This window comes from Equus przewalskii, chromosome 29 (assembly GCF_037783145.1).
Source record: "Equus przewalskii isolate Varuska chromosome 29, EquPr2, whole genome shotgun sequence".
NCBI lineage: Eukaryota > Metazoa > Chordata > Mammalia > Perissodactyla > Equidae > Equus > Equus przewalskii.
This window is the reverse complement of record NC_091859.1, coordinates 42511762-42581946: the sequence shown is the minus strand read 5'-3', so window position 1 is coordinate 42581946 and position 70185 is coordinate 42511762. Positions and strand designations below refer to the sequence as shown.

The 70185-nt window shown below is 54.8% G+C and overlaps 4 long non-coding RNA genes across 5 annotated transcripts; 1 reads left to right on the top strand and 3 right to left on the bottom strand.

Moving 5' to 3' along the window:
* Positions 1–17446: 17446 nt before the first annotated feature.
* On the bottom strand, positions 17447–19257 carry LOC139080359 (uncharacterized). Its single transcript, XR_011534814.1, has 2 exons — positions 19007–19257; positions 17447–18653 (listed from the first exon to the last, which is right to left on the bottom strand). It is a non-coding gene; the product is annotated as an uncharacterized lncRNA (long non-coding RNA).
* An 8171-nt stretch (positions 19258–27428) lies between these two features.
* Positions 27429–35933, bottom strand: LOC139080360 (uncharacterized). Of its 2 annotated transcripts, XR_011534816.1 has the most exons (4): positions 35775–35933; positions 34215–35617; positions 33387–33642; positions 27429–27955 (listed from the first exon to the last, which is right to left on the bottom strand). It is a non-coding gene; the product is annotated as an uncharacterized lncRNA (long non-coding RNA). The 2 variants fall into 2 exon arrangements; XR_011534815.1 differs by lacking the exon at positions 35775–35933 and having other exon boundaries at positions 27429–28694; positions 34215–34332.
* Positions 35934–36022: 89 nt separating this feature from the next.
* On the bottom strand, positions 36023–41571 carry LOC139080358 (uncharacterized). Its single transcript, XR_011534813.1, has 3 exons — positions 40308–41571; positions 37297–37582; positions 36023–36440 (listed from the first exon to the last, which is right to left on the bottom strand). It is a non-coding gene; the product is annotated as an uncharacterized lncRNA (long non-coding RNA).
* On the top strand, positions 41113–42186 carry LOC139080361 (uncharacterized). The gene is made up of 2 exons (XR_011534817.1): positions 41113–41412; positions 42067–42186. It is a non-coding gene; the product is annotated as an uncharacterized lncRNA (long non-coding RNA).
* The last annotated feature ends 27999 nt before the right edge of the window (positions 42187–70185 follow it).

Genomic DNA, 70185 nt, shown 5'->3' with positions numbered 1-70185 from the left:
GCGTGGACGCTTCTGGTGTTTTTCCCCTTTGCCACTCCTGGCACTGCCAAAAATTAAAATAACAACAACAACAACAATAATAATAATGAGACCCCCCCCCCAACAACAAGCCGATACAACTGAGCACGAAAGAGTAGGCCGTGCCTATTAATACCTCCTGAAACATTCGTTCAAATTATAATTGAACACGCAGCTACTGTGAAATAACAAACATTCATTTTTATTGTGATTTCTAAAGGCTGCAGCTTTGGATCTTAAAAATAAATGGGCTTGGCTTCTGCATTTTCCCTGCAGTTTTTGGAAGGGCTCACTTCACTGAGGATATGGGGGGGAGGGGGTCTGAAATAGAATTTTGAATTTCGGATAACCAATTAGAGAGAAGGAAACGTAACAGGCATCAGCACAAGATGGCAGAGCCCTCGGCTTGTCTCCAGCTAGAGAGAAGGGAAGAGGGGGACTCACCCAAGGCGCAGGAGGACGAGGGGCGTTCTCAAAAGCAAGGAGGTGAAGATGGTGTCCCCTTGCCCGCCGGTCACAGAGGCAGGCAGAGGAGGACAGGTCCTGCCGGCCAGCAGGCTGTCTCCAGGTGCCAGCCCCCGACCGACAGGCCCTCAGGCCTCCTGGTCTCTGGCCACCGTCGTCCATCGGTCCCTTGGTCCTAGCCGGTGCGGCCTGGGCCTCGGCCACCACGGCACCCGGGGGCAGGGCTGCCAGGAGCCAAGTGGCGCTGGGGGAGGCCCTGCTGCCAGCCCAGGAGGACGAGGAAAATGCTACTTTTGTCTCCTGCTCTCATCTGGCACTGGCTGCCCGGGGAGGGGGGGCCAGAGGCGGCCGCTGCGGCTCGGCCCCGCCCACCGGGAATTTTTGAAAGATGCTCATGGGTGCCGGGAGGATGGCAGACGTGGCAGAGGCGGGTGGGCCGGACCCCCAAACCCACCAGCAGGAAGGGGGGGCTGGCCAGGCGGGAGAGGGAGGAGGAAGCAGGAGCGTCTGGCCACTCAGCGGCCAGCCCGAGGGGGACGCCGGGAGCCGGCTGGCCCAGGCCCGGCCCAGGCGCCAGCCCTCCCCGTGGACGGGTGGCGCGGCCCCGGGCGCCATGTTGCGGGCAGGCGGCCTGGCCGGCTGCTCCGGGAGTCCAGGCGGCCTGGGCTCACTCCCGGGATAGAGGCCGCATTGTTCCCATGCCGGGCCCTGCAGAGGAGCAGGCGGCGGCCGGCACCCCGGCTGTGCTCCCCGGGCCAGGCCGAGAGCCCCCACCCCAACAGCTCCCTGGCCGGCCCTTGGAGGGAGCCCATTCTAGCCAAGGCCCTGGGAGGCTGTTCGGTTGCAGCTGAGGCCGTGGTCACAGGTTTGAATCTGGCCTTGTGCCCAACTGGCCACCTAACCCAGGGCAAGCCACGCTGCCTCTCCCAGCCTCAGTTTCCCCATCTGTAAAAAGAATAGGGATAATGGCTCCTGCCACTCAGGGCTGCTTTGATGACAAAACTGCAAGCGGAGTGCTGAGCATGGCACGTGGTACGTCATCGGCACTCAGGACACGGCCACCATGCAGACAGGGGCCAAAAGGTGGCCAGGCAGTCACGAGGGGTCCAGAGTCCAGGCACGTCACCATATCCCTCTCAGACCACCACAAATCCTTCAGTTTCACCAAAGCCAATCCTTACCACCAAGGGGAGAGGTGACCCATGCCCACGCTCGGCCATCTGACCCGGGTCAGTGGGCTTGGTTTAAATGTGGGCACTTTCATTCGGAGATTTGGCAGACTCAGCTGCCCTCTCCTGCGGGCAGCAGGCCAGGTCTGCGTGGCCAACCTGTTTGCCCAAGTCTCTCCTCCAGCCTTTTTATGCGGCCAGGAGCTGAGGCAACGACCGCCAGGCTATCCCTGTGCAGGGTGAGCCGCGAGGCTGCAAGTGTGGGAAGGGGCTCCCGGGCAGGCAGGGCCAGCTCCGTGCTGAACTGGAGGGGACAGCACGAGTGACCGAGTGACCGTGGCTGGGCCGCTGTGTAAGTTTACACCCCAGCTCCGGGCCTTTCTGTTGGTAACGACTGGAGGTAAGCGGCGGCCTGGACACCTCGGCATCTGGGGATGGGAGTTCCCCAGCGGCCTCGAGTACATTTTATTTTAATATTGCTTTATGCCTGCTCAGAGACTGTCATGCCCAAAGCGAAAGGAGGGGGGGACCGAGTGAATGAGGAGGAAGCAGCCAGGAGGAGCCCTCTGGTCCTCGGGCTCTGGTCTTATGCACAAGGCCACGTGACCAGTCGCCAGCTGATGCCAGAGACAAAGCAGGTAGGATTCCGATGCCATGCGCCCGACCAGGAACGCTGGGAATTCCATTCCAGAAAGGGCTTGGCACGGCTGCCAGCAGCCTGGCCCCGGGAGGACAGGGTCCCCCCATACTCCACGAGGGAAGCCCCTGAAAACTGGGTGGCCATTTTGGGGCCGGCCCTGACAGGAGAGAGAAGGCACAACCTGGGTTACGGCTGCAGGAGGAGGTGGGCACTCCCCACCCCAACACACACACAGTATCGCCACGACCAGGAGTGGCCGCTGCTGTGCCCAGCTGGCCACCTAGGAGATAATGGCCTCCACCCCGAGGCCTGCGGGCCAGCGTGAAGCTCAGGACACAACATATCAGCCAGGGCGGCAGGGCAGCCAGGCCCGAATCAGGCTGGAACTGCATGCCATGAGGTTTGGCAGCGTCCCCACTGTGCTGGGGCCAGAATCCCCATCCACAAACTCTTCTCCAGGCAGATCGGGGAGGGCTCCACAGGCGACATCCACGGACCCTGACATGCTCAGGACACACGTGTGACCCTGCAGGCCAGAATCTGTACTTCAGGCACCTGCTCTGAGCCTGGGCAGGTCTGGCGATGGGATGTGCAAGCCACACGCCATTCGCCCAGCGACTTTCCCTGTTAAACACATGGAAGACTGAAGCCCCCCCCCCACCATCGTTTTATTATAATTTAAAATGTAATTATAAAAGGCTGATTTGAATGTAAATATCGCTCTTCAACACATGAAAGGCAAATCTAGATTTAAGAGCCCCAAATCAGCAGGTAAATATTTCAGCTAGAGGCTCTTTCTGCCATCGGAAAGCCAAGACGTAAAGGAAGGCATTTCACAGAAAAACCCAGCCCCGGCACTGGAAACCAAAGGCATCAGGGATGACGTTCTTGTTTTAATCTTGAGAGAAAATTCTATTACTCCCTTAAAAAAAAAAAATTGGCCTTTTACTTTGGACATCCCATGCACAGCACACATTTTCCTAACCACAACCACCAGTCTCATTTGACGACAATCAGCGTGGCCTCCGCTGGTCACATCTCCACTCCGAAAATCCCTCAGCCACTAACTGAGCAGCGGCCCCCACCGGCTGTCGAGACGCTCCGTTCATCCATCCACGCGGGTTTCTGAGCCCTCCCGAAAGGCAGGGCTCCCGGACCCCGACTCAAACAAGCTTCCCACCCAAAATTTCGCAAGAAGACCGGGCAGCATTTTACTTTGAACCCTTCCTCCCCAAAAGTGAATAAAAGCCTGTGTGTTAGGGTTTTTCTGACCCAGGTCACGAAATTTCAGTCTTTTCCACTCCCATTTTTACAATTCTACTCATGGCCTCAGAGGCTCTGTTGTGGTCACCCCCGAGAGAGAGCTCTCGTCATAGCATTTTTGGGGGCAGGTTAACGCAGAAGGTGAAAGAGATCACAGTCAACAGCTTCCAGGATTAAAAAATAAATATAGGTGACAGCAGCTTTAAAAAACAAAACCTCCTTTTTGAAGCCAAATATATTATTTGCCAACAAAGTCTTTGGGTTAGGGGACGCATGGAAGGGAGGGCCCCCCACACCCTGATCCGGGCGACTCCTTCTGTCCTCCATCCGCTTTGTAGGGGCATCCAGACTGAGGACCCCCTAAGTTGGCCAGGGTCCTGGGCCAACTGTCCCAGGCCTTCCCATTGTGCCCCAAATGCTGGGAAGACCCGCTCCCTGACACTCTCCTCACAAGCCCCAGCCCCATCAATTCCTCCTCGGGTCCCTAACATGAGCCTCGCTTCCCAGGGCGCCTTCCCGGCTACACTGAGACTGTGAATTTAGCAGGAACCGAGTCCAGCTGCTCCAGCACCATCCCGGCAGCCGCGAAGGCAAGAGGGAGGTGGCTCATGGGTAGGCCTCAGTGAAATTCTGTTCATTCTATTAATTCAGAAAACATCCATCCAAGAGTTACAAACATACCCTCTCCAGCTGGGGACAGTGTTTGAGGGTCTGTGTGTGGCTCTGCCAAGTCAGGCCAGACTCCAATAACCTGCAGGCCGCTCCTGAGTTCATCACAGAACGGGATTTGGGGAGGAGTAAAGGACACCGGAGAACCACAAATACTGTCCCAAATCGCACTCGGCGGGCTCCCCCCAACCCTCAGGGACAGACCCTTCCTCTTCCAGTCCTGTTTTTCTCACTTGCACTCTGCCACCCCCCAGCAGACAAAGGCCAACAGGGCCTGGCCCGAGGGAGCCATCCAGCCCAAGAGCCAAAACCCAGCTATCTTTCCGGGGCTGCGAATGTGCCCCTGCGGGTCTTTCAAAAGAAATCACAGAAGAAAAAAGAAACTCGTGGAAGTTTAAATTCCACTTGATAAAGAAAGCCAGCCGTTCCCACTGAAGTTTCCCAAGAACCACGGGTGGGGACTTTCTTTCTTCCTTTTCTGTAAATCTCGTCCCTGAGTTCTCAGGGCCCGCAACACCCAGACACTCGAGCTCCACTGTCCCAGCCAACGGGACACTGGTTGGCCCTGAAAATAAATATTTCATATAAAAGGTCCATTGTCTTCACTCGGAGACAATTGTTACTTTTTCTCCCTCCTCGGCCGCATAACATCAGAAAAGCATGGCTGATGCCATTTATGGTTCTTTCTTGTTCCAACAAGATGTTTTGAGAAAGGGCCATCTTGCTGGGTCTTCCTGAACGATCAGCTAAGAGATAAAATTCTCCCAAAGCCAGCATTTTGGTAAATGTAGGCTTGTATCAGGCTAAGGAACAATTAGCCCATCAGAATGGTGAAACCCTCCCACGGAACTGCCACCCATGTTGCCAGCAAGGATGCTGGTGGCTGGCATGGCCCCTCCGGACCTCGCAGTCAGGATGTCTTGCCCTCATCTTTCGGGGTCTGAGCCCCGGGGCCAGCACCCAGGTGAGCTCTTCAAGTGCCATTCTTGCGAGGGGCATCAGGGGACCTCTTGGGAGGACTCCAGGGGCCTGGTCCCATCCAGTGTACCCAGTGCTTCCAGGCCAAGTCCCCCTGACAAGGAAAGCCCCCTCTGCAGGCTCCTGACAGTCTACCTTGAAGAAAATATCCTCAAGGTGCACTTGCACTACCACCTGGCGGGGGGAGGGGGAGGAAACTTCCAGGTGTCTTTTCTGGTGCAACCAAAACTGGGCTTTCTGTTCCCTAGAAACTCAAAAATATAGTAACTAGCAATAAAAATGGCGATTACCATTTACAACGATAACAAGCAGCAGCAGCCATTTACCGCGTCCCTGCCACGTGCCAGGAACTGTGCTTTGTGGAAATAATGTCATCTGAACCCTCCCAACGACCCTCCTGCTCCTGAGCTCAGGGTACAGGCCCAGGAAGGTGATGTGACTTGTCCAGGGTCACACAGTGAGCCAGGGGCAGGGGCTGGACCGCAGCTGCCCGGATGTGAGCTGGGACACTCCAGCTTAATGGGACTTCTGCACGAGTATTCTCCCTTCTCCCCAAATATGCAAATACACCCTTCCAAGCCCAACAACCACCACCAAGGCTGGTGGTTTTAAGATGGTTTCCTGCCTGGCATGGAAGGGCCTCAGTGGGAGCGCACATCGGTGCCTCGCAAGGGATTTCCCTGAGTACAAGAGAGCACCCATCCAGGCAAGGTGCCCATCAGGGCGGACAAAGTCCCTGGTCCCTCCCTCGGCCCCACGGGCTGTCTTCCAGTCAGGCCCAGTCCACGCCAGGGCAGGACAGGCCCCAGCACCCTGCTGAGGATGGGAGCAAGTGAGACTGGTTCATAGAGAGTTGGCCCCAGTCAGGTGCAAAGCACACGGACCAAAAGTCACCCCAGTGGAAAGCTTCCTGCTGTTTCCACTGAGCAGAGTGCTGTCCGCACCAGTTCAGGCAGCATGCTCCGGGACCCGCCAGAGTGGAGGCCTCATCACCACACACTGCCCATGCTGAGCAGCCAGCCCCTGCCAGCAGCTGGAGCCCCGTCACTCAGGAAGTTCTCGGGCCTCGTAGTGGCCAGAGGCCAGGCATGGCGAAGTGCAGGCGAGGGGCCATCCTGGGGCTGGCCCTAGTTTAAAACAAAAACAGGAATATTAGGGCCATCCTCTCACCAGCCCGCCACAATCCACGAGACCCTGTCCCCCTGCTTAGCACATTCCTTCTATTAAATCCAGAAGTGATAAAAACAGGCAGGCATTAGTTTCGTTTTCAGAACCTTGTCTCTTGTGCCAGAGTCCTCAAAAATGAACTCTGCCTGGATGAGACAGCCCCACACAGTAAGAAGCCCCTGGTGGGACCCGAGGCTCCACGGGAACTGGGCTGGATCTAAGGAACAAGGACAAAGGCAGGACAGAGCCGCGGTGGTGCTGAGGCAAGGTTTCTGTCCGTGGGGCAGCCCCACTGTTTGCTGTAGGATCTCAACCCTGTCACACTCCATGTGCCAGGGGCACACTTTGTGGCAGAAGAGGGGTCTTGGGAGCTGACGAATACGAACCCCCTGCTAAGTGGCCCTGGGGGTCTTCCTTAGGCCCATGGAAAAGAAGCGATGGACGCTCCTTGTGCTGGGGTCTGTTTTCATCTTGGGCATGCCCAACAGCCTCAGCAGAATGCCACGCCATTCCCATCCATCTAGCCGTATGTTACAGGTCGTCTGTGGACTCGGGGAAAACGTCTCCACGTTTTGCAGGCGAGGTCCCGATGGAAATTGACCTCCTAACGATTACTAACCCTGTCACTACCAACACCACACCAAGCAGTGGCTCCCGGCCGGAGCGGCATGCCTTCGGCAGCTGCACCCTCATTTCCAAGATCACCCCCAAATGGCCCACCTCAGGTTTCACGTCTGCTAACGGCCTCTGATAAATTCACAAAGGCGGGGGGCCAGAACGGAAGATGGGGGTAAAAGCCAGGGCACTTGCGCAAACTTTCAGCCTCTGGGCCAGGGTGGGCCAGACCTTACTGAAACGGTGCCCTCGGTCCTCTGGGCTCTTCCCTCGGATCTGGGAACCAGGCAGCCGGAGGAGAGGGAGGCGCCAGGCAGGCCTGGGCCACTCAGGCCCCTGTCCACGTTCCCGGAAACATGGCCTCCAAGAGCCAGCTCACAACTCTGGGGTGTTATGGGAGAAAGCCCTCCCTCTATTTTTTTGTGGTCAAAGCCCCCAGCAAGGTTGCCCAAACCACATCAATAAGGTGGGGGAGTGCGGAGGGGAAATCGCACCTGCGATACGATCATATTAAAAAGCGGGCTTAATCCCCCACAGTTATGGGTTTCATTTTAACAGGAGAGGGACCTGCAAGTTCAAACATGCATTTAAAAATCCCCAATAACTGGAACCAACAAAGTAAAATAAAATGAGGACAGTGCTGGCCTGCAGAGACTGCCGTGGCCTCAGAAACCCAACTTTGAAGAAATTAATTTCGGCGTTACCTTAAAACCCTGTAATTACGGCAAACGCGCATTCCTTCACCCCTGCCTCGCTCCCCACAAACTCCCCAGGGCCGCTGGCCAGGCCTGTGTGTGAGCCACCTATAAAGGGGGATTTATTACGAAAAGTTATGAGTTGTTTTTCGTTTTATGCCACCATAAACAACAGCTTCCACACAAGGGCCTTTCACTCCAGCGGCCCCATCGCTGCCAAGGCTTGACCGAGGGCCCCCCGGAATCAGCTCTCCATAAACGCCGGACCAGCAGAAAAAAATAAGAAGTAGCAAAGATTTCGGAAGTGAGTGAAAGACTTCAATTTTTCGACAAAGAATTGTAGCTTCCAAACAAGCCTGCAAACACATCTAACCTGAAAACAGACGTTTTCTCTTCTCGTTCTATTCTGTTTTGGATGCCTGCTAACGCTATTTTACGTGTTCAACAAAATTCTCTCTGGCAAACGGCCCGCACACCTGAGATGAGCGGCTGTATTTCACAAATTCCAAGTTCCAGAATCTTAACGACGGCCGTGGAGTTCTTGAAAGCTGGTGCGGCTTCGGGTTCCAGAGCGACCTCGTCCGTGTGTCCCCTCGTCGGTGGAAGGCCTGCCCTACAGAGGAGCTCTTCTTAGAAATCCCTTCATTAATATTTAAATAGCCACTAAGTAGCGAAAGTGAGAAATGCACTTACCGTTCTCAGGAGTCGCCTTGAACCCGATCGCGACCCGGGGCGCGCAGGTCGACAGCCGTGCCCTTGCTGGAGGAACGCGCTCGGAAGCAGCCGGCGCTAGGCTGCCGTGCCCGCGGCTGCAAAGGCCCTGGGTCATCGGTCTGAGTCCTGGGTTCCAAATGCTTCCCTCCTTCAGGCGCCGAAACGGCAGAGAGCAGAGCGATGCCATCTCCCGCAACTCTCCGCAGCGGGGACGGCTCCGGGGCAGCGCCGGCGAAGCGCACGGCCAGGCCCCACTTCCCCGGTCCCGCATCGCGCCGCTCCTCTTTCTCCCGGCTCCGGCTTTCCTGGATTGAACGACCGGACCTCAACGAAGAGTGGCCCGCAGTACCTGGTCTCCGTGTCTGCGACCAGCGCCGCGAGGACCTTTGTCCCGGACGAAAACGAAAGCGCGCCTGGCGGGGGACGCCCACGCCCTGCCGCGGAGGTCCGGGCCGGCGCGCCCCGCGACTTTCTCCAAGTTCACGTGCATCCCGGGGCGGGCGGGCCGGCGCCGCGGGCCCCAACTTGCAGCGCCGGGCCGTCGGGCGCGCTGCGGGTTGCGGCCGGGCTCGGGGCGGCCGGGCGGCGCGGGCCGAGGGCACAATGGGCGCCGCCGGGCGACCGCGGGGACAGCGCGGGCCCGGCCTCCGCGCGGCCGCTCGTCTGGCGCGGCCCGGGCGCCGAATGCGGCGGCGGCGGCTTGGCACAGACGCGCCGCGCGCCCGGTGCATGCTAATGGCCGGCGGCCGCGCCATGAATTATTCAGCAGCGGCGCGGAGAGGGTGAGCGCGGCGCGGAGGGCGGCCCGGCCCGAGCGTCCCCCGCCGCTGCGAAGCCGCTGCGGCGAGTTCCCAAACTTTCCCCGGTCGGCACCGAGGATGCGGCCCCCGCGGCGCCTCCGTCCCCGCCCGAGCGCGCCGGCCGCGCTTCCCCCGTTGCCGCCTATTTTATGTCTTTTGTCTCGGAGTTGGCACCTGTCCCAGAGAGCGCGTTTCCCTGCCCACCCCTTCGCCGCCGGATCGAGGCAGGGGAGGGGGTACGGGAGACCCGGAGAGGAGGGGACGGTGGGGGGAGCAAGGCGCCTCTGGGCCCCGCAGCTCCGGGAGACCGCCCGGGGGTGGTGGCCGTGCCCGCGCACCCTGGCGCCCCTGTTCCGAGGGGAGGTCAACACTTTGGCTGTGCCCAGAATACCAACGAGGCCTCCCGGGGCCCCCGGCCATGCCCGCTACGGGCGAGGACGGGGCGCGGCCCCTTCCCGCTTCCCCCCTCCGCCGCGCACCCTCCTCTTCGGGCCGGCGCGCGCGGGCGGGGCGGGCGGGGCGAGCAGCGGATTCGCCGCCCGGGCCCCGCGCCTCGTCCCGCAGCCCCGCGTGCGCGCCCCCGCGGGCATGCCGCCCCGGGCGCTCCCCGTCCGCGCGCCCCCGGCCCGCGGCCCCTCCCGCCTGCCCGTGCGGGGCAGGGGGCACCGCTCCGCAGAGACCCATCAGCTTTCTGCTTCGCCCTCTGGGGCCTGCGCGCCCGAGGGGCGCGGACAGGCGCAAGCCCCGGCCCTAGCCCGCCCTCGCCGCCCTGGCACCGAGGCAGCTGCCGAAGCGTGCTCGGCGGCTGCGCTCCGAGGCGCCGGCTGCCATGATTGCGGGCAGCAGGGCGCGCGCGCGCACGCTCGGGCCCGGCTAGGGGATCCCGGGCGGACCGACGGTCCCTGGCCTGACCGCAGCCCCGTGCGCGCCGCGGACAGCAGCTACAGTCGCCGGGCTCGTCCCTGCGAGGCCGCTGTGCGCCATGGATCTCCAGACGAGGTCCCAGGACAGAGGTCGGGGTCGACGGTGGCAGCAGGCTTCCCCGGGGCAGGGCGCGCACCAGGGGCGACCTCCCGGCGGCTTCCCGGACACCGCCGGCCCTGTGGAGGGTGGGGCACGGTGCCCGGGATCTGGTGAAGTGGAGGAGGGCAGTGCACAGTGCCCAGAGATGGAGGGGGTGCGCAAGGTGCCTGGCGAATGGGGGGGGGTGCCCTCACGGTGGCCCGGGAGGCGTGGGATGGGCGGGGGCACCGTGCCCAGAGCTGCTGCCCAGCTCCGAGCTCGCTGTCTTCCTTCCCCGCAGAGACAACTTCCTGCTCCCCTGGCCCAGGGCGCAAGACCTGCGGGAAGAAGTTCTAGGCCGCAGCTTTGCTCTTTCGGAGCCGGACGACTACGCTGTTGCCCCCTGGCAGCGCGGTTCCTCCCCGCGCCCTTCCCCGGGGCCGCGACCGGCTGGACTCCAGGGTCCCGACACTGGTTAGAATGCCAAGGAGGCTGAAGCAGCTTTTCCTGCAGCCTCCGCAGGGGCGCCTGAGTGGTTTCCCCGCAGAGGGGCCGGCCTGGGCCTCTGGTGCTGGGGGACGCCAACACGAGGTCACTGCGCTCGGACCCCCTCCCCCAGCTTGGGCATGCCCTCGCCCAGAGTCAGATGGACCTGGCTGTCCCCAGACGCCTGCGACAGGGGCCCAATTGAAACGAGGCCTCCTGGGCCCCATCCCAACGTTTCTGTGCCTGTCTCCCCCCCAGCCCCCCACCCCCCAAGCCGGCCTTGGCATTCTAACCAATGTCCCTTGACGTCACATCTCGCCATTTCCGTCAACCAATTGAAACTTCCCCGTTGTCATAAAAATATATATACTTTTTATGCCATTGGTAAATTCAAAAGTTCCTCGTGTGCCCTGCTTCCCAGGAAACTCTACTTCACGTTGGATTCACTGCTCAGGAAGAGAGAATGGCCACATGGACAAGGCTGGGCTGGGGCAGCTGGAGCAGCTCTCCCAGGGCCTCAGCTGCCCACTGGCCCACCTTCGAGACACCCTGGACCTCATCCTCGAATTGTGCTGGACACCCCCACACCACTGCCACTACTCTATGACATACATGATTTTGAGGCGGGAAAGGGAGGGAGGGAAAAAAACCCAGGATATATTAAGAAATCTCCCCAAATTGCTTTCCTTGGTGTTAGACTCTTACTGTGGCCTCTCCTTTCTAGGGATAGCTTTTTTTCCTATGAGAAAATTCAGCTTTTGAAAATGTAGTAGACATGTTTTCCGGTTAATCTTTTCACTGAAATCCTGACCAACTTTCACTTTCCATAGCTGCTGACAAGGAGCAGAGACAGCCCAAACAGGGGTGATTTCACAGTGGGGTGGGTTTCACTCTTTCCCTGAGGAAGGTCCAGGCTGGCTCTCCCAGTTTCGAGGGCTAGGGGGGTCCAGAGCTGGAAGCCCAGGAATTCTGTGTTCCTCCTTTCTCAGAAAAAGATGGTTCTCTCAGCAGTCTGAGCCTCGGGAATGCCATACCCACATTCTAGCAATACGCACGCAGGGAAAAACAATCTCTCGTCTAGCACAGTCCTTTGTAATTTTCTTCACTATTATAATTCCCAGCCCGACTGGGATGTGCAGGGTGAGCAAACACGTCCCCACGAGATGAGTATGTGCAGGGCAGTCCCAAAAACCACACAGAACCCGCTATCACCCTCCTCCTGCTCCGGCCACACCAAGGAAGAACCCAGCCACTAACGGCCATTATAAATTCCGCCTGTCCCTCATCTTAACGGTATGGCTCAACTACTTTAGAAAACATATTAAAGATATTTTGTGGTTTAGCAAACTTGAGGACTCCAGAACAACAAAACTGCTTTGAAACTAGGCTGAATGCAAAGATCTAAACATCAGAAGTATCGGGCCCTTTTAATACCGAATCTTGTTTTTCCAAAATAATGAGCAAGCTCGGTAACAACTGAACGGGGATTTTGAAAATAAATATATGGTTACTGTTCTCACGTAAAACCGTTCCCAAGTGCAAAACTCTGGAAACACTGCATACCTTTGAGATATGTTCACACACACATAAAAATATTGCATCCACCAACCACACTATAATCTATTTATAATCACTTTCCTAAACACTATAAATATTATAACTAATGTGATATATGTTTTGTGATTAAATGGGTGGATTAAAACATTGAATTAAAAAAGCCACAAAGAAAAAGAGATTATCTTCCATTATGCCACTTACAACTTGTGTTCCATTGGCACAAATACAAATTTGACGACTGTATCATTACAATGACTAAATGCCAGGATATTAGCTTTGCAATTTCCACCTGAAATCATTGTATAATCATACCAGCTTACTAACCTTTTTATTAGCTGATTTATCTTTCCTTGCTCTCACACACAGTAATAAGTTAATTTAATGCCTTTTTCCTCCTCCCAACTTTTATTCGGTAAAACAAGAAATTGGGTGAGTCAGAACAATATTCAAGAACACACACTGTTTTTTTTTTAATCCCCTCTATACTCGGCAAGAATTTACATATAATTTGGTTGCAAATTCAGAAATCAAATTCTGCTTGAGTCAAGGAAAATAATAGGATTCAGGTAATTCCAATGGAATTCAGGAATTCCATTCAGGTTGGTTTTTTAAAGTCTTTTTCTAACTCGCTATCATATTATATTATTCAAAATAAATAATATTAAAAAGTGTGCTCAAATTATCAAAAAGGAAACCTGGAAAATTTACTTTGTTGGTGAGCCTTATGATGGACAAGTTTCCCGAAGGCAGAACTTGGTCTGAGCTCTGGGCCACACCAGAAAAATAAGTCATAGGAAGGCTCTTGCTGTCCCAGGATGTTTATAGTATCAGCCTTATACGGTTATTTTTTCCTGATTTCTCCCAAGATCTGCCTAATGGGAATGCAACCGGCAACTTCCTGCTATGCCCCCCAGCCCATGCGTCCCCGCTCAGGCTTCGGCCGCACTTCAGCCTCAGAAGGCTGGGGGCACTCGGGGTTTTCTTATCTCAATGTAGTGACATTTAATCATTTAAAATTTTTCGTCTCCAAGGCATTCCGAGGACTTCGTAAACAGATGCATCTAGTCTAATTAAAGCAAGTAGGATGAGCGTAACAGAAAGCTTACATTTTCACATTGATTTTGAACATCCAACCTGCACACCCAAGAACAATGATGTTTTTAAAGCCGGCCCAAGACATTTGAGATGGCGAGCTGGTGGCAGCTCCTGAGTAAGATGCCACTTCTTCAGTCCTCCCAAGGCGTCCTTTGGAGGAGTCGCTAAGAAGCTATATTTTTTTTTTCTTTTGCCTTTGTCTCAAAGTAGTCTGCAGCTTTGGGATTCCATTTTGACATGCCTATGTCGTAATCACTTGTACTCCCACTTTACGAAGGGTCCAGTTTTGCTCTCACTTATTTACGCACAAACCTATCATCATCAGTTCACCTTGGGTAAGCATTTTTGTTTTCTTATGCAGATAGTTCAGGAAGAGGAGAGGGAAAAGAAGCCGACTGGCTTAGACAGAAGTCAGACAGAGTTTACAGGGTCTCAGGCTGGGCAAGGAAAAGTGAGGCAGCATCCACAGAAAGGGTTCTTCCTTCCAAACGTAATGAAGGGTTTTTCCGAATCTTTCGCTTCAGTTCACTCAGTTTCATGTCAAACTTGGCATTAGTTAACTAACAACAGAAATGAAACTCTGGCCACAGGACAAGCGTGTTTGCGGAACAAAGCACCGGGCAGGAGGAGGCATTAGCAACCCCTCGCCCTCTAAAAACCAGCACCTGCCATACCAGTTCTATACCTTCTTTCCTTTTTAGAAAAATAGAAAGGACACAGTTAGAGTGCCTGCAGCCGGCAGTGATCAACAGCATGCCCTCTGTTCCCTCCTGACCGATGGGCAGTAACCCCACAACTGGGCAATCACACGTCTGCTTAGAAACGGTCTGTGAGCTGCTGTTTCACCATATTTTACACAATTTGGAAGTCCACACATTCACTTTTCATCATGTGTTACCTGTGTATGTATATATAAAAAAAAGTCTAACAACCCTGAAAGCATTCTTGAGGGGTTATTATTTTTCAAATAAAGGAGAACATAAAACAACTAGACGTCTACGATAAACATGTGTTCAATTATATATATAAATATGGAAATATACTGTATGTAATACATACATGCTGGCATGAAAATTTTCCCCTTACGGATGAGGAATTACGATTAATATTTTCCATTCCAATGTACTAACAACACAAATCAGAAAATGTGAATTGAGGCTGACGGGCCAAGATCTCCAGTTCTATATGCGTACATCAAATGCCAAAACTTGATTCTTGGCTTCATATCAGGAATGAGAAAAAGCACAATACAAGCTAAATTTTGAAAAAATCAAAATTACCTTTCAAAGAGAAGTGGGTGCTGAATTTATTTTAATCTCTCAATCCTGCAATTTCTAAAATGGAATCATCATAAATTTAGAGAAATTAACATTTTTCTAAAGAATTTATCATGCCACTTATAGGAAATGTTTATTAGCAATTAAAGATATATAGAATTTGGAGTTTAACAGTTTCTGGGAGAAGGAGGTACCGATTTCCACGAAAATGAAAGGACATCAGAAAATTTGAAAAGCATTTCATTCCTCAAATGTCCAAAGAATGCCTTCCTTTCACAGTTGCAAAGCACTGATTTATTTGAAGTATTTTTGCATCATATCAGTCCTTTAAGGGGCCTGAAATAGTCGTTATTTTAATGACCCCATATGCTTTTTGAATTACATCTAAGCAGAATTTAGATATGAAAAATTTAAAGCAATTTTAAACTTTAAAAACTATCAAATGTTTAGTTAAAAATGTTTTAAATAATGCTGAAATACTAATGAAAGTCAGTTTAATTTTTTTCTTCCCCACAAATGAAATGAGAACTTCAGTATCATTTCTTAGTCATACAGTTATTTAGTGAGCTAAGTAAATTATAAGCCCTCTAGAATAAAGAAAAAAAAGGAAAGGAAATAAACCCTGATTTAGAACTCAAACAGTTCATTGTCAAATTGCAAGGGACAGCAAGAACTTTTTTTAAATCAAAACTTCACAGATCACTTCTTTAAAATGGTCGCAACGAAACCTAAACTGCCTGCAAAATAATCACATGCAGAATGAGGGTTTTTTTTGGGGGGGGTCAATTACAAGCTGTTTGAAATTTGACCACGCCGGGCTTATTTATTGAAATATTCTCATTTTATTTTTTACAAAATCTAATATGATTTCATACAACACAGGTGAGTAATTTGCTTTAATATGTAATAGTTTCATTCTCCTGACTATGTCTAAATATCATAGATTTTAGATCCAGTTAACAGAAAGACAAGGTTAAGGTGGGATTTTTCACATATGCCCTTTCTACAAAAAGTGAAGAAATAGCTTAACTAAATCTACCACTGCAAAACAGGATAATATTTAATAGCCGCAAAGAAAAATACTAAAAAAGAAAGCCACTGCTTTTGTCCTGTTTTGTTTCCTGCTATTTATAGAGCAACTTTCGGTGTAATTCCCAATTTTAAAAGAACATGAAGTTTGTTTTTTTTTTAACCAAAAGAAAGTGGTAATGTAAGCAATCAGACAACGGATGGCATTAACCTTGAAAATAAGAGTCTATATAATTTCCCCATGATGAACATATATTTTTAAAATGGATTTCAACAGAATGGGAGAGGCGGACAGGCATTTTCACTCCCGTGCTCGGTTTTTGACGATGATCACGGGCAGGGATTGTCAACCACCATCAAAGTTAACGCCCTTGCTCATATCTTATCCGTTAACCAGTTTTCAACTCTGAATTCTAAATATGCTCCAAGATCCTGCTCCCAAAGAGGGCCCTTCCCAGGCTCCTGGTCCAGCTGGAGGTAGTGGACGCAGGCACCCAAGCCTCTTTCCCTCTCTCTCACAATTTCTCCGAAACTGGCAGTCTCTCACACGTAGAATGCCGGAAATTTCTAGGAGGACTCCAAGGCTCACTGGGAAACTTCTTGCGCTGGGAAAAAACTTCTCAACGCACACCTGGATCTACAGATTCGGAAAAATTAACCAGCTGTAGCCAAAAACCAAAACACTCAAACACCCGAACACAGTCTGCAAGAAACACAGAGTTCTTTGACGTGACAAGAAGACTTATAAATAAAATAGCTCCGAGGCAGACAGGCTGAATGAGCCTTTCAAGACAGTCTGCTGGTGCCTCAAACTTTAATATTAGAACATTAAATGTTAGCAACACGAGGATAATATCCTGGGAGGCGTGTGCGCGCGCATGTGTATGCACTTGAGTATGTATGTGTGTAAAGAAACAAAAGTTTTGCTGCCCCTACGGCTTGGGGCGGATTTGAGGGGCTGATGGCGAGCCCCCAGCCCAGCAAAGGCAGGTCCTACCCGCCATCTCCCTTTTTCAGTACACACATACAAACACCAAAGCCGGTGAAAACAGAACCTGCTGTAGATAACAAGGATGGACCTCAGATGCAAGAAAACTTCCCCTGCAGTACGAAATTTTGTGAAGGGCAAACCAAGCTGACCTCACTCATCGTCGTTAGCACAAAGCAGCCATTCGGCGTTGGGGGGGGTGAGGCAAGGGGCCCGGGGCTGAGGTGTGCACTCTCTGCCCAGACGCTCTGGAAGCCACTTGAGCCTGACCCCTTGAGCCTGAGGTCAAATTGGGTGGACTGGGTACAGGTTTGGGCACTCGGACCCTTACCCTAGCCAGGCTGGGCGCGGCTGCAGACAGAGTCTGGCCTTGGACCTTAGGATAAACATTCAGGGTTCCGAGGTGTACAAGCCAGGAAAAGGAGGGCCTCCAAACCATCAGATCCAATCCCCCAAGTTGGGGGCCATCTTGTTGTCATTGTCAAAGGCCTTGAGGGGACTGGCATGCTCTTTATCTTGCTCAATTTCTCATGCTCGGCCCATACCCTTCTGACAGCCACTGCAGAGGATTTCGATACAGTTCAAATCAACACAAACTCCCAAGCATTTGTAAGTGCTAGGTGCCACGTGAGTCGCTAACATTTTAAGCACAAAACAACAGCCTCACAGCGAGGGTTTTTCCTAAAGTGATACCCGAGAGGAAGACAGAACCAGAATTGTCACATCTCCTTACAGGCCAGGGAAACCGAGGCCCAAGAGGGGAAGCAGCGACTTGGCCCAAAATTGCACAGACCTGGGACCCCCAAGCACACATGCCACTTTGTTATTTTTGCCTTTTTTTTAAGAAAAATATCACCACCCACTTCTTCGCACTCATACACACATAGGCTTATTTCATAGGTAAGAACCGTTCCCAGGCAAAACAGAGCCCCATTGAAACGTGGGTCTCGGAACAGCCTTCAGCCGGCCAGCTTCGCACCCCCCTCCCCCGCAGCCGGCCGGTCATCCAAGGTGTCCACCCTTCCCTGCCAGGTGCATCCTGATCACCCCCTCAAAACTGGGCTGGGACGAGTCCATCTCCGGTGTAAAATCGCAGACTCGAGCTCCCTGCTGGGCCTGCCAGAGTCCTCGTAACAAAGCCGCCTCGCCTGAGCTGAAGGGTCACGACGCTCTCTGTCCACTGCCCTTTCTGCTGGGGCGTCAGCGCCCCGCAACCAGGGGCTCCCCGCCAAGCAGCCAGGGGGGCTCTGAGCCCCACCTGAGCCCCACTCTGCTTCTGGGCCTCTGTGAACCTGGCAGGCCCCTGCCCGTGGTCTCAGCGTAAAAGACCGAGCGGGTGACGAGGACGACCTGGGGAAATCTCAAAGTCTCATGTCAGCAAGGAAAGGGCTGATGAATGGCTCCCTGCGGAGAGCCTCACCGTGGCGGTTCTCTCCCGGAGCGTGGCCAGGGTCCCGGGCCCGGACATCAGCATTCTGCAGTGGCACATCTATGCCGACCAGATGGAGTTATTGTTCCTCAGAAAAGAGAAAGGACAGGTGGGCGCTGTGACATTGGGAGGAAGGACAGTGAGGAAGGGATAAAGAAAGAGGAATTGGGGTGTTTGGGGAAGAGGTCTATGGAAGGCCACAAGAGCAGGGCACGTCTCCAGAGGGCTCCCGTTCCGGCAGATTAGCACCACCCCTAACATTTACTGATGCACCTGCTCCTTCCAACTCGTGGCACACGCAGGACCCCCACCCCAGGCTCGTCCTCAGGAGAGCAAGACACTGCCCAGTGACTCCAGAACACCGAGTCTTCCCAGAGCCAAATTCCGCACTAGAATATTCCACCCCACAAATGACCAGCTCAGAAACAAACAACATTTTTAAAAGTCTCCCTGGCAAAGCCAGGTGAACAAAACAATGAAGTAAATGAAGACTGGGCCAGAGGGCCTTGCCTGGCTTGGCCAAGAATTGGAAGCTACTCAGTCCGTCTTCAAGGGCAAAGGCTTCCAAGACCCCTTTCTCTTGCTTCCTTTTCGCACCTAATTACAAGAGAAAGTGCTTTTAAAAAAACAGGCAAAACCCTTGGGAAAAAAAAGTTACAAGGAGCTAAGTCTCAAAAGCTTCTTGGGATAAAAATTATAACCTTGTCCAGCATTTGAGGAAAAAACAAAGAACCCAGAGGACAAGGAATAGTCAAGGCCGGAACTGAGTGTCAACTGCCTTCACCCACGGGCATCCCCGGGCTTGCCCAGAACTACCCCAGCCTCTGGACAGGCTGTGACGTGGAGGGAAAAGAAGGGTTGAGGGAGAGCCCACACAGAAAGGGTGTCTGGGGGGGTCCTGTCCTCCCTCCCTGGGGATTCTGCTTTCCCCGGCCCCTCTTCTTTCCCACCTGCCGGACTCCCAGCGGAAATAAACAGCAAAGAAAGCAAAACAGACACCATCGGCCTCTCTTCTCTGGGCCACCACCGGGCTGGCGGAGGTCCTCAAGGGCCCTGCAGAGGCGCCTCCCGCTGCTCCCGACGTGGGACCCGGGGCAGCAGTGTTGCTGCTGCCCCCTCACCCCGCGCTGGGTGACAGGCAGCCCCCGTGGCCGCCGTGGCTGCTTGAGGTCCGTCTGCGGGACAGGCGCGTCCGCCACCGGGGCGGGAGGCCGGCCAGGGCTAGGCTGGTCAGGGCGGGTCCGGGCGGGGCGGGGAGGGCCCCGCGCGCCTCCTCCAGGCAGGCCCCGGGCTCGTGGCCCAGGGTGGCGGGCAGGGGGCCGGACGAGGGAGGGGCCAGAGCCGGGCCGGGTCGGCCTCAGGTCTGAGGCCTGGGGTCCGCATCCAGGGGGGCGAGGGGCCTGACGTCTGAGCCTGCGGCCGGGTCCACGCGGGCCGGGGGCCGGGTCCGAACCGAGGCCTGGAGTCTGAATCGGGGGCCCGGCCAAGTCTGCATCAGGCGAAGGTCGGGGTCCGGGATCTGGGGTCCGACTCGGCGTCCGCGCCCAGGCCGGGCGGGCGGCGGCGGCACGCGCCCCAATTAGCCGCGGGCGGGCGGCGGGGGGCGGCCCCATTGAGGGCGAACAAAGGGCGCGACCCCGGGGTCAGGGAGTCGCGGGCCGGCGGCCGCCGCTTTGTCCGCCCGCCCTGTTTACTTTGCCCAAGGAAAGCGCACAATATATTGACTAAAGCGGATTAGAGGGTCGCGCCCCCGAGGCCGCGGGACCTCCCAGCCGGCGCCTCCCGGGCCGGCCTCGCGCACGGTCCCTCCCGGCCCGGGTCCCCGCCGGCCCCGCCCGCCGAGGAGCCGGGGAAACTGAGGCTGCGCCGGCCGGGCCTGCGCGGTGAGCGGCGCGCGCGTCCTGGCGGGGGCTCTGCGCTCGACGGCGGGTCCCCGCTGGTCCGGCTCACCTGCGCCTCGTGCAGCCCGAGCAGGGGTCTCTCTGAGAGCCCCCCGCCGGCCTTTGAAGCCAACCAGGGCACTGATATTTCCCGAACCCCCCTGCATGTTAAAGATTCGACCCTTCCCAACGCTGCTGGTCCCGGGAATTCATTTCACCGGGAAGCAAATGGCACTTGCTGGAAGGCTCAACTATTTTAGATGGAAACATGGACAGATTTTTCCATATCACAAAATCCTATAGCATTATGGTTAAAAAGGAAAATTCTTGTGTCTTATCTTGACACAAGCGATGCACCCCTGGCCCTGAATCAGCAGGTGACTTAAGTGTGCAGAAAAATATTTTGAGATACAGAAGTCCTGGGAAGTACAAACTGGGGGAAAAATTTTTTTCGTTCTTTTTTTAAAGAAGGCAAATGATGAGTATAAATAAACCCCTAAGATTTCCACCCAAAGACCACAGTTTATCATGTGGTATTATGAATCCAAGATCCATATACTTCTCCAGATATGACCCTGCAGAATCTTTTAAATTGCCTTTAAACACCAAACAGTAAAAGCAGAAAGCACAACCTCAAAACTGAGCATAAAGTCTAACCATGGGAGGGTGGTCATCCGACCAAGTATCCAAGAATAACGAAAATGCCTTTTTTTCCTTCTTAGTGCTATTGTTTAGGAGACAAAAACACTTCTTAAGTTCACACAAAATCTTAATTGAGATTCTTATGCCTGAGTTGTGCAAGTACATATGTTTGGTTAAGGGAACCCATGCAGTGTTTGATTAATCATCTATCAGTGTACGAATCTTTTATAAGAGAACGAATAATATTTACTTACTGTTCATATTCGTTGCCTAACGAATATTTCTGCTACATGCCATCTATCCATTGCTCTTTGGAGAAAAATATGCCATTTGTGTATATTTCTACTCACGAGCCTTTAAAAATTTTTTTTCCTGCTTATAAAAATACCACGTGTTTAGAGAAGACAGAGCAAAGGCTAAATAATTTCAGAGTAAAATATAAAGATAGATATTTAAAATAATTTAAGTAGTGAGTATAAAATATAAATAATTCAAGTATAAAATACATGGAAAAAGGAAGATTCACCTACACGCCATTATCCAGAAATAATATTCTATTGTGTTTCCTTCCCAACAGTGAACATATGCATACAATTACATAATTTACATACATATTTACCGTTTGTGAAATGTTGTATCCATACGTCCCCATGCCCTTACAAACTCTTTGTCAACAGCATTTTAACAGTGACAAAATATTCCCTTATTTTGTTATGTGATAATTTACCCCAGCATTCCCTATTATTCCAGATTTCATCTCTTGCTAATAATTTCTCTCCTATAACTAACACTACAACCAATGGCTTTGCCTGTGAAGTTTGTCTGCAGTGTGGGTTACTAATAAATCTCTAGTGATCTGTTGTTAAGACATTGACGCTGCTGTATTATTCTAAGGAGGTTAAGGCAGACCCCACAGACTCCATTTATCCTATCAGAAATGAACTTGGAAATTCTAGAATTCCTGTCAGGTCACAGTTACTCCAGAAAGCAATATGGAAATCGGTTTGTTTCCCTCCAGAGGCCTGGTGATGTGGAACTTTTGCCTGACGGATTTGTGGGAACAGCCGAGGCACATGCCTGATTGCGACACAGAGTTCGGGAATTGTGCCCTTGCACGAAAAAGCTGGCCTGTTTCTACCAAGTCCCTTGGCACTAACCCCCAACTGCTTAGTGGGTCTAAGTCAGGACTATAAAGCTGAACACCTTGAAAACATTATCTCAACAGTTCTGATGTCACTCTACTCGTCTAAGAAATAGCACATCCCATTCGGCCCAAGTGGCTTTCTTTGCCGAGAATTCAAACCTCAGGCCTGCCTTTCACCACTGCCCCCATGTTGCAACATTCCCGCCGTCTGCCACCTCCCTACCCTCTCCTGCCCGGCTCTCTCCATCTCCACGGCTTGGGCCCTGCCAGAGGCTGTGTCTTATGCCACTCGCCCCTTCTCCCCGACGTCCTGAGTCAGCCTGGGCTCTGCCATGGGGCTGTGTTCGGAGTCTGTCTGGCCTGCCCCGACACAGCTCCCACAACAGCAGGGGAAGAAGGCTGGGTACCAGGGAGCCCGAGGTCTTCTCCCCGAACACCAGGGCCTGTGCCCGGCTTGCCTAAAGGAGGCAGCCTGCAGGCCAGTGAGGAGGAACTGCCCCTGAAAGACAGAAGCGCCAAGAGGACAGGAGGACCCCGCCGAAAAGTGTCACGGAGTTATCCGAAAATAGATGCTATAAGAATCGACAAGGCAGAGAAGAAAGCCTGGAAGGAAATACGTGGAAATGTGACCAGAGCTTGAATGGGGAGGATGCTGAACCATCTTCCCCTTACAAGCAGTTTTCTGCCTTTTCCAAATTTCCTACAATGACCCTATATTGCTTTCATAATCAGAAAAGGATACAACCGATACAACTATAGTTATTTTAAGTAAAACCGATATAATTCATTATAAGAATAAAATGAATTCCTTTTAATATTTATGAGTTTAACATAAATAATCATCATCATATATTGCCAGGAAAGTTATTCAGATGATAACGGTAGTTCACGTGTCTCTAGCACTGTACCCTTTAGAGAAACACTCTCAAACAGAAAATGAAACCGGCCAGCTTTGCTAGGCAAACATTGGCTGCCGTTGTCATATTCCTGCAGCAAGCCTTCACGGTGGGCTGCGAGGGACCCTTTTCTTCTCATTTCACATCTGGGAAACTGAGGCTTGGAAGAGCAAACTGAAGAGTCCCAGGCCTTGCATGGAGGCTTTGGATCTCCCAGGTCCCCGAGGCAGCTCCCAGACCTCAGATCCCGGCTCCTGCAGGGGAGACATTTTCCCCAGGCATCTAGTGTGTTTCCCGTTATTCCATTTTTTTTTTTTTTCCCATTACTGGAGGAGGTGCCTGCAGCCAGGGCAGAACTGCAATTAGTGAAGATTTTGTTGGGTTTGCTTTAAAATGATAGTATTTGCATAGGCTCTGTTTATCACTCGAGAGGTGTGCTCCAGCGTGCCAGTCGCACCAGGAAGTGTCAAGGCTGAGGTGTGCCGACGCCTTGGCCAGGCAGGGACTGTCTTTTTCACACGATGACATTAGAGCCAAATGCCACACTCCTCCAGGGAAGGAAAGAACACGGAAAGGACAGTGACTCACGCCCACGTCTGTGGAACCTCTGGGGCTTGAGTCCACCCCAGAAGAACTCATTCTACCGGTGTGCGAACACACTTTCTCTTATTTTTTTAAAAACGGGTCATTTCCAGCCCCTTGATAACAATGGCTGGGAACAAATCTACAAATCAAACGTATTTATCTTAAGTATCTTTCTTTAAAAGTGAGTTAAAAGGCAAATCAGCATGCTATTTTCTACTCTAAAAGGCAATTTCTAAATTTGGATTTTGAAAAAAAATTGTACTCCAGCTTGAAAATCCAATGGCTCTCAGAAGGCAAGTAAGATACACCACTCTTTGTGCTAAAATCATCTTAACTGGTTTAAAATAAATGAGAACAAAATGATGTGAGCGGAACATATGTCTCCCATCGCCTGTCCTCTGGAGGCAGAGGTGGGATGAGCTGTGGCACACAGACCGAGTTCCGTCCGAAGAGGGGACAGGGCCTGGAGTCAGTGTTCTGTGATTTTTAACAGACAGAACCACATCTCGTGGACCACAGACCCAGGCTTCTTCTATTCCAAAGACATCCTCAGTTTGAGGCAAGGATTAAATCACAAAATGTAATCAACAGGTAAGATGCATAAATTGGAGACATTTATTTCCTCCAAGAAAAATGCCTGGCACTCGGAATTTTTAAGCTGTTAAGTAGATGGGCACATTTTCAAGAGTCTTTATTTTGCTTGCCCCCCTCACACAGGGCACAGCAAACCATCCCTGCCTTCTACAATAAAAACACATGCCACTTTAATTTAGCAAAGAAAAGCCAAAATACAGAATCTCTGCACAGATAATTTTTAAATTAAAGAGAGAGAGAGACTGTTAACTGCGTTTTACACCTTTTTGGGGGGCAGTTACTGTCTCCCCGTGTTAATAATTTAACTGTCAAATCACAACAAACAGCTAATTCCATCTTTGAGACGCTAGGATTACAACTTAGAAGGGCAGATTTTAACCGTAACTACTAAATAGCAAATGCTGACAGAAGTCCTGCTTTCAAAGTATCCCCAGACAGGGCTGGGACATGACCAATTTATTTTATCTTATCCATCTAACTATGCACAGGATTAAAATATTTATATCAGGCTTCTCCCTTTAAAACATGCAGTGCAGGCACCAGCTTCGGGGCCACTCCTTAATTTTTCACAGTTTTGGCTTTTCATTGTTTCCAGAAATGCACAGCCCTTGCTGAATACTCTCCAATGCTGCTGAGATCTTTAAGCAGGGAGCCAAGCACACAGGGCGCCCTAACTCGTACGAAAACCCTTCCTCGAGCTGCAAAGGCTGCACAGCCACGGTGACGGAGCTGTTACAACTCCTCCTTCCCAAGAGATGCCAATGAAATCATGCAGGCCTGAGGCCGGCTTCTAGAAGGAGTTTGCCTCTGGCTAGGCTGGCTGATAGAAACCAGAGCCTGGTAAGGATGTCCCAGCCAGGCGGCCAGGTAGGCAGCGGGCAGCAGGGGGTTAATCGGGGAGTAGGGCAGGGATGGGAAGCCGGCCGGGAAATTGGGCTGCAGGGCCCAGCCCGAACAGGCGCAGACACAGGGAGCTCTGTCTGCCTGCCCGCTGCCCGGCACTGTGACTAACCGCCCCACTATTGTACCCTGAAGCCAACCCTTTGTACCATCCCCCTGGCGTCTGGGAGCACGGCCGAAGAACCTTTTACAGCAGTCCCCCCTCGTCCTGGAAACTTGCAGCCTCAACACCCTTTCTTTCAGCTCTCAGGGCTGCTGGGGGCCTGACTAGCAGGGGAACTGTCCTTTACTCTGGTCAAGAAGGGCGACCAGCAAAAAAGCAGAAAAATCAGTCTCCCCAACTCTAGGCGGGGGGTGGGGGGTGGGGGACACGGACAGGGACAACATGACACACAGCTTGGGGACCAGCTAAACCTGTACTGCCCAATAAAGCAGCCCCTGACCACATGCTACATGTGGAAATCGAGACTTTGAAATTCGGAGAGTCCATCTGAACTCTGGGTTTCAAAGACGTAGTATGAAAAAAAGGTGAAACATCTCATTAATAATTTCATATTAATTACACATTGAAATACACTGTTTTGGATATATATTAGATAAAATAAATTGTATAATTAAAGTGAATTGCACTCATTTTTACTTTTTAAAAAATGTGGCTACTAGAACACATTCGATTACAGATGTGGCTGCATTTGCGGCTCACCTTACGTGTCTACTGGATAGAGCCGGGCTGGGCTGTGGGTATGGCGGGTGGGCTGTGAAGGGGCCTCGCAGCCTGCTTTCTCCCAGGGAGACAATGGCTAGAAGACGCCACTGTTGTCTCCCCACCCAGTGACAACCCCTCACCCAAGGGCCAGGAACACCAGGCCCTCCTGGCCACACCTGACGCAGGCTTGTGTTCACCCGTCTTGATAATTAGGTCTTGCACACTCATGTGTGTGGGAATCCTTTGTAAAACACATATGTATGCACAGGAACATGCACACACATGAGAGGGCCCTGGCCCCTCTTCACAGCAGGCAGTGCCAACCCATCCCGGCTGGCCTTCAGAGAAGACAGATTCACAGGGCACCCAGATGGCCCCCAAAGGCCCCCCTGGAGCCAGACATCTGACCCTTTGTCCTGGGACAAACCGGACCAGCCCAAGGCCCCATCATGACTTTCATGGTCCTTCCTCCATAAATATTAAAAATTATATTTTATGACTGCATTGGTATAAAGATGAATATAATCCAAGCTGAAGTCATCATTATATCTCATTATTATTATAGTCAGTTTTTTCTTCTAATTCTAAAAGATGTTAAAATTAAAACATATTTGTGGGCCCCATGCACTGTGCCTCCCTGGACCATCGCTCTGACATTGCGCCCACTCCCCGCCTGCATCCTCACCCTGTGAGGTGCGTGGGCCCCTCCTGCTGCACTGGGGGCCTGTCTGCCATCCCTGTGGTGACCAGACCACCTTCGTCACTCTGAATTCAGTCCTTAAGTCCTGCCCTGAATGTACGGTGTGTGAAGCCCTCATCAGACACTAGAAAACTTTCTGTATTATTTTTAAAACACAAAAATCAGTCACAAGAAAGGCCCAGAATGCTATCAAGGCTGAAAGCCCCAAATCAGAAAGAACCAAGACCCCCCACAGTGCAGTGCTGGGGTCTCATACCCGGTGCCCAGGCACCAGGTGATGAGCCAGTCAAACATGCCTTATGGTGACATGAGAGGTGACTGTAATGGGGCCCAGCGGCCACCACATGCCAGAGCCATGCAGGCCCTGGGCACCCTGACCCCAGTCCTCACACCCCTGCATCGGGCCGTTTCTGGACATGGATGCCTACAAGGCCTGGCTTTTCAGCATCTCCCAGAAAGAGGCATCTAACGCTCTGGCCCTTCCCTCTCCCGCGGGACCACCATGCCAGGCCTGGGCCCAGACCCTGCTGGAGAGGGACGCGGTGCAGGAGATGGTTAAAATTCTGCATCCTTTTTGCATCCGCCTCCAGAGGAAGCACTGCGTTTTTTTCCTCCCAAGCAGGAGGAGAAAAAAAAAAAAGCTGAGAGCAGCAATTTGCAGGCCTTGGGATGTTTTTCTCCTTGACAGCGCTGGGCCCCGCCTTGCTCGGCCTTCCCCGGCCCCGCGGCCACAGCGCCGTGTCTGCCTGCCGCGCGGCCGGCCGGGGCCCCGTGCACGCGCGGCCTCCCCGCGGAGCCGGCCGCCGAGGGAGGAGGGAGGAGGCAGCGGCGGGGATGCCTGGCACTGCCCGGCTTTGTGCCCGCCTCCTCCGCGGCCGCGCTCCCCCTCCAGGCCTGCTCCGGCCCGGCTGCCCGCCTGCTGCCCGCCGAGCGCCCGCCCCGCGCCCACCCTGCGCCCGGGTGCCCTCACCTTCTGGGCCCCGGCCTCCCGGCCTCGGGTCCTGCTCGCGCCCGGGGCGCCCGGCCACGTCCTCGGCGGTGCCTCCGCTCGCCCCACCCTGCTGCCCGCGCTCGGCGGCGAGCCTGGCACGGTGCCAGGCTGCCTGGGAGCCCAGCCCGGGCCGGGAACTTTCCGGCGAGGGGTGTGTGGGGAGGGGTGAGGGGTGCAGGCGGTGCCAGGGGAGGGAGAGGCCCAGATGCCCGGCGGCCGCCCAGAGCCCCGGGCCGGCCCGCGGGGGCCTCCCCCTGCCCGCGTCTCCTGAGCCCCAGAAAGGCACAGACAACACGGGCGCTTTAGTCAAAACAGTCATGTGCAGGAGCCGGCAAACAAACAAAAGCCCTTATTTATTTATTTAGTTCACACACTCAGATAAGGAGACGCCTTTTGTGCACATAATTTCACACACACCAGAAAAGAGGCGATGCCATGATGTTCCCCGCAGCCCAGAGCCCCGGACCGCCCGCCCGGCCTCAGGAATAATGGCATCGCCCGGCCTGGGCATTTCCATATTTAAATTGGGCAGCAGCGTATGATTAATTAAGAAGGAAAAAGGCAAAAAGGAAGAAAAGCGGTGGGGGCGGGCAGCACGCCGTGCCAAGGTGCCCGCCGCAGTGGCTTAACTCCTCCCATGCCAGGCCCAGGCCTTGGCCCTGGGGTTGGGGGTGGCTGCAGCAGGCAGCTTGGAGGGAACGCCATCTGTGCCCACGCTGAGTCCCAGCCTTGGGGTGCACATCCTCACCCACCATCGTGGACCGAGTGCCACCCCAGCTTCAAACGTGGCCCTGGGAACGCTCTCTTATTTTCTCATTCAAAGCTGCTCAGCCGTGCACAGGTCAGCATGCTGTGCTGCAGCTGGGGAAAGAGACACCCCGAGGGCCCCCAGTCAGTGCCCAGACCAGGAAGAGCCCCTGCCATTCTGGCTGGGACAGACTGGTCCTTTGCCATCCACACCTTCACCCCCACATGCAAGCCACGGTGAGGCTCTGCCCCGGTGGGGCTCCCAGATTCCTCCGCACTCACACAAGCCCACTAACAAGGGCTGCCCCACGGCCCTTCTGTCCCTGAGAGAAGCCGGCTGCTCTGGGAACGGGGCAGGAAGGGCTGCCACCCTCGGGAAAGAATGCAGGGCTGTGGCTAAGTGAGAGCCAGGGAAGGCCATATCCCCAGAGGCAGGCGGTGGGCCCCGTGGAGGCCTGGGTTTAGGGTCCAACCATCACTGACGGTTCAGCCCTTGTACTTGCCAGCTATGGGGGAATGAGCACATTTTCTGGCCTCTCTGGGCCTCAGTTTGCCCACCTGTAAACTGGGGATAATAGTGCCTGCCCCATGGAGTTGAGGAGAGGAAGAGAAGCTTCTGGTTGAGCAGAGAATCTGCCCGAGTTCCCAGAACCTCTGCCTTGAGGTAGGCAAAAGATGGGGCCGGTGGGGCCTCTGGCAGGAAGCTCCTCAGCCCAGGAACAAATCCAGAACAGTCCAAATCCAGTCGGCAGGTGGATGAAGTTGAGGGCCGGGGGCTGGGAGAGCAGCTAGGATTATCCAGGTGGGGCCAATCTGATCTCATGAATCCTTAAAAGTGAAGAACCTTTCCCAGCTGTGGTCAGAGAGAGGCACAACATCCCTCTTAGGAGATGGAGGAAGAGGCCATGAGCCAAGGAATGTGGCACCTCTAGAAGCCAGAAAAGGCTAGGAAAGGGATTCTCCCCAGAAGGAGCCAGTCCTGCCCACGCCTTGATTTCAGCCCATGAGATTTTTCAGACTTCCCACTTCCACGATGGTACGACAATAAACTTGTGTTGTTTGAGCCTCTAAATCAGCGAACTCTGTTACGGCCGCAATAGGAAACTCATACAGCCCCTGCCCACCAACACCCCAGAGGCCTCTGAGGGAGACTGAGGGGACGCGGCTGCTGACACCTGTGCTCCACGCACCGTGCTCATCTGTCGCGGGCGGGGCAGGGCTGGGATCAGCAGACCTCATCCCTGCCCTCGGAGCCTTCCACCAGGCGGCCAGACGCTCTGCAGAGCCTCCTGTCCCAGGGGCTCTAACCTCACCTCCTGGCAGCTGCTCCTCCTCCTCCTGCCTATCCTCCTTGCCACCACTCACTGAGTGTTGCCCATGAGCAGGCACCGTGCTAAGCATTATCTCGTGCCATCCCCACCCTGACAGGCTCAGCGGAACCCCCAATTCCTGGCCCATAGTTTGGGAGGTCGAGGGGCCGTTTTCTGCTTCAGAATCATTCATGTGTCCTTCTCACAACAGGACAGGCAGGAGGTCCTTGGGCCAGTGCCTCTGCTCCTCGGGCCCAGGGTCCCCGTTCATAAGGGGCTGATGACAGCACCTCACAGGGCGGCTGTCAACATGGGCAGCCGGTGCTGCGCATGCAGTGAGTGCTCAACACTGCCCTGTCAAGTCAGCTCCGGGGAGACTTGTGTTTTTCTCTAAAAATAAGATGCCAGGGCTAGCCCCCCAGTACTGACCCTACACAGGGCCCTGGGGGCTGAGCCCTTGGCCAGGGCAGAATTCAGAGACAACCCTAAGAAGCTTCTGGAACCTAAAGGTCTCTTGTGACAGCCTTCACTCCCTTAGGAAATAAGCAGAAATGTGCATACAAAGGGTTGTTTATAACAGGGAGAACTGGAAATAATCTAAGTGTCCAGTAACAGGGTTAAGAAATCCATGTGATGGAATATTAAATAGTTATTAAAAATCAACTTGTAGAATACTATCTTCTGACATAGGGAATGAGTTGTGATAAAATAGTAAAACAAGCAGAAGACAAAATGATACATATAATAAGATGCTAAGATACTAATTTTGTTTAAAATTCTATGTTTACATAAAAGCTGGGTGAAGTGTTCCCACTGGCTACCTCTGAGTATGGTTTTATAGGTGATCAAAAATTTTTTTTCTTCTTTTGTGAGGATTCAAAATGTTCTAAAATATACATGCAACATCAGTGATGGCAAAAAAAAAAAAAAAAAAAAAATCGGCACAGAAAAGGAGTCCTGCTCCTTCAACAGAGCTGCCTGTGGGTCCTCAGCACGTGTCATGAACAGGTGCAAGGAGTGGGGCCAGCTCGGTGGGTCTGTGACGGATCTGCCACACAGGGCCCCACCCTCAGGGATGCCCTGTGCTCAAAGGGCCCACGCTTGGGTTCATGCTCTGTCGTCACCATCTTGAAACTCTTAGTCACTGTTGAACAAGGGCTCCACGTTTTAATTTTGCACTGGGCTTTGCAAACTACGTAGCCAGTCCCGGCAAGGAGCCCCGGGCCTCTGGACCTCCACTTTGCTTTCCAGCTTCCTAAGCCGAGCAGCCAGCTTTTCATACCAGGTTTGTTTTACTCCCCACTCAGTGCCTCCTTCTCTTCTTCTCCTTGCTACAAGGGCCACCAGTAAAAACGGGAGATGGGGCTGAGTCCTGTGAAAGTACATATCCATCACTTGCAGAGCTTTTCTTGGAGACTCAAATTAGCACCTCACCAAGTTCTTAGGACCTTCTTACCAGGTGTGTGTTTTCCCCATAAAACCAGCTGCCTCAGACCCAAAGCCACTGCTGCGGACCTGTCCTCCACCTGGTCCTACCAGTGAAGGCTCAGGGAATACCCAGGAGGCTTCCTCCTACAGCTTCTGCAGCAACACTGCCAGAGAGGTGGTGAGCTGCTCATCTGTGGGGGCATTCAACAAAGACTGCACGGCCAACAGCAGGAGCACTATACAGAAAACACCTTCTCTGGATGGGAAATTAGCCTGGAGAACCTCATCCTGGTGTTATAATTGCACGGGCATCTGGCAGCTTCTCAAGGTAGGGTGCATGTCCGACCTACCTCTCATGCCCAGTGCTCAGCCCAGGGCTAAAGGCACAGGGGAGATAAGAAAAGACACACACAAAATGAGGAGAGGCAAGCTATTGAAGGTTGATATGAGATGCAAGAAAGAGAAATTCCAGAACTGCCCCCGAAGCACGTGGTGGGTGAGAGGAGTCGGGATCCACGGTCCACCTTGACAACAGTAAAACAGCAGCAGCTAACGTTTAGCCTGCTGTGTGCTGGTGCCACGCTAAGTGTTCACGTGGCTATCACAAGTCTCCCAACAACTCAACTGAGTCAGAACCATTAGTAAGCCCATTTTATGAATGAGGCAGTAGAGGCTCAGAGAGGTGAAGCTACTTGTCCGGGGCCACCCAGCGAGCACTGGGTGGGGCAGTGCTGGGGTTTGAGCCAGGCCTGGCTCATTGCAGAGCCAGACTTCGATGCAACGAGATGCCCAGGCTTTTGTAACTGGTGGCGGCTATACCGCCTGGGATGTGAAAAAAGTTCAAGTTCAGGTTCACTTTCTGCATCCTGTCTCTCCTTCATCACACACTGAGCACCTCGGGCACAGCCTGGGGCGGGGGGGTGGGGTGGGCACGGAGGCTCCCCAGAGGATTTGGGGATGGGGCAGCAGCTCAGGAACCACATTTTAGGGAGACTTTAACTTCAAATCAGCTCACTTGAGCAGATCTGGTCTGAAAGAGGCAGGCCGGCTTCAGCTACCTGGAGGGCTCAGTGGAAGCCGACACCTCCCCATGATGCGGGGTAAATGAGGTGCAGACGCCCCTCCCTCCCTGTGCCCCACACCTAGGGGGCATCCTCCTCAGACCTTGGGCTGGGGCCGGGGTCCCTAGGAAACTGGCCTCCCTTTTAACACTAACCAGCTCGTGTGTACACAAGGGGTTGCCACCTGGGGGGGCCACAGGGTTCAACCCAAGGATGTTTCCTGTGTCCTGTGGTAGTTTCAAATTTTGGACATTCCACTCGCAAATCTGGATTTCCTTCTCCTCAAGAGTCAGAAGCTCTGGCACTCCAGGCCCTTACCCTCTTGGCAGCAACTGGACGACCCGATGTGTGGCGTCCCCTTAGGGCAGGCCTGGGCGCTCTGTTCCCACAGTCCCCGCAAACTCTTCACTGTGCCCCATCTGGCCTGCCGGACCCTGTAGGCTGCCCGTTTGAGGACCCTGCTGGAGCATCCAGGGTACAGAGGGTGGGTGACCTGACCAGTCCCCGGCTAGCCCAGGCATTCTCACTCCTGTGCGGCTGCTCCCTCCACTGCCCCTGCAGCCTCTCACCAAGGAGGGACTTTGGGGTCCGGGTGATGGAGGTGAGGTTAGCAATGGCCTCTGGAAGGCTGGGGACCTGGCCACTGCCAAGAGCAGGAACAGCCAGATGGTCCGTTCTGTGGTTGGGGGGCATTAAGTCAAACTCACATCCCCAGGCCCAGGTCCAGCGTCCAGGGCAGAGCTCTGGGAGCTTCTGAGGCTTTGCCACCACCATGGTGGGGTGGCTTCCCCACCCTGTGGGTGCCCCCCAGGGATCAGGCCACGCAGAGGGCTGGAGGCTTTGTCTCAGGCAAAGGGAGGGAGGTGTGCAGAGAAACCAGCTGGGGACGCGAGGGCTGGGCCTGGGCCTGTGGACAGAGGCAAGGGAAGACACCAGTGTCCCCATCCCTGTGCTCCCCAGGGACAAGGCCCCACAGGGCTGGGCTCCTTCTCCTCCCCAGGGCTGACCACAGCTGCCATGTTGTGTCCCCCAGCTCCTGTCATGGCGGATTGACACCGGCTGCTCTGGCACAGCTGCCACAGGCAGCACAGACAGGGTAGTGGTGGCCAGAGGTCCTGCTCAGGATGGTCACCGGGGATGGCCACAGGAAAGCCGCTCAGGCAAGTGGGGGGGATCAGGAGCAATGTCCACCCCGAGCCCCCAGGATCCGATTCCATTGCAGGACAAGGAGACAGCTGTGCAGGGGGGGTGCCTCTTCCGGAGCTGTGGGGTCCCCCAGCACGTGTGTGGCCCCTGGGCAGGCCCGCGCCTCGGAGGGTTAACATCTGAGAGCTAGATGGCATCGATGCCCCCTCCTTCTGCCCTCCAGCCAAAGGGGGGGGGAGGGGTGGGCAAAAAAGAAGAGGGCAGAAGAAAACCAGAGAGATCTTCTCTGCGCTTTCAGAGCCCTGATGGCCGCCGCCCAGACCCAGCAGCCCGGGGGAGGGAACGTGTCGGGAAAGACTCCCTCCCGAACTTCCCGCGTCTTTGTTCCGAGGAGGCTGGAGGGCCCGGGCTCCGCCGTGCGCGCTGATGGCGGCCCCAGCGGCGGGGCGCCCCCCGCGATTGCCCCCCGGGGCGCCCCCTCCCGGCGCGAGCCCGGGACCCCAGACCCGGACCCAGACCCCTGCGCTCGGACCTGGACCCTGGACCCCCGCGGCCGCGGCGGGCGCCGAGGGCAAGGGCGGGAGAGCGGGCGCCGCTTACCAGGTCGTCCCGGAGCGCCCTCGCGGTCCGGCAGGCCGCAGCCGGAGTCAAGTTCACGTCCGGACGGCGGACTGTCCGAGGTCCCAGGCGCCGCCGGGCAGAGCGAGGCCGCGAGCGGCCGCGGCCCCGGGTCACCTCCGCGGCCGGCCCCGCGGCGCCGCTGTCACCCCAGCCCCGCGACCCCAACTTTCCGCACAATCGCGAGCTGGAAGTTTCCGGGCTTCGCGGGCGCTGGGCTGGGTTTCAGCAGCGACGTCTGAGCTTGGCAACAAAGAGGGAAAGCAGGCCGGGAGAGGGGAGGAAAGAAAGAAATACGGTGGAGAAAGGGCCGGCTACTTAGAAATCTCCAGAACTTGAAATTCCACCCAGAAGTTTTTTCGGTTGTTTTTTCTTAAGGGATAAACCAGCACCCCCAGTCCTCTCTAGCCCTGCTCTGCTCCCATCGCCCAGGCACCCTCCTCCCTCGGCACCTGCCTGGTTCATAACCCACTCCAAAGCGACTTGGGCAAATTTTTTAGGGGGGAGAAAAGTGGGTACAAGACGCTTGCTGAAAGGTAGTTGACACTCAGACTGTATCCCCACACACCCCTTGTCTTGTCCCCTCAGCACAGGGGCTTGAGCCAGCCGCCAGGAGCAGCTACTCTGTGTTCCTGTCCTGGGAGTGGAGGGACAGCTGGGACCCCTGGTGTCCAGGAGAGGATGTGGGCTCCATACTGGTCCTGGCCCAGGCCCACCTGCTCCCGCCCACACCTGTGGTGCATGTAGGACCCTGTTCTCGCCCTTCAGGCAGATGTTCCGCGTGTGAGGCAGGAGGATGCCTGGCCTTACCCTGAGCTGGAAGCTCGGGCCTCCTCTTCTTGGGAGCTCCTTGGCTGCTGGCGCTGTTTTTTGCCTTCTCGGCTCTGCCTGGCAGGGTCCTTGGGGACACGTCTGAGCTGGGGGAGGCTACCAAGTGGCCCCAGGCCTGGGAACCTGTGCAGTGGCCAAGCCCAGGCCCTTTGAGGGCCCTGTGAGCACTGGAACAGGAGCTGAGGGGCACAGATGTCGAGCTGCCGATGGGCCTTGAGATGCTCCTGCACTGCTCTGTTCGTCTATTCATCTGTCCATCCTTCCCTGCCAGACATGCTTACGGAGGAGACGCTTGATCACAGGCCGGCTGTCCCAGAGCACTGTTTCAGGCTGGGGAGCGTGGGGTTATCTGTTTGTTTCTTAAAATTGAGTGAGGGGGCCGTGGACACCAGGGTGAGGGTTGGGGTGGGGGCAGCATGTTGTCTCTTGTTCCACAAAAGTGGGCGGTGTTCCGAGCTCCAGAGAGCACTAGCGATTCTCAAATGTGATCCTTTCTGGAGTCGGTCCTGGACCTCCATACGTGGTTCACGGAAGAGGGTGCAGCCACGGGGGCACTTGATGGTGCTGCCCATCCATCTGGAGACTTCCGGAACTTTTCATGGGGCTGAGGACATGGAGGTAGTGGAGGTGGACAGGTGGTGCCTGGGGCTGGCTGGGGGGGGGGGGACATGGAGCCAGTTTTCAGAGCCGCAAATACTCATCAGCTTACATACACAGGCTGCCAGTTTGTCCCCAGTGCCTGCATTTGGCCTCATTTGGGGGTAAAATCCACCCACCAGTGAACCCCAGGATCCTTTCCCAGAGGGAGTGGAATGAGGTTTCTTATTGTGTTTTTACAGGAGCAAGCATGGGCGTCGGCTCTTCTCATTTCTCCCCAGGATGTAGGCAGGCCAGCTGTGCACACTCCAGCAGAGCGGTTGAAGTTCCATCGAGTCTTGAGGCTCAGTGCCAGGGTGTGACATTTCACAACAATATGCAGTAGATACCCCTCACCTGACGTGAAAGCTCCTAGCACAGAGGCTTGGCCCTCTCCTGGGGAGGGAAGCCTGCCTGGCTCGCCCTCTCCCATCCTCAGCTGCCGCCACTTGGTGTTTTCAGGACCGGAAAACGCGTTGAGAACCTCACGTCTTCCTGGAGCTTGCACCCATTTGCTTTCTGACATCTGGTCACTGGTGCTGTTCGTCCCAAAAGGGGATGTCGCTCACCCTAGCTCCATCAAAAACCGTCAAGATCTTGTCCCAGCAGGCTTCATGGGCGTGTGACCTGTGCTGCAGCCCCGTGCTCACTGCTCTGCTGTCCCCATCTTAGAATTCTTCATCTTTTGAACAAGCGGCCCTGCATTTCCATTTTGCCCTGGGCCCTGAAAATTATGTAGCTGATCCCTACTTTGGCCATTGGTTAACAGGATCATAAAGTAGGAAAAAAAAAAAAGATTTTTTTTTTTTTACTACATTCTGTTTACAGGAATACTTTCAGATTCTACCTAAACAAGATAAAATATTTTAATTGAAGATCATTGTAATTAGAGAAAACGTTCACCTGAAAGAGGCAGGAAGTTGTTATGGAAATAGTACAGCTCTGAGAGTCGGAATCATTCACGCTCAGCCCCCAGCTCCGCCGTGTGGGCGCCGGCTGCCGCGTGCAGGGGGTGACAGCTCCCACTGCAGGGTGTTCTGAGCAGCCGGGACGGTGGGAGAGCTTGGCAGAAGATCAGGCACATACCAGCTACTCAGTAACAAGTACCCTTGATGGTCATGGTAATCATTTGAGCCTCAGTGCAGTCTGACTACTTTTAATATAAGAGTATTTAACTCCTTTTATTGTAAAAGTAATACACATTGTTACAGAAGGTTTGGAGAATATAGAAAAACAAAGAGAGAGAGAGAGAGAGAGACAGAGACAGAGACAGAGAAAGAGAGAAAGAAAAAGCAAGCAATTCTTTACCTCTTCGTCTTTTACTCCAAAGCCTTCCACCAGTGACATTACAATTTCTTTCTTTATAGTTATATAAATAGACATGCAAATACATTTCATTCTAAAAGCTTTCTTTTCTTTTACCCCAGGGTCTTACTTTTTAACAGAAACTGCAGCGAGGCCGGCAGGAGGACGGGTGCACGGCTGCGGCCCCAACAGTGGGCTCCTGTGTGCCGACTGCATTCAGCGCAGCTCCACACGCGGGGGTAAATCCACGGGCTCTGCGGTTGCCTGGCCACAGGGACCATAAATTGTGACACTTGCGGTCATGGAAGTGCCGAGTGATAAAAACTCGACGTCACAAAGTGTCCTTAACCTGCTGCTGCCTCATCTTTCTCATTTGTGACTTGGTTAAAGAAAATTTTTTTGTAACAGTTTCAGGCTCTTCTTTTTCGTTTCCTCAGTCTGCTGCAGAACCCCTTCAGTCAGGGAGGGAAAAGCAACCAAGCCAATCTGGTCTCCTTGTTGGCACCTCTGTGAGGCCAGCTGGCTAGAGGGAGGGGGCCCGATGGCGGAGGGAGAGGGCGATGCTGGGGTCCCAGCAGCCCCCAAAGCAGGCGGGGCCCTCTCCTCGAAGAAGCTCACCTTTAACCTCCAAGCCCAGCCGACAGGCCCCCTGATTGTGCAGTAGATTACAAATCGCACAAGAACCCAGAGCAGACAACAGACACAGGAGAAACACAGCCCTTGCCCCCAAATCTGCGCTCCATGAACCAGCTATTTGGGGCCCAGAAGCTCCCAGGAACTGAAGTCTGAAGGTGGTGAGAATCCAGGCATGAGGCCAAGTCTGAGCTCCACTGGCTACTGGCCCGGGGACTTTGGGCAAGTCATTTCTCTCTGAGCCTCAGTTTCCCCAGTTTGGAGAGAGTGGTGGCGGTAAACAATAGCCCCAGCCTCACAAGGCCAAGCCGGGCAGGAGATGCGCTAGAGTGCTCTGGCTCTGGCACAGGGTCTGCCCCCCCCGCCCTCCCCCCAGTCCCTGCAACTCACCAAGGAGGGTCTCCTCCGGTGGGGAAAGTGGCACAGGGGCAGAGAGACCAGAACCCCGCTCCCCACCCTTTTCCCGGGCAGCATGGGAGACTGGTACCTTTGGGAGAGGTGCTCAGAGCTACAGGGTTGCGGCACTCCAAACGGGAGGGTCTGGCTTCACGGCTACCCCAGCTGGTTCAGGGACAGGCCTCCTCCCTTCATCGGCAGAGCCCAGTGGGCACGGCAGCCCTCGAGAATAACCCAGCCCAGAAACGGCCAAAGAGCCAGGGAAGGGGCCCCGCCTCTCACTCTGCTACCAGCTTCCAGGCGGTTCCCTTTCGCTGGACCGGGGCATCCTCGCAGCCCAGTCCTGGACCCAGCTCTGCGTCCCTGACCTGCCACAGCTGGAAAAAAGAAATAGAGATATTTGTTTTTATTTAATTTGTTTATAAAAAGAAAAGTGTTTGTTACAGAAAATTTGGAAATACAGAAAAGCACAAAAAAGAAAACAAAAATTACCCGTGAGATAACTACCAGGTATGTTTTCTTGAAGTCCTTCTGGTATCTTTCCCAAACCATATACTATATGTACTAGACATGTCTGTATGATCATACTATAGGTTATTTCAGATCCTTTTCGCTTAATATGTTGTGAGTATTTTGTGTCATTAAGTATTATTCTCTATGGGATTTGAAAAATAAAATCTAAATATCAACTAATTTTTTAAATCAACTTCACTGAGGTGTAATTTCCATGAAGATCTCTTTCACTTGTGCTGTTCGACGAGTTTTGACACATGCATACCCCCATGTAACCAGCACCACAATCAAGAAAAAAAATACGATCACCACAAAATGTCCCCTAGTCCCCCTTGCAGGCGGGCCCTACCTCCCAGGTCCCAGGCAGACACCCATCTGAATCCTACCACTGTAGATTAGTTTTACCTTTATTTAATTTAACATAAGCGGGATCAGAGAGTAGGATCTCTTGCTCAGCATAACTGACACTCATGGACGTCGCTGAGTCTCTCACCAGCCCACGCCTTATTGTTTTACGGTATCCCATCGTATGGCGCCCACAGTCTGTTTACCCACTCATCTGTGGGTGGACAGTTGGGTTATTTCTGATGTTCTGGCTATTGCGAACAGAACTTTGTGAATGCTTTAAATTTTTAACGAGCTGTGTCACTGGCACAGGTTGAGGTAGACCCACCGTGTGGGCGTGGTCCGTGTGTTTCCTGCCTGGAGCATCGCGCTGAGTTCATCCTGGGTGGGTTATCACTTTTGCCACTGTTGTCAGACATGTTGTCCCGTTGAAGTGTTTGCTACTGTAAATCATGCTGCTGGGAACAGCTTTATCCTGACACTTCTACGTACGGCTGTGTTGCTTTCCTGAGGGTAAATTCCCATAAGAGTGTTAGGTCAAAGGGTGTCCATGCATTTAAGGTCCTTGACGCACCAGGTCAGGACTTCTAGGCATGTTCCTATCCAGATTCCCCCCATTTGCTTCTCATAAGAAGGACAGGCATCGTGACCCCCATCGTTCAGATGGGAAAACTGAGGCCTACAGAGAAGGAGTTGCCAGCAAGGAGTCACACAGCTGGTTAGGGGCCGAGCTGGGAGGAAACCCCCACCTCGAAGTCTCGCACTCTTCCAAGACGACTTACTGCCTCACTCTCACGCATCTGCCTCTATCAGAAGCGCTTGGAATTTTCCCACAAAGATTTCCATGAAAATCAGATTGTGGGCTGAGGGATGAAAGGCAGCCTCATGTTAATTAGTCTGGCTTTGGTTTGGTTCATCCACCGAGCTTGAGCGTGTGTGACGATCTCTGTGTCTTTATACACACGCACACTGGCACTCTCACACACACCAACACCAGTGGCGGCCCATCCAGATGATCTGGTCCAGATTCTCCTTCTAACCCGCCTTCAGAGTCGGGAGCCACAGGGTCTCCTGACTTTACAGTTGCGATACATTCTGACCCAGGACAGGGGGCCCTGGCTTGGCAACCACGCACCTACTCAGCAGACTTGGCCCAAAGGACGTCTGGTTATTTCCCCAAATCTAATCTCCCCTGGGGGACAAAGATCAGGCTGTTGGGGGGATTCAAAGGAACAATCCTGAGACAGCCGGATCCCTGGCACTCAACGGGGCCCAGCAGAGGACGGGGGAAGTGGAGGTGCTCCTTGGAGTATAGGCATCCCACATACTTGTAGAGGGCTCTCAGGCCACTCTAGGGATGTGGGAACAGCTCAGCACTAAAACTAAGACAAAGTTTGATCCGTTCAGTCATTAATTGGCTCCTACATATCTAAGACACCCGTTATCTTATTTAATCCTCAATGACCAAATATTGTTATCCCCATCTTACAGACGAGACACCTAAGGTTCAGAGAGGTTAAGAAACTTGCCTGAAGTCACACAGCAGTGGGCACTCAGTCTCAGCATGACTGCTCTTTGTAGACATCAGGCCCCAGCCTCTCTTCTGAGTTAGAAAGGTCTCTGCCCCTGGGTGTGGCTGGCAGACCCCAAGGCGCACACATTCGTCTGAAGCTAGCTCACCTAGAGCCCAAGATGATTTGTAATTGCTTGGAGGATACAAATGGTCCAGACTCTCCCTCCCCCTGACTCAATCCTGAGGAGCTTCCTTCCTGGAACCAACCTCAGGGCTCAGGTCCCTGCGGGACTTCCTTCCTGGGACCACACCCCAGGCCCACCCCACTACTGAATAGACCCATTAATGCCCTGTTCCTGCCCCCATTTAAGGTGAGTGTTGCTCGCTGAGTGGGGACAAAGAATCACCTCCTCTCAGCCTGGGGTCCAAGGCCTCCCCGTTCTCGAAGCCAGCAGGTCTAAGGAGGCCTTGTCCACGGGGGAAGAAACCAGGAAAGGAAGAGCCCATTCTCTCAGAAAACATGTGTTTTCTGTTTACAGAGGGGCCTGTCCAGTTCCCATGCTTTGTTCTTTAATATGGAGCCAAAAACAAAAAAATTCAAATTTGCAGCTTCCTCCCCGAGGTACATACATATGGAGGCTGGAAAATCTGGATTGCTGTGGGCACCCTGTGCTGGGCCTCGTGTCTGGTCTGCCGCCAATGTCCAGCATCACTCGGCCTTTTATACCAACCTGGAAAGCCACGTGGATAGCCAAAATGCCCGTCTCCGTGTCTCCCAGGGAGAGAGGGTGGAGATGAGAGAGGCAGGCAGCCTTGGGGTAGCTGGGGTTTGGTGAACGTCGCGGGAAATGCGCTCACCCACACTTCCCAGCCTCATGACACCGGCATGGCAGACTTGGTCCAACAAACTGGGCGTTCTGAAATCACCCACTTTCTCACGGCCTCTCCTCAGATGCTGGACAGACCGTGTCTTTTCCCATCACCTGAGCAAGGAGACCCCGTGTGACAGGTGGGTGCTAACTTGGCATGGAATCTTCAGGCTCCTGGCATAGAGCTCACAGGTCCTGGGCATCGTCAGAATGGGAAGTGGGGCTTAGCTCTGGGTAGAAGGGTCTTCCTACTGGGGATGAGGCAGCAGTGAGCTAAGGTAAGCAACAGAGCTGGCAGCCAGCTGCGCCCCCTGAATCTATTGTCACAGGAGCCAGATTAGCAGAGTGTAAAAGCCTCAGATGCAGAATCAGGGATCCGGCCCAAATGCAGGCTGTGCCGCTTCTCCCGAGAGGCCTGGGGCAAACTGCTTCTGATCTCAGCCCCTCCATCTGCGAAAGGGGGTGGTGGGCCATACCAGCATTTAATGGCGCTGCTACGAGGAGTAATGCGACGACACAAAGGCATAGGTCCCCGGCCTGCCTGGCACGTGGTTCCCAATAACTGGCAGCTGCTATTATGATCGCTGGGCCTTCAAACTTTGATGCGGCACAGTCACACAGCTCAGGCCCGAGTCACAGCCGACAGAAGGGGGGCTCTGCAATCCCTGACCGGGGACCGAGCCTGGCCAGGGCGGGAGTGGGACGCCTCGCCGGGGCCCGGCCTCCTCCCCGTGGAGGGCGAGAGCCGACGCCCTGGCTTACAGGGAGCCTCGCGTCCTGCCCAGGGGCGCTGCGTCCCGGCCTCGCTCGCGCGGAAAGGCCGGCCCCGGCACCGCGAGCTTTGATCCGCCTGCTCTCCCTCCTGGCCGGGCGGGCCAGCAGCGCGCGTCCCGGTGGCGCGCCGGGCCCGCCCCGCTTTGATCTCTGTCCCCCGGCTGTGCGGCCTCCACTGCGGCCACTGCGTGAGGTCCTGCGCACCTGGGGGCGGGTGGGGACATGAACGAGGGGAACAGAAGGAAACGCACGCGGGACCAAGGCGGGGAGCCGCGCCCTTCCCCGAAGGGCCCCACGCGGCTCCGGCCTCGGCACCGCCAGCCGCCCGCCCTTCCGTCCCGCTCCGGAAGCCAGGGCCAGCGCCACGGGCGGCGCGGACGCAGCGTGGCGGCGAGGGGGCGGGGCCGGGCGGGGCCCTACGTGCCCGGGGGCGGGGCCTCTGCGCGGCCGGCTCCGGAAGCGCGGGCCAGGGCGCGGCGGGCGGCGGCGCGAACGCAGCGGCGCAGCCGATGGGGCGGGGCCCGGGCTGGGGGCGTGGCCTCCACGCGGCTGGGCGGGGCCTCTGCGCGCTGTCTCCGGCTGCCAGGGCGGCGGGCGGTGCGGACGTAGCGTCGCCGCCAAGCGGACGGGGACCTGGGCGGAGCCTTACGCGGCCGGGGGCGGGGAGTGGGCGGGGCCTCTGTGCGGAGGCGGTGGCGGTGCTGATTCAGTTTCCGCGTCCCGCGGCCTTCGCTCGCTGGCGCGAGATGTTGGAATTGAGTTTCGTTTACTTCACGTTGTCGTTCCTTTAGATTTTCATTTTTTTAAAGTATAACAATTTTGTCTTTTTTTCCTTCTCCCTAACCAGATAACAAAACAGCAGAGAATTTGAAAAACCTGGGAGAGTACAAATGAAAATAAGAAATCTTTCAGGCTCTCACAGCGCAAACCACGGCCGAGAGCTCGGCGTCGACTCTCGTCTTGAGTCTTTTTCTGGTGAATATATGTATTTTTCCGTAATCGGAAGGACACGGTCCATACACCTGTAAGCACCTTAACAAAATAACTCTCTTTTTCTGGCTGTAAAGCGACACGCGTTAGTGCAGAAAATTTGGACAATTAAAAACATACGAAGAAGAAAATAAAAACAACCTGATCCCACCGTGTGAGATTAACATTTTGGCATTTTTCCTTCCTCTTGACACAATTGAACATCTGTTTGAAACAAAATTGGGATTATAGTGTAAATATTGTTTTGCACCTTGCTCCTTTCATGCATGGCTGTGTTATAAGTGTCCCCACATCACTGAGGGTTCGTCTACTATGTTGTTTGTAATCACACAGCCCTGTATTGGGGGGTTTGTGTTTTATTTAACTTATATACTATGATTGGACATTGATGCTGTTTATATTTTCCATCTCTTCCTTGCTTCCTTTTTCTTTTATGGTGAATATCCTTGTAGCTAAACCTGTGTGCATGTTCACGAAAATGCCTTATGACAAATCCCCAGCTGTGGAATTGCTAAGTCAAAGAATGTAATCACTAATGCTTCTTGTACCCCTCTTTTTTACTTTATGTGCTTTCCAAATTTAAAAAGTAATAAATGAATATTTTAACAAGTGATATGACCCAAGAATACTATATATACAAAAAATGATCTCTCATATGGAAAATATATAAAGAACTCTTACAACTTGACAACAACAAACCCTATCAAAAAGTGGGTAAAGGACTCAAATAGACATTTCTGCAAAGATGGTATACAAATGGCCAATAAACACATGAAAAGATGTTCAATGTCACTAAACATTAGGGGAACAAATCAGAACCACAATGAACTACCACTTCACACCTATTAGGATGGCTATTATTTAAAGGAAAAAACCCCCGAAGCTTACAAGTATTGGTGAGGATGTGAAGAAACTGGACCCTCCATGCATTGCTAGTGGGAAGGCAAAATGGTGCAGCTGCTGTGGAAAACAGCATGGTAGCTCCTCAAAAAATTAAACAGAATTACCATCTGACCCAACAATTCCACTCCTAGGTGCATACCCAAAAGAACTGAAAGCAGGGACTCTGGGAGATAGTACCTATCCATGTTCGCAGTAACATTATTCACAATGGACAAAAGGTAGGAACAACCCAAATGTTCATCAACAGAGGAGTGGATCAACCAAATGTGGTCTATACCTACAGTGGAATTTTATTCACCCTGAAAAAGGAATGAAATTCTGACACATACTGTGACATGGATGAATCTTGAAAACATACATGTTAAACCAAATAAGCCAGACCCAAAAGAATAAATAATACATGATTCCACTTACATGAGGTACCTAGATTAGTCAAATTCAAAGTCATAGAGAAGGAAAGTAGAACAGTGGTTACCAGGGGCTGGAGGGAGGGGAGGATGAGGAGTTATTGTTTAGTAGGTACAGAGTTTCAGTTTGGGAAGATGAAAATTCTGGAGATGGACGGTGATGATGGTTGCACAACAATGTACGTGTACTTAATGCCACTGAAATGATAAAGAGTAAATTTTATCTTATGTATGTTTTACCCCACACACACAAAAGACATTTTTGGGGTGGGGGGAGAAGATCTCTCCCAGATTATGGTTACAAGAAAGCCTGGGTGGGACAAGGCCCGCACATGTAGCAAGCTCCTCATGGGTGACCCTTCTGCTCTGGGGAAACAGGAGCCCAATCAGGCTTTAAACATCCAGCGTTTTCGGTAGTAATTTCCAAGCTAGGACTGAGAAACCTCCTTTGGGGAAGCAATGAGTCACTATGGGTCTTTACCTGAACTTGGTCTTTTCTTTCCGGGCCATTGAAATACATACACACACACGTACACACACACACACACACAGCTCTCTTTGTCTTGATGGCAAACATAATACATGTTCCTTGTCAATAAGTTTGCAAACACAGAAAAGCACTCATGAGAAAAGAGAAGAGATCAAATACAGAGAATCCCAAGTCGGAGAAACCACAGCTGACATTCGAGTGTGAATTTGTGCAGCCTTTTTTCTCTATTCATAATACATACCTTAAACCATTGGCGTCATGTGTCAGGTTCCATCATCTGCATTTTCACTAAGGCGCAATGAACAATTCACCTATCTTTAAACATGTTTCTATAGCCCACTTTTTAATGATTGCAGAATAATCCACTGTTCACATGTCTATATATAACTTTTGTACCTAATTCTTCATTGTTGTCTGTCTAGATAATTTACAAATACGCTGCTATGAACATCCTCCTTGCACATCTCTAATAATTCACTTTAGGTGCTCCTAGCACAGTAACGGTAACTTCACAGAGGATTTGCTTTTTTTTTTTTTTTTTTAATTTTATTTTTCCTTTTTCTCCCCAAAGCCCCCCGGTACATAGTTGTATATTCTTCGTTGTGGGTCCTTCCAGTTGTGGCATGTGGGACGCTGCCTCAGCGTGGTTTGATGAGCAGTGCCATGTCTGCACCCAGGATTCGAACCAACGAAACACTGGGCCGCCTGCAGCGGAGCGCGCAAACTTAACCACTCGGCCACGGGGCCAGCCCCCAGAGGATTTGCTTTTTAAAGGCTCTTGACTATATCACCAGATGGCCCTGCAGGAAGGACAATGGCTTATTCTAGCACCGGCAGTGAATGAGTGTGTGCAGGTGTGTTTTTTACACAGCGATGTCTTAGTTCTACCTGCAGGAGGCCTGTCCTAGCAGAACACCGCCTTCCCAGGACAGGCCCGCTGTGGATCCCCGTCTTTTCTCTTTTGCTGAGCAATCCCAAAGAGAGTCAGGCAGGGAGGCCCTGGGCTCTGAGCTCTGCTGGGGCAGTGCCCTGGACCCACGGCACCTGCCTCTGGGGAAGGTTCGACTCCTACCTGCCCCTGGAGGCCCCTGAGGACTTTTCCCTGTGTTTGCTGGCAGTCTTGGGACGCCTGGACCGTTTCCCAGGCGTGTGGTGTGGAAGGCCTTCCAACTTTCCACCAGGCCCACCTGGCTCTTCACTGTGGCTTGGAGGGTGGCAACGACCATTGTAGGGCCAACAGTCTTGGACACATCTCTGCTATGAAGCAGGACTTCTGTATCAAGTGGTCACCGCCAGGAACCCTCCCGTCCCACACACCTGCAATTTCCCTCCATCAGGCCCCCCATCATGGCAGCACAGAGTGGCCACTGCTCTGGGCCCGGTCACACACGGGCTCAGCCCCAAACCTGGGGCTAGTGTGAGGTGCCCCTCCACATCTGTCCATCCTGGTTACGAGCAAGACCACCAGGGACACTAGAGACTCAAAGTCCTGGCCATCCTTCCTCTGAGGCCCTTGTAATCAGCCCATCCGCCCCTCTCTGGGGCCACAACCTTCCTTCAGCTGGTCAGTCGCCTCCCTCACGCTGCCTGCCTCCTCTAGTGCGGTTGCCAGAGTGGTTCCCCAAACCCACAGCTCCTGTTCCCACCCTTCTTAAAACCCTTAGATGCTCCACCCCCCCAGGATAGTCCCCTGCTTCTCTCTCCAGCCTCAGCTCCCATCACTGCCTCCCCCTCGCCACCCTCCCCAGAGAACTGCCTGCCTTTTCTCACAGCTGTTCCCTCGGAAGGGGATGTGCTTCCCACCCATGTTGCCTTCCCAGCTTCTCCTCCCCTTCGTCTTACTGTGAATAACAATACCCGCTAACATTGGTGAGCACATCAGCTACCACCTCCTCCAGGAAGCTTTCCGGGATGGATCCCCTATGTCAAGCCACTCCTGCAGTGCCTGGCTCTTCTGGCCTTTGGTAACAAGCTGCACGTCCTTGCCTCGGAGCCCCACCGGGCTGTGAGTTTCCAGAGAGCAAAGACTTGAGCCTTCAGTGTCCTCAGTGCCCAGCCAGGGCCTGTTGCAAGTGTCAAGTCACATCCTGTCTGGGGAGCAATCGAAGACAGCGCAGCCGATGAAAGCACGATGGAGTAGCGCTGGTGGGCAACTAATTCAGAGCATCCAGTTTTAAACACGCAATCATCTGGAAACAGGTAAGCTTGAAATCTGTTCTTGACAAAAAGGGATTAAAAGGCAAAGGAAAGCTGGAAACAAGATTACAAGTTCATGTCACCTAAGAGAGCAACTGTTTTTCCAGTATAACCCTCCTGTGTGACCTTGAACAAGAGTTGTCCCTCTCTGGGCCTCAGTCTCTCTTCAGCGCCAAGTTGCCCTCAGTGGTCACCGCGGGCCTCCCAGCTCTGAGGCTGGGTGCAGGATCTCAATGCTAATTACCGATGGTGCCCACCCTCCAATCAGCAAAATGTCCACGGTGCAGCCTGCGCTTGGAAGTGAGGATGCGTCTCCTTCTAGAACACTCCGAAAGGTTCAGTGCAGACCTGTCACTCGTGCTGGCCCTGCCCTCCCCTCCCCCTCCAGTGGTTGGAGCCTGCTGGCCTGTGCCCGGAGGACTGAATGCACCACCGACACTCATATCTGCACGTTCCTCGTCTCCCCAGGGGGACGGAGGGGCATCTGCGCTGTCTCCTCTTCTCTGTCCTCGTAAACGTCTGTCCCTCTTAGTGGCCTGAGAGCCCTGTCACAGCTACAGGCCACTGGGCCCACTGGACTGGACAGCCCAGGTGCCCCCGGTAGGCCTCTGAGAGCCGCCAGGTTAGAGGGCCCAGCGGAGCTGGGGGCTGTGAGGAGACGCCCCCGGTCCAGCGGGGTCAGGAGAGCAGCGGTTCAGAGAGGAAGGGATGCCGGAAAGAGGACCCACCCTCGCAGGGGCCCGGCCGTAACCACATTCGCAACTGTTGGGGTGAAATGACAAATACGAGGACCACGTGCAAGTTATTCCAACACCACGTTTGTTCCGCCTGAAAAGATGGCCTTGATCTGGAGGTTGTCTTCCTACTTCTTTTGGTTTAAAAATATCCTTTCAAAAAAGGAAATTATAATTAATTGTTTTTCTAAAGGTTCCAACATGGAAAAACAGAAAGTTGGCTGTCTTCAGTAGCTCTGCGATGTTTCCTTTGAAATTTGACCAGTCTGAATTCTGGAGGTCTCTGGACCGCTTTCTGCATGTTCCCCGCTGAGGCCACCAGGGAGAGTCACCGGGTCTAAAGCCTGCTGTGGCTCCCTACTGTCCTCAGGTTTGGAGCCAAATTCCTCAGCATGGCATGGAAAGTCTATTCTGGTGGGAGAAGAGAGGAGGGTAAGGGGGGGGCAGCTTCCTGGAGGAGGTGGTATCTGGACCAAACCTTATAGGTTGCGCTAGTTGGCAAGGAGTGGCTGGAGAAGAGAGGGGCTGAGAGAGGACAGGTTGGAGAGGCGTTCCACGCAGGGGAGCATTATGTGCTGGGTGATTGAAATACAGCTGGTATTGGGATGTGGCCAGGTGGGACGGGGTTAGGGACACCCTGGAAACTGAAGCTCAGGAGACAGAAAGGAGGCTCGGGAGTGTAACACCAGGGTCCTAAGGCATTCTCAGAGCAGTGAGGAAACTATCACTGCGCCCATTTTGAAGGGGAGGCCGAAGGGAAGGAGGAACCCCCCAGGGGCACATAGTCAGTGAGTGCTGGGGAAGGCATTTGAACTTGGATCTTTCTGACTCACAAGGCCACACTTGCTACCACCTGAGGGTCTGTCTGGAGCTGGGGGTTCCCTCTTGGTGGCTCATGCCACCACCTCATCTGGGTCTCTCCTTCCTGGACCCGGGCCTGGCTGGGGTGGACTGGCCAAGAGGCCCAGCTCAGCCCTGGCTGCTGCTGGAAACCCCATGGAAATGCACCCCAGTGTATGATGCCCCCCAACCTTCAGGCCTCCTCTGGTGCCTGGAGGGACTGCTGGCTTCATACAGATGTCATGAAGACAGATGCAGCAGAAAGGTGAGGGTCCTTGGCAGCCTCACCACCAGGGGGCCCTGGTTCTGCAGCACCAGCTCTAGACCCCCTGATGGGCCTGGGTGGGGCACGGGTGCCGGCTCCCAGCCTCCTGCAGAAACACAACTTCAGAGCCACCCCAGAGGGCTGGAGGAGGGGACCCTCCTGGGGGAACAGGGGAGCTCGGAAGCCCGCTCCGCCTCCCAAGAAAGGCTCCTAGTAATCCACACTGGCTGACATCCACCCACCGGATTATGAAGTGGACAAATGCATCCTGGGTGCTACTGTGTGTGGGGATTGAGCAGTTCTTGCCCACAAAGAGCTCCCAGTCTAGCGAGGGACAATTAAACACCATGTGCCCAAGGCCTTGATGGGGGGTGATGATAACGATGCCACACTATGACTCCTGCAGAGCCCTGTCAAGCTCAGATCGCCCTCAGAAGGTCGGCACGGACAGCAACCCCAGACTCAGGACCGGGGGGGAGGCTGGAGGGCTGCAGAGGAGGCCAGACCCCAGGGGAGGGCTGTCTTAACCACCACATTCCCAGCAGCCTGCTGGAAGACATACCCCAGTTCCAGACGGGCCTCCAGAGACCATCAGGGTAACCTGCCCCACCGTTGGGGGGAAACAGGCCCAGAGGGGATGCCCTAGGCCCCAACAAGAGTCCTGCCAGAGCAGGGGCAGGGTCCTAGGCCTCGGCTCCCCGGCCAACCACTCCTCCCACTGTGGCCCCGCCTTTCTCACTGGAGCAGGGGGACTCCAGCAGCTGGAGAAGAGGGTCCCCGGCAGGAGGGCTGGGGGGCTCCCGGTAGGAGGGGTGGAGGTGGAGTGGGTGGAGGGCACCTGGCAGAGGGGTGGGAAGTGGAGGCCCCTGGCAGGGGACTTGGGGGCCTCTCGGCAGCACTGGGAGGCTGGGGGGCTCCTAGCAGGGACCGTGGGGGCTCCGGGCCGGGCCGCCCGCCCAGTCGCGCTGCCAGGCTGATTAGCATGGGCGAGGGGCGCTGGCGCGGGGGCGCCGCCGGCCGAGCTGGCACGTCCCCCGCGGGCCCAGCTGGCCAGGCCCGAGACACAAAGCGCCTCAGACGGCGGCGGCGCTCGGCCATTCACGCGCAGGGGCGGCCCGGGCGCGGGCGGCGAGGAATTCCCGCCGCCGGGGCGAAGAATAGCGCCTGGGCCGGGCGGGGCTCGGCCGCCCGGCGCTCCTGACCTTGAACCTTTGTGACTGGAGCGCATGCAAATCGCGCCGGGGCCGCGCCAAGCCCCGAGGGCGCTGCGCCGCCCGGGGTGTCCGGGCGAACAATGCGCCACTGTCCCCGCGCGGCGCCGCGGGCTGGGAACGGCGCGGGCACGCACCCGGCGGCGCGGCGCGGAATGCCAATGCGGAGCCGCCGGCGCGGCCGGGAGCGCGGGCCACGGGCGGGGGCGCCCCTCGGGCCTGGGGGCGCCCCGGCCCCGCGCCCCTCGCCTCGCGCCCCGCGCCCCGCGCCCCCGCCCTGCGCCCTGGCCTTCGTGGCTCCGTCGCAGGTATCTTAGGCTCTTTTAGGTGACGGTCTCTGCCTCCTTCCCTCCTGCCCTCCTGTCTTTGTTTTATTCCTTTTATTTCGTAAGTCCTCTAAATGGTCGTCTGAAGAAGAAACGTGACCCCAGTAAGCGCCTTCCCCGGAGAGAACTTGTGCTGCCCGGGCTGAGCTCCTGCCGCCTTCTCGCTCCTTGAGGCTTATGCCTTCTCCCTGGGAGAGTGACCTCTCCTACCACTCAGCATCGTGCCTTTGTCACTGGGCACAAGCGTTTCCTTTGTCATCGACACCCTCCACCAGTGGCCCTTTTAAAGCCTGAGCTGTATTGTTCTCCTTGGCTGAGCCTGGTCCCTGACGCCCTGGTGTCCCCATCACGGGGACAACAGCCTGTCAACAGGGTTGTACCACTCCCGTAAGTAGCCTACAGGGAGGAGAGACCTCTCCGTGAGTGGCTAAATTACAAGTTGCTAAATTGAACCCAGAAGGGTTGTGTCAGGCCAAAATGTGGGTGCTACAGCATCTGTCCTCAGCGGCCTGGATATTGTCTTTATTATGTGACTGCGTAGGCAAGAAGCAATACCTCAGAAAGCGCGTATGCTGCATAAAAACCTTAAGCTGGTTTTTACGCGCATGTGCATGACCAGGCCACTCTAGCACCTTCTATTAATTTGAATTGGACACATTCGTGGTAGGAGACAAATCCCCAGCCCAGAGTCACATGTCCTAGCCCTGAAGCTGGCTAGTGACCAGTCACTTGTCCTCTTGGGACTCAGTGTCCACATCTCACAAGTGGTCTGGCGCCAGCTTGCCCATCTTGCAGAGGCAGTGCGGGTGAGGGCTGGTTCTCTGGGTCCATGAGGCTGCCCAGGTGTGAGGGGGGCCCCTGTGTGTGCGTGCGTGTGCGCAGGGAGTGCACATGAGTTCATTTCCGTTAAGGCGCCTGGGAGCTCAGTCCTGCATAGAGAGGGCCCAGGACAGGAGTGAGAGGTTCAGAGAAGGTGATCTTGGGCAAGACACTTCCTCTCTGGGCCTCAGTTTCCCCAGGTGTTAAATGAAAGGGTTGTAGAGAAGATCTCTAAGGGTTCTTCCAGCTTTCTTAGATGTAAATGAGTAAGTAGGATGCCTTCTTAAAGGACGGGAGTAGAGCACAGGGCTGCGTCCGTCCAGCCAGGCTCTTGAACGTGCTGGCGTTATTGGTTTCCGGCAGCCAACTCACCCGCTGAGGCCTCCTTTGGGCTGGACACTGGGACAGACCCCCTGAAGGGCATGAGACTTTGTCCCTGTCCCTGGGGAGCTCAGAGCCCGGCTGGAGGCAGGAGAGGTGGGAGGGATGGAGAAGCAAGCAGACGGTGAGTGTGGTGAGGGAGGAAGCGTGGTGGGTGGCGACACCGTGTAGTGGAGAACAGAGGAGACAATGGAGGCGTCCGGGGAGGCTCTTGGGAAGGGGCTGCCTGAGCTGAGTCTGAAGCAGAGTGAATAGCTTCTCATCGGGAGAAGAACAGAGAGTGGAGAGCTCTTCAGACAGAGGGAAAATGAGGGCAGAGGGAGCTTGCAGGACATGGGGGACACTCTGGAAAAGGGAGCGATCCTGACAGAGGGAGCTCTCGTGGCAGAGGGAACACTCCTGGCAGAGGGAGCACTCCTGACAGAGGGAGCACTCCTGGAAGAGGGAACAATCCTGACAGAGGGAGCACTTTAGGAAGCAGGAGTACTCAAGGGGTAGGGAGCACTCCAGGACACGGGGCACTCCTGGCAGAGGGAACGTTCCAGGCAGACGGAGTGTTCTAAAAGACAAAGGACACTGAGAATGCACTTCAGAGAAACCCCTTCCCTGGGAAAATTTTCCTACTTCTTTGCATTTATACACGCTGCCTCATGGGTGGCCCGCAGGACTAGAAACACCAAAATTAAAATAAAACATAGGAGCCAGTCTGGCTAAGGGAAATGTCAGGGTAGGAAAATGAGATGGGGGAAGGGGGTGAGGTGAGCAAAAAGCTTCCTCTGGCCCTCAGAGCAAAGGCAGCCTTCGCAGCCCGAGATTCGGGGTGCGTGCGGCTAAGGAGCGGCTGCGTGCACAGGTGGCGGCAGTTTGATTCTGGCCCTGGAAGCGGCACCAGGGCCTCAGCTGGCCTGGCAATCAGGGCAGCAAGCATCACGGGGCGCGGTGCTGAAGCCTGGGCTGCTGCTCTCAGCGTGGGCACAGCCCAGGGGGTTGGGGAGAGTCTCGACACGATGGGACACACACTGAATGGTACGGTCCACGCGGCTGGAACATGCCCAGCAGGGCGCCTGGGCTGGGCTTGGGGGGGTCAAGGAAGCCTTCCTGGAGGAAGTGATGGCAAAGGGTTGGTCTGATTCTGGCAGAGAGGGAGAATGGCTGCAAAATGGCAATAACAATGGTGTACACTTGCAGAGCAGGCCTGACACACGGCGAGCAACCTGCCATCCCGGGGCAAAAGGCGAGCACGCCCCTCCTTGGTTTGCTGAAAATCTGGCTGCTCCAGGGACAAAGCGGAGACATCCAGAGGGTGGCTGGGGGAGGGAGAAGCCACGTTCGAATTCTCAAGTCCTTTGTCCTCCTAATAGTGAAATACGGTTTCTGAAATAAAATTGGTACGTTATGGTTGACTGGTCTTCACTCCCAAAGACACGTTTCGAAAACAAAGAAAACCCAGCAAGGTTGCAGCCCCAGATGTCCGCCGGCTGCTGTCCTTAAACCTCCTTGGCCCCACCGACACCTGGGCCTCTTGGCCTCTGTTTTCTGATCGACTGAAAGAGGGAGACTGAGGCCCTAGGGGGTGCTTGTCTAAAGCCAAGATGGGGCGGGAGAGAACCAGCTCTCCCGCCTTCTAGGTCTTTCCACTACTTCACCAGATTCCTCGGAAATTAGCAATGGAAAAGCGATCCCACGCTGGGGGAAGAAGCGAGTCATATTTTCCGTCCTGGCTCCTGGCGAGCACCTGGGATGTGGTGGGTCCCCCACCGATCCCGTGCAGAGGAGCTGGGTTATGTCACCCGAGGGGGAGGGGGGAAGTGCTGATGTCATGGGTGGGGCTCCTGTGTGAAATCAGCCCCTGAGGCCTCTCCTGCTGGCGGCAGTACGACCTCCCCCGTTGGCTGCCACTGCCCTGGGAGCTGGGTCACAGGCAAAGGGGATCTGGAGGGGCTGGCTGGGCTGGCCGGGGCGCGCCCGAGGGTGATGACAAGGTCTTGGAGCCTCCCAGGTCCAGGACAGCAGGAAGGACGAGCAGGCATTCGGCTCTGGTCCCACAGTGCTGTTCTACTCTTGGCCTGGGAGCGCGTGGAGGTTAAGAAGCCAGTGCCGGAGCCGGCCTGCCCGGGCTTGACCCTGGCTCGCTACTTACTGGTCCTGTGCCCTTAGACAGGCTGCTTCACCTCCCCGGGCCTCAGTTTCCCCTCTGTGAAGCCAGATAGTAACCATAGCCTAGTGCCTGGCACAGAGTAAGTGCTCAGTAAACACTCGCATTGATGCAATACTCATCCTGGACTCTCTCGTTCAGTCCCACGCCCAATCATGGAACCTGGTCAGTTTTGTCCTTTCTTCCCCATTCCTTCTGGTCCCCAGACCTGAGGCCCCAAAGTGCTCCATGAGGAATGAGCTGGGGGCCAGAGGGAAGGGGCCTGAGTCTCCCACACCCGTCGGTGGAATCCAGGCAAAGCTGGACGGGCAGGGTTGTTCTGCCCCACCCCACCGGGAGAGGGGTTCAGGTCCTAGGGCACAAACTGACTCAGACACTGAAACCCGCAGCTCCACCGAGAGCCAGGAGGGCTACGAGGGACACAGCAAAGGAAGGCTTTGGTCCGCGCAGAGCCGGCAGGAAATCTCCCTCTGTGCTCATGGTGAAGCCGGTCTTCCTTCCGTCCTTCCGCCTTCCTTCCTCCCTCTCTCTCAACTCTATTAGTATCTGCTTGCGTGCTGGTCCCTGTGCTAGTTGCTGAAAATAGACAGTAAAACTGAACAGATATCTACTCTGCCATTTTCATACTCACAATCTAGTATAAAGCAGAAGGTTTTGACCAAATAATCCGGAGCAACACCATGCAATAGAAGTTCCTGGGATGGTTGAAATGTTCTGTACCTGAATTGTCTGATATGGCAGCCGCTAGGCACCTGCCGCTATTGAGCAGTTGAACTATGGCCAGTGCTACTGAGAGCTGAATTTTAAATTTTATTTAACTTTAATTAATTCAAATTTAAAAGTCACATGTGCTAGAGGCTACCATATTGGACGGCACAGATCGAGAGTCACATCTCCGTCCCGTCACCCTGTGTTACTTCTTCATAGCCTTTACATTTGTTCAAATCTGTGAGCTTATTTTTCTCGTAATCCTTCTCTCTGTGATGGCATGTGCCTGAATCTGGGTTCCTTGAAAAGGAGACAAAGGCTTCTCTGCAGGCAGCTCAGCTGGGAATGAGATCCTAGGAGAAACCAATAGAGAATGCTGTGTCGAGTGGATCATTGCTTCTGGAGGCTGGCACTTGATCCTGTGGGAACTTCTGGGTACTTACGAAATGCATCCCAGAACTGTCTACCCATGGCATGAAAGGGGGAAGCAGTCACCCAGCAGCCCCTGCTCACCCTTGGTCAAGGATGGCTCCATGGATGTTGACTTCCCGGTACTCCTGGGTTGTGTGAGTGCAGACTGGGTTCCCCCAGGGGTCCTAAGTCACATTCTCAGAGAAGCACAGGACAGAAGCAAGAGATGGGCCCAAGGTAAGGTGCTGTCCAGTTATACCTGTCCAAAGCTGGCCAAAGCCATTGGGGAACTGGCTGCAGTGGCTGAAGGGAGAGGTGGGGCTCAGAGAACTGAAATGGTGCACAGGAGGTGTCCAACAGCGTCCACTCCTTGCATCACTCATATTTGCTTGTGCCTTTGATGAAGTCTAATCTGCCATAGAGTTCCCTTCAAGTTGGTGGCCAGCAGCAAGCTCTGTAAGCTTTTAAATGAAGACTAATAGTGGGGAAGCTACAGTCTCCACCATTGCAGCTGCTCTGGGGCCGTGACCGGTCCACCCATCGCTCTCCATCCTCCAGCACAAACTCCAGATGAGCATCTCACCTGCTCTAGGCTGCTGGCTGGTGAGAGGACCCAGACCTTCCCCACTGAGGGACCCAAACCCTTAGTGGCATCACCTTTGTTGGGCTGTGGTCACTGCCATTGCCTACTCTTTGCCGTCTTGGAGGTGACAGGAGGCACTTGGTGAATTTTCTGGTTCTGAAACATACTCCTGCCTGCCCTCAAGCCTAGCTCTTCTTGAAGATGAGGGTCAATTATATGCCAGTATGGTGACTAATGTTTGCCTGTTGGTACACTGGCGTGAGGAGGCCACAATGACCAATAGTTAGTTGAGGCCTCAAGATCCGTAGAATCTTGTTTGTCCCCTGGTGGGAGAATCCCCCTGTAGGAACCAGGACCTTGAATTTAACAAAGCCTGAAGTTGTGGGCATGGCGGAAAGCCAATCCAACTTCCTGGACCTATGTATTCCTCTTGGCTCCTGGACCGATGTATTCTTAATACTGGGGTCACGGTACCACGTGACCAAGTCGATCTCCCACCCTCTGGCGCTGAAAGTACTTGCCACCCACCGTTTGCCAGATTTTGAGGGGATGAGCAATGAGTGTCTGAACAGAATGTAAGTTTCATGAAAACAGAATTCTTGTCTGCCTCGGTCGTTGCTGGATCTCTAGCACCTAGAGCAGTGTCAGACTCAAAATAGGAACTCAATAAATATTAGCAGAATAAATCAACTGAGTAATTGCAATTGGAATTTAATATCAGTAAAATTTATCATAAAGCAAACATTTTCAAAAACGTATAGAAGTGTCGAGCCAGCCCGGTGGCATAGTGGTTAAGTTTGCATGCTCTGCTTTGACAGTCCAGGGTTTGCTGGTTCAGATCGTGGGGTGTGGGGGACCTAACATCACTTGTCAAGCCATGCTGTGGTGGCATCCCACATAAAATAGAGGAAGATTGGCACAGATGTTAGCTCAGCAACAATCTTCCTCAAGCAAAAAGAGGAGGATTGCCAACTGATGTTAGCTCAGGGCCAATCTTCCTCACACACACACACACACACAAAGTATACAAGTGTCACTGGGATGGTAGATCAATAAACAGAATAGAAAATCTAGATAGAGATGAAGGGATGTAATCTCCACGGAATTCTAAATATATTATGATGTACATCTGAAAGCTATATAATATTATAATCCAATGTTACTGCAATAAAAATAAGTAAGGAAATAAATAAATAAAAGAAAGAGATGAAGGTGTGGAGTACAAGTTTTTCTGTTTAGGAAATACTTTTTTATTTTTAAATCAAGGATGGAGCAAGTGGTAACTATTTTGAAAAATGACATGACATTAGACCCAGGTCTCTCTTCTTACAACAAAATAAGCTTGAGATAGATTAAGAATCTTAAGGTAGGGGATGGCCCAGTGGTGCAGCGGTTAAGTGTGTACATTCCACTTCGGTGGCCCGGGGTTCGCCGGTTCGGATCCCAGGTGTGGACATGGCACCGCTTGGCACGCCATGCTGTGGTAGGCGTCCCATGTATAAAGTAGAGGAAGATGGGCATGGATGTTAGCTCCGGGCCAGTCTTCCTCGGCAAAAAGAGGAGGATTGGCAGCAGTTACTCAGGGCTAATCTTCCTCAAAGAAAAAAAAAAGAATCTTAAGGTAAAAAAATGAAATCATAAATACATGGGGGAAAAATACAATTATTTACATAATTTTGATGTGGGAAAAATCTTCCTAAGCAATGACACTCACATCAGGGCCTTCAGGACAGGAAATAAAGAAAATAATGGAGATTTTTGTTATGTAAAAATAAAAATTTCCTGTGGGTAAAAAAAAAGAGTTTAAGCAGAGTTGAAAGGCAAACAACAAACTGGGGAAAAAAATACATGCCAGACAAAATAGTTCTAACTCAATATACAGACAACAAATCAACAGAACAAAATATTTGCAAAGGACATGGGAGAGAAATTACAGAAAACGAAGTTAAAATTGCCAATACGTCTCTGAAAAATGTTCAATTTCAAAGCATGCAAATTGAGATAAAATTTCCAGCTATTAGATTGGAAAAGCTTATGAAAAGATTAAAGAAAGTACTTATAAAAGGTTACAAGTACCAGTGAGGGTTCAGGGAATGAAAGTTCTTAAGTGATGCTGGTGAGACAGCAGATTGGGAAAATGTCCTGGAGGCAAAGTGGGCAGCATGCACTCATTAAACAAATATTTATGGGGCTCCTCTGTGTGCCAGGCACGTGGTAACACATACGGCTCATCCTTGCTCTCGTTTCTCTTCCAGTGTAGTGGAGGAGATAGACATGAAAGAAGAAAGTACACAAACAAGTTTGTAATTACAGCAGTTGTAGAAAGTACTCATAAATGTGTTTAACAAGGGGTCCTAAGCTGGTCACGATGATTGGGGAGACTTCCCCAAGGGGGTGGTTCTGATGCCAAGTCTAGCACTATGAGGATTTAGTGAGGAGAAGAGTGAGGCAGAGTTCTGGGTAGAGGAAACAGCAATGTGAAAGTTCTGATGAACTCTGGGACTGTCCTCTACCCTCTCACACCGTGATTCCTGGCATCCTCTGGTCTCTGCTGATCTTCCTTGACTCAGCTCCTGATTGCAGACCTGCTACAATGTGTTATCTCCAATAGCCAGTTTGAACCAAAAATTACTAGACCATCAAAAACAACAACAACAACAAAAACCAGGGAAGCGTGCCTCACAAAGGAAGTCAGCAGATATGAACTGTGAGTGGACTCAGATTTCAGGTTTGGCAGTCACATACTTCAAAGCAGTTACTGTAAATATGCTCAAAGAGATAAAGACAAATATGCTCAAGAAATTAAAAGAAAATATGGTACCAATGTGTGAGCAGATAGGGAGTCTCCACAGACAAATGGAAACTATTAAAGGAAATTCTAGAACTGAAAAGGACAACAACTAAATTTTAAAAATTCACTAGATGGGCTCCGATTCTGGAGATGGAAGAAGAAAGGATCAGTAAACTTAAATCAGCAGAAAATATTCAACCCAAAGGAAAGAGAGAAATAAGATTGGAGAAAAAAGACTAGAATGTCAGAGACCTGTGGGACAATATTAACTGGTCCAAACTGATGTCACTGGAGTCCTAGAAGGAGAGGAGAGAGATATAGGGGCAGAAAAAATTTGAGGAAATAATGGTTGAAAATGTCTCAATATTAATGGAAAACAGATTCAACGTACAGATCCAAGGAGCTCAACAAACCCCAAGCATAGTAAAGACAAGTAAAGCCACTTCTAGATAAATCATAGACAAACTTCTGAAAGCCAGAGGAAAAGGGAAAATCTTGAAAGATTTGGAGAAAAAACCCACTTGTTCCACAAAGAGGACTTACAATGTAATTAACAGGTGGCTTCTCATCAAGAAACAAGGAGGACAAATATAGAGGTAGTCATCTATCTAGTAAGAGTCCCAAGGGTAGCTATTAGTGAGAAGGGAAGGGAATTAATGTTTAGTCATGCACTAAACAGGAATTCCCTTGAACTGAAGGAAGATGTCAGTGCTCAGATTGGAAATGCTCAGTGAACACCAAGCAGCATAAAGGAAAGAACAAAAATAAAAATCTCAAGCCTGCCCAGTGGCAGAGTGGTTAAGTTTGCATACTCCGCTTTGGTGGCCCAGGTTCACAGGTTTGGGTCCCGGGCATGGACCTACACACCACTCATTAAGCCACGCTGTGGTGGCGTCCCACATACAAAATAGAGGGAGATTGGCACAGATGTTAGTTCAGTGACAAACTTCCTCACCAAAAAACCCCACAAAATAATAATAATAAAAAATAATAATAAAATAAAAATCTCAACATTCCACACGAAGGAACATAATTGCATTTCAGAACACCCAGGAGAGAGAGAAAAAAATTCTAAAATTATGAAAAATTATAAAATCACTATACTACTAGTTTTTACAATTATAAAAAGATTATAAAAGTAGTATATTTTACAGAAAGCACTTATAGAAGTTTATAAGTAGCACCTCTGTCATAGGAGAAGTTAAGCTGTAGAAAATTGCTTATAAGGTAAATGATTCTTGTCCGTAGAAATGCAAACGAATTTCCCCAGTAGAGATGAAATTGAATTCTGCCTTATAGTAAAGATAATCCCAAACAGTACCGTTTGTTGCCCTGTAGGCTATTAACCAGTTTTGCACTATTGGCAAGTTCATTTCAGCATTCTCGATTGCCTACACAGATGTCCATCCTTTAAATTCTCCTTTGAACTGGTTTTCACATCTTACTGCTTCCTTCATTAATTAATGAGTTAAGTAAAAGCTTAGATGTGTTCATTTTCTATTTACATGAGAATCATGATTTCACCTCTTTAAGAATTTGAATTTATAATATATGATATATAAGTACAAAAGGCGCTCCTACACATAAAAAAAGACAAAAATCCAATTAAAAACGAGCAAAGTTTTTAAACAGAGAAGTAACCTCATTAGTAATGAGACAAAGTAAAATTAAAACATCAGTTTATCATTTTTTCCGTCACAGCAGGTTTCCATTGACCCAAAATTCTGACCGTTGCTGGGGGAGGGGCCCATGGTGGGGGAGAGGCTTGCCAGGAGCGGATTTATCTGAACGTCTTAAAAGGATTCTCCAGGTGCTGGGGGGTGGGGAGCATGGACTATAGGGGACACGGGCAGTGGCCCAGGTGAGGGATGACAGTGGCTCAGATCCAGGTGGTAACAGAAATAACGCACTGAGAAGTCCCGATGACTTGGGGAGTCTGGCTGGGGTCTGGGAGTGACACCATGAGGGGCTGACATCTGTCTCTGCCCTGGGACCTGAATGGCAAGTTCAGTCTCATGCCAAAGTGTGAGTCAGAGGTCAGAAGTCATGAGGGCGGCTCCTGGTCCGGAAATGGCTGGTACCCTGGCCCAACTCCAAGAAGCCCTGATGGGGCGGGTTAGGACGTCCGGGAGGCATTCGAGATCCCAGTAGGGCGCCCAGGTTTCCTCTGCCCTGGAGATAAGCGGAACCACAGGAGGCTGGAGGCGGGAAGGCCTGCCCACGAGTGGACGCGTGCCAGACGGCCGCCCCCGGCACAGCAGCAGCTCAGGGCATGAGGAATCTCATGGCTGAGGCCTCGTTGCAGCTCACTCAGCTGTCCTCCACAGGCTCCCAGCCCCCTCCTGCTGTCTGGGCGGCTGACACTGCAGAAACATCCCAGGGCCTTGGCCTTTGGGACTGGGGCAGGGCTGAAGCTTTGGACATGGGAAACCTCAGGGGGTTCTGGTCTTTGAAGTCTGGGAGTGGTTAAGGTCAGCTAGGAGCCGGGCAGCCACTGCACAGAGGAGGCGTGCCCAGCCAGGTTGGGGAGCGTGCAGGCCCAAGGACAGGAGCTTCCGGAAGGAGGTGTGTGGGCTGCATCACATGCCGTGAGATGGAATCAGAGGCCACCTTGGCTCTGGCAGGATAGAGCTCCTCGTTGACGCTGATAAGAGCCATTTCGGTGGAGAGTGCAGCCCGCCACTGAAGCCGGCTGAGGAGCGTGCTGGGGGAGGTGTCGACGGATGCAGGTGGAAGGGAGGGACAGTGGCGCTGTCTGTGCTGGGTGTGGCGTCAAGAGGTTTTTTCCCTGAAGAGGGAGAGACCTGAGCGTGGTGGGTGCTGGAGGGAAGGGAGCGGTGGGAGATGCAGCCGAGATAGAAGAAGGTTGCCAAGGAGGTTGCCAAGGAGGCGGAGGGAACGGGCCAAGGCCTGGACGAGCAGGTGGGGACATGGAGGGGAGGGTGTGGACTCATACGTGGCGGGTTTGGTGGCAGGAAGGTGAGTGAATGCCACCGACAAGCAAGTGGGTGAAGCAGCAACTTGCCCCAGGTCAAGGGACCGCCTTTTACCTGCCCCCCCAGCACCGGGGTGATGACTTATCGGTGTGTCAATCTGATGGGCTGTGGCACCACCGTGGGAAGGCGGCTGGAAGGACATCTGAGCTGAGAGACGTACAAGTTCCAACACAGAGCTCGCTGAGCAGCGGCGCGGGTGGCCGGGCGCCCAGGGCTGCGGGTCTCAGCCGGTGCTGCGATGCCAGAGTGCAGCCCCGAGCAGACCCCCCCTCCCCCCAGGGAGGCAGGCGGGAGGCGGAAGCTGACTCAGGCCCTGACTCAGCAGGGCTGCCACTGAGGAGGTGAAGGGGGTCCTGTGGGGTCTGCCAGCATCACAAAGCCACTTAGCCCTGCCTGAGTGTCCTTTCCTGGGAATGTTCCAGAGTGTCTCTTAGTCCTGAGTGAAGGATGGTTTCTTTCCTCCTCCCAGAGTTCAAAGACATTTTCGGAGCCGGTCCCATGGCCTCTGAGCTCAGGCTTCACCCCTCGTGGGGCTCTAAAGGGAATCCGTCACCATCCCCAATGGGATGACATTCACTTTCACAGTCACCTTTACTGTCACCCAGACGTCATTCACTCATCCATGTCTTCCTTCCTCCCTCCCTCCCTCCCTCCCTCCCTCCCTTCCTTCCACCCATCCTTCCTTCCTTTCTTCTCTCCACGTGTTCGCTGAGGGCCTGCGGGGTCGCAGGCCTGTGCTGGGCCCTGGGACACAGCATGAAGGAGACAGACACGGCCCTGCCCCGGGAGCCCACGCAGGCGAAGCTGCCTGCAGCCGCAGAGCTGGCAAAAGGCTGAGAATCCTGAGTTGGGGCCGAGGGCCAGGGAAGGCCTCCCAAGACTTCAGCCCAGGGCTCGGGGGTAACTCACGGGGGCCGGAGGGTTAGGTGGCAATGGAGGTGAGTGGAACGCACAGTCAAGGGCTACAGGCCACTTGGGTGGCAGAGCGAGAGTGTGAGTGGAGGTGACTGAGGGTAGGGACCGTTTGGGAAGGTCACTCTGGCTGAGAAGTGGAGGCTGGGGGCCTGTGAGGTCAGGCCCACAGGTGAGGTGGGGGTGGAGAAGTGGGGAGGGCCAGGCTGGCCCCGTGGAAGTAGGGCTTCACTGGGACCAAGCAGGAGGCAGGAGGAGCTGGGGAAGGTGATGACCTCAGTTATGCGAGGCTGAGCGTCAGGGGCAGGGGGATTTCCAGGGACAGCTGGACAGGACAGAGACCCCCAGGCAGCGCTTGCCTGTGGGTGCCCGAGCCTCACCTTCCCCCACTTCGGAGCTCCCTCCAGCGCATGCAGCCCTCCGCCTGAGCCCCTTCGGGGTTGGCCTCAAACTGCAGAGACCAGCCTGTCCCAAGGTCATGACCTCCCTGGGCCGGCCACATCCAGTGACGGATGCAGGGAGAGTCAAGGCCTGGCCGCTTCCACCCAACTCAGGCCAGCTCTGGTGGCTTCTAGTTCCAGACTTCCTGCGGGGTCAGGCCTCTGCCCATGCCTGCCTCCTTCCCCTCCCAGCCACAGTGGTGACCCCAGGCCATCCCCAACAGACATCCTGCTCCCTAAAGCCTGGCTCAGAGTGGCTTCCTGGGAGCCCACACTGCCACACAGTGTGCGCAGAGCACACCACCCCTTCTAGCTGTGGAGGCTGAGACGGGGCAGGTAGGCAGTCCGCCCCAAGTGGGGAAGGGGCAGGCGAGGGGTGCAGGGAGCTCCACCACCCGCCATGGAGGCACGGACGAAGGGGCAGTAAGGGGCTTCTGGAGGCCTGAGAGCTGCGATTTGGGCAGACCCCCAGCTCTCAGCGCCTTCCCCGTCTCCTCCAGCCTAAAGCCTCCTTCCCTTAGGCGCAGCCCAGGACCCCCCTTCCAGGGCTTCTGGCCTCCGTGCCCTCCTCGGTGACGCTTCCCACACGCCCCAGGGTCACAGTTCCTGGGAGGACGTTGTGGTCTCAGCTCCAGGACACAGAAGCCCCGGGGAGCTGCAGAGATCCCTCTGTGAGCTCATGGCCTGCTCGGGGTCTCCCCAGAAGGCAGCCCTGAAGCATCGACTCCTGCGAGCACGGCTTATTTGGGAGCCAACCCCAGAAGACATGGGGAGGGAGTGGAGAAGTGTCGCAGGGAGGGGACACAGCCAGCACAGCATATGTCATCAAGCAGGTCACCTCTGAGGCCGCTGGGGCTCAGTGCCCCCGCCCCGGGACATTGTGCAGAGCGCAGCTCTGAGTTGGCCTGGCTGAAGGGCATTCGTCTGCCAGCTCCATCCGGCCTTGGGAGGGGGCTGCCTCTGGTGCTTCTTGGGTGCTCCGGGCACCAGCATGCTGCCACTTTAGGTATGCCCAGCTCGGGGCCAGAGACAGCGTCTGTCCACAGAGGCTGCAAACACATACCTCACACATGGGCCCCTGTCTGGTCACTCTTTGGGGGTGCCCCTCGGAAGAGTGGGAGGCCCACTGGGATGTTGCCACTGACACCCTGGTCTCTTGGCTCCTCACCCAGAGACGGAGGGGGAAACCCTATTCCATTATCCAAGGAGCTTCTGCTGTCTTCAGTCTCCTGAGAGGCTGCGCAAGAGGACTGTGCACCCGGAGGGCGGAGCTGGGGGTACCACCTGCCCCAGGAACCTCCTTGCCTCCCCCGCCCCTGCCCCCAGCCCCGGCTCGGTCCCCAGGGACAGGCTGTGGGGCCTGGCAGCTCAGCCCCAACTGGCCTAGACTAAACCCATGTCCCGCTGGGCAGGCCCAGTTGGCCGCCATGAGCGCCTAAACAGCCTGGCCTTTGTCCCGGGCGGTCACAGGCGCTGCTTGCTCGGTGCCCAGCCTGTTTTTCCCAAGCCAGGCCGGGCAGGCAGAGGCATTGAAGCCATGGAAACAACACAGGCCACCTGTCCCGCCCTGCTCTTCTCTCTGCCCAGCTGCTTTCTTAGTCTCCGCAGACCTCCTGGTGTGCTGGGCCCTGGGCACCATGGCACTCGCTGCCCGCAACCTACCCACCCCAGGACCCCAACCGGACCCGTGCAGAGAGAGCCAAGGGGTTTCGAGCACCCCGGAGTCCCCTCACCTGCTCCCAGCACTCATCAGACGTGAGCCCTGAGGACCGGGTTACTGAGGGCTCCTTCCTCTGCTGCCCCCCCCTTCCCTCCTTCTCCAGCCACTCACCCCTGGGACCCAAGGAGGAGGCCAGCTCAGGGAAATGCTTTCTGATCAGAGCTGCCCCAATATAAAATAGGGTATCTTGGAAGGTGGTGAGCTCCCCATCACATGAGACATACAAGAGCAGACTCCTAGAGCTGCTATAAGGGAATCCTTATTGTGTGGGCTGAAAATTAATTGATTGAATGAATGAGCACAGAAAGAGGTCTTTCATTCATTCATTGACTCATTCATTCATTGAGTAAACACCAGTGGTGTCCATCCTTTGGGCTAGGCCCAGCGCCAGGTGCTGAGCAGGTAATGGTGAGATGACAATCATGATCCCCACCTTCATGGGAAGTGGAGTCACATGGATAAAGGGACGTGGAGGGGAGACATACACTGCCCCCAGTCAGGCAGATTAGGAGCCCAGAGGGACCACAGAAATGATAAGTTCAGTGTCCTATTCCATGGGTGGGGAAATTGAGACACAGAGGACAGAGATGCCACAAAACCTGGATACCTCCCCAGAGCTTCTGGGTCCACAAGTATGCAAGCCTCAAAGGCCCATGGGGGTTCTGAGGAGGGATGACCTCCTTCCAGGTTTGGGGAGTGACTCAGGAACAGCTCTGTGAATGGGGCTGCAGTGAGGCCAGACATGGTTCACCCACCCAGCGAACCTTCCCGAGCCCTGGTGACATCAGGGCTGTGGAACACCGAGAGCATTTGGGGAGCATCTGCTGCTGGGACTGGAGTCCAGGTCAGGACCATCGTGCTTCACGGGGCCGTGCAGCTGGCCTTAAGGGCCAAGAGGTTCTGAGCTTCTCACCTGTTGGAGTCAGCTGGTGCTGGATGACAAACCACCCTAACGCAGCGATGGAAAACGACAGCCACGTGATTCCACTCACAAATTCCGTGGCTCGAGCATTCTGAGAGGGCACAGTGGGGACAGCTCTTCTCTGCTCTGATGTCTGGGGCCCTACCTGGCACAACTTAAATGGCTGGAGCTGGAAGACCTGAGGCTGGGGAGCTGCCTCTGATGTGGCTGCCTCATCCACACGTCTGGCGCCTGGCCTGGGGTGACTCGAAGGCTGGACTGCCCGCCAGCGCACCTCCACGTGGCCTCTCCAGGCGGCCCGGGCTTCCTCACTGCATGGAGGTCTCCCAGCATTGAGCTTCCTTCCCACATGGCGCCTCAGGACTCCGGGGTAGAAGCTGTGTGGCCTTTTGACTCAGCCTGGGAAGCTACGCGGCAGCTTGGCTGTGACGCTCTGTTGGCTGAAGTGGTCACAAGCCTGTCCAGATTCAAGGGGAGGGGTCCTCGAGGAGAGGAGGACCAAGGAACTGGCAGCCATATTTAAACCGGCCGCATGACAGCCTATTCCAAGCCTCCCATTTCCTCCTCTCCTTTCTGAAAACTGTCCCATCTGCCAAGGCTGGGCTTGAAACCCAAGCCAGAAAACCTTCCTGCTAACCACTATCCCTCGGAGCACTCCTGCTCACACATGTGTGCCCTTGGTCACCATCTTTATAATTAATGATAAGGACAGCCTCGAGCGTGGTACTCCTCCCCTGGGAACCACGCCCATGTGTTCACACATGTACTTTGGGTTTTGGTTCTCAGAGAAACCCTGTGAGACATTTCAGAAGAAGGGGCAGCTCACCTGGAGTTTTGCAGGATGAGTAGGAGTTCTCCAGAGTTTGAAAAAAGGTATGGTGAGCTTGGGCACGTGTGGGGTCAGCCATGGCTGGAGGACAGTTTCACTTATCCTGGGGCAAGGGGGTTTTTAGTGAGGAAGTGCACCAAACAGACCTATGTCTTAGGAGGTCCCCTGTGGTGCCAACAGTGTGAAGACAAGAAGCTGGTCCAGGAGGAGCTGGTCCAGGTGCTTGCCCACAGGCCCCCACAAGAGCCTGTCCACCTGGGCCTCCGACTCTCTCTTTTACACAGTTTAAGAGTGTTTTCAGCCACTCTCGGGGGGGGGGGGGGGGGCGGGCGCTGCACTTTACAGATGATAAAACTGAGGCTCTGAGAGGCTTCTCTGGAGTCCAAACTGGGCGGGGGCAGGGCTGGGACCAGGGCGGGAGCTCCCCTTGTGTGGCCCCTACCATCGTCCCTACAGACCCACCTCAGGCAGGGCAGGAAGCTCCTCCTCCCTCCCCAGCACCCCAGCTGGCCCCGCAGCGCCCCACCCCTCCCCGCCGGACCACATGGCCCAGAAAGGCCCGCTCAGAGCCAGCTGCAGGCCGCCTGGCCTCTGGTTTACATCAGCAGGCAGCAGGGAGCAGGTCACGTGCTCACTTATGTCTCGTGCTCCTTGTAGTCACGGGAGGGGGAGGGCAAGCACCCAGGGGGGAGGGGTGCTGGGCTGAGGGGAAACTGAGGCCCAGGACGGGGGAGGGGGAGGGCTTGGCGTCTGCCACCAGCTTGCACCTGCCTTCTCCTCCTAGCCAGCCATTGAGTGCCGGCTCTGGAAATGAATCCTCTGCCCGCCTGCTGGCCAGCCGGCCGTGGGCAGTGCCATGCTGCCTGCCTGCTCCGGCCTGGCCTGGTCACCCCGAAAAGCGGACAAAAGCCAGCTGCCTCCCAGCGGTCGCTAGGCCGGCAGACACCGGGGGTGACGCCTGCCTTCGCTTGGCACCGGCGGCCGCCAGGAGGGCCCTTGGAAAGCTCCCTTCGCTCCCGCTCCCAGGGGCTCCGCAGCCCCTTTCCGGAATGGCTTCCCGATGAGGTCATCGGCCCGGAGCGGGGGAGGCCGCCGGGAAGGCGGCCGGCGGGCCCAGCGCCGGGATGGGATGGCCGCGGCCGCCTCGCCCCGCGCGCGCTGCCAGGAGGGGCCGGGCCGGCGGGAGCGACCCCGGCCACTGACTCGGCTCCCCGCCTCGCGCCGGCCCGAGCGCCCCGTGACCACGCCGCCCGCGGGGCAGCGCAGGCCTGGGCGGGCGCCCCGGGGGGCACCGCGTCTGGGAACCACGCGACGTGCCTGCTCCGACCTGCCAAGCTGCGTGTTCCTGGAACCCCAGCCTTTTCCGGCCGCAGAGCGGGGAGCTCGAGGCCGCCGCCCCCTGCGAGCAGCCGGGAGGAAGCGCGAGCGGGGGCGGGCGGACGGGCGGGGGTGCTGCAGCGGCTGGCCACCGGCGTCCCCGGCCTCGCCCGCCTGGGGAAGGCAGCCCCGTGCCCGTGAGCCCGCGCCTCTCCCGGCCCGCGGCTCCCCGCCAGGCTCCTCTGCAGGTGGGCCCTGGCGGCCCGGGAAGCTGCGGAGATGGGAACTGCGCAGGGAAGTGGCCCAAGCAGTGACTCACCTCGCAGGCCCTGCGCTGGGGGGCGGAGGGGCCACAGGACCCAGCAGGACCCAGCAGGACCCGGACCTCCCAGGTGGAGGCAGGGACACTAAGAGCTGACTCTGCCCTGGAACACCAGCCCCACGAGAGCTCATCGGGCGCTCAGGGGGCCCTGGGAGCCGGGGGAGGGTCACCTCCCCCGAGGGTGGGCCCAGCAGGAGGCTGGGCAGGACCCCCGCTCCTGGTGGGATTTGGGACGCCAGTGATGTGCAGAGGGGCAGGGCAGGCCTCGGCGTCGGCAGGCCCAGCCGGGTGGGTGCGTGGCCGCCTCTAATTTTTCTGTGTGACGTCGATCGCGCCCCTGCTCCTGGCTGGGCCTCAATTTCCCCATCTGCAGACCGGAGGTGGGGGGAGCCTCAGCTGGACGCCAGGAGCTCCCAGGGCTGCCGGCCCGGGCCTGCCGCTGTGCGGGGACGCCTCTCCGCGGCCTCGCCCCGAGTTTCCGCGTTGGAAGAGCCCCAGCGACCACAGCGCAGCGCCCGGGGCACGGAGGAGGCCGGCAGACCCCAGTCGCGCGGAGCTAGCGGCAGGGCCAGGATCCCAGCCCAGACGCCTCCGCTGGCCCCGAGTGACCCGCGGCCTCCTCCCCTCCCGCCTGCCTTCCCGGCCCAACGCGCAGGCTCGGGCGGGCTGCCGCGCGGGGGCGGAACCGCCCCCCTCTGCCGCCCCCTGGTGGCTGCGGTGACACACAGCGGCCAGTTCACTCCCTCTGCCCCGAGCGCCCACAGACCCAGGGGCACCCACAAATACGAGCACCCAGAGGGCTGGGGAACCCACAGGGCCATAGGCGCCGTCACTAGGAGCCCTGGCTGAGAGCATCGCCTGCGTTATCTGATTGAGTCTTCCGTCCTCCCCTAGGTGGGGTATCATGATTACCCCTTTAGATGGGGAATCTGAGGTTGGGGGGTGGGGAGTGGCGCGTGGACCCTGGAGGGAGATGATTCATCAGGTGGCTGATGACGTTTGCAGTCAGACCCCTCAAGTGGGAAAGTGCCCCCACCTCAATCAGCAGCCCCCCAACTTGAGGCTGTGGGAGGGAGAAGGGGGTGGGAGGCTGGGGCTCACTATTCTGTGGGGGTGGGGAAGAGAAGGACCCAGTTCACCAGGACAGGAAGCTGTGTGTTTGGGATGGGCTCCCAGGTCCTGGGTGCAGGGGCGAGAGAGGGTTGGTGCCATGCTCCCGAGGCCCCCAGCCCCAGAGAGAGGGTACCCAGAGCCCACACCTGCACTTGGGTGCCAGGACAGGCAGGCACAGGGCAGGGGGACTTTTCCCAAGCCCTTCCACCCACCCCTGGGGTTTCCCACTGGGAAGAGGTCTCCTGCTACAGCCTGGGCTGCCCCTGGGAGACCCAGCCTCGGAGGCCAGTACCCGAGGGCCCAGTGATTTTATGTGCCCTCTCCCCAGCCCCCACTGCTCTGGGAGACTGGCCTCTGAGTGAATAGACACTTGGGAAGCGAGCGTGTCGTGAGCTGGGTCCACTGGGGGCCAGGACCCGAATCGCGTGCTCTGACGTGGAAGGTGGGGACCCACTCAGGTAATCCAGGTGTGGTTGCTTTGCCGTCCTGTCACCTAGGCCTTCAGGTCAAATAAGTAACAAGGCCCAAGGTGGTCATGCCACAAGCACACTCAGGGCTGGCCACTGGTCCTTCAGCCACTTGTCTGACATCCTTGGGCAGGATGCACAGTATTTGGGGCAGTGCCCGGCTCCCTCCAGGCCCCCGCCTATGCAGCTGTGTGTCCCTGGGCGGCTCACTCAACCTCTCTGTTCTGCAAGGGTAATGACAGCGTCCACCTCACAGAGCACAGTGAACTAACACAGAAGATGCTGTAGCGCCTGGAGCACAGCAAGTACTGAATTGATCTTAGGTAGTGTTGTTGTTGTTGACCCAATGATCAGGGCTGGGGATCTGGAGAGGAACAGGACGTGGCACTGCTCTTGGGGGGGTCTCCCAGGCTGGGGGGCAGACACATGGCCGATGTCAAGCCTCCCGGGCAGCCTGGGTCGAGGGAGAGTGATTCATTCCCGGGGACACGGGGCTTGGCGGGGAGGGTGGGGCGGGGCCCAGTGGCCCTGAAGAGGTGCACAGCGTCTCAGGGCGAGACACTCAGCACACAGAGGGCTGAGGGCGCAGGGAGAGGTCAGTGCTGGCCGGCAGGCTCTAGAAGGCCTGACTTTGCATTGTAAGCGGCCTATCCATTCGTTCCCCTCAGCAGATGGCGGAGCCTGAGGGGAGCTTTGCCCACGTGGGGCCTGGTACAGACAGGAGGCATCCGGCTCCTGTCACCCCTGTGTCCCGGAGTCGCCCTTCTCGGGTCCAGGCTGGGGATGTTGGAGCCTCTGGGGTTTCTCTCTCCCAGGTGCCCCTCCTCCCTGGGCACACAGGAGCCCTGCCTCCCCGCCTTTGCTAACACAGGCCCCTCTGCCCCATCAGCACAAGTTGACAGGGCCACCTTCAGAGGGCCTTCTCAGCTCCTTGGTTTCAGAAAGGCCGCCGATCCACCTGGCCTGGCCCCTTGTCACAGCCTCCTTGCCACCTGCTATCCCCTATACCCCTTCCTGCCAGTGGAGGTGGAGGTGGGAGGGGAAGCTGCCGGAGTCTGGAGACCCTGAGCGGCTGGATGCAATTAGGAAACGGAGAAGTTATTATTTTGGGGTTAAATCAAAACTAATCTTCCGTGATGGCCAGGTCCCCCCAAGGGCATGTTCTCATGATGTGGCCTCTGGGGCCCCAGGAAGTAGGGTCCCCAAATTCCAGGGACATGAGGATAGAGGATACCAGGCCTGGTGGCACCTCCCACTCGCTGGGGATCTGCCCATCCCACCCTCCAAACCCCAGCTCCTTGCACCCCGAACCAAGGTCCTGCCCTGGCTCAGGTGGACAGTTGCCCCCAGCCCCATGCAGCCTCCCAGAGCCTCCCCTCCGCCCTCCGCTCCTCTTCCCTTCGGCCCCCAGCTGCCACCCAAGCAGTTTTCCTAAAATTCCAAGTGGGCCCTGCTCCGGCGCCACGGCCCTTGGGGCCAGTCCAGGTCTTCACGTACCCCTCAAGCTGTCCCCAGCCTGGACCCCACCTCACCCTCCCCATTCCCGTCGCCTCTGACACCCACCACTTTGTTTGCCCTCATGACACTAGTGGATGTTTCAGCCCGTGGCACACTCAGAGATGTCGAGGCCAGGGCGGAGGAAGGAACGTGCAGAGGTCCCAGCGCGAAAGTGGCAGAGCTGGGCCTGGGAGGCTGGGTCCCCGCACCCCGGCTTCCTC